The sequence below is a fragment of the Triticum urartu genome, chromosome 1A (assembly GCF_056163025.1).
Source record: "Triticum urartu cultivar PI428250 chromosome 1A, HENAU_Tu73, whole genome shotgun sequence".
In the NCBI taxonomy this organism is placed as follows: Eukaryota; Viridiplantae; Streptophyta; class Magnoliopsida; order Poales; family Poaceae; genus Triticum; species Triticum urartu.
Genome location: NC_141873.1, coordinates 503,627,830 through 503,699,918, shown reverse-complemented (window position 1 = coordinate 503,699,918; position 72,089 = coordinate 503,627,830). Strand labels below are relative to the sequence as shown.

General features: G+C 46.2%; 1 protein-coding gene and 3 pseudogenes across 1 annotated transcript; 1 reads left to right on the top strand and 3 right to left on the bottom strand.

Moving 5' to 3' along the window:
- Window positions 1-33,823: 33,823 nt before the first annotated feature.
- LOC147991988 (uncharacterized) lies at window positions 33,824-34,198 on the bottom strand (annotated as a pseudogene).
- Window positions 34,199-36,724: 2,526 nt separating this feature from the next.
- On the bottom strand, window positions 36,725-37,308 carry LOC147991987 (uncharacterized; annotated as a pseudogene).
- A 2,829-nt stretch (window positions 37,309-40,137) lies between these two features.
- LOC147991986 (uncharacterized) lies at window positions 40,138-44,146 on the bottom strand (annotated as a pseudogene).
- A 3,022-nt stretch (window positions 44,147-47,168) lies between these two features.
- On the top strand, window positions 47,169-48,115 carry LOC147991985 (uncharacterized). Its single transcript, XM_087539383.1, has 3 exons — window positions 47,169-47,307; window positions 47,380-47,550; window positions 48,072-48,115. The coding sequence occupies exons 1-3, from the start codon at window positions 47,169-47,171 to the stop codon at window positions 48,113-48,115; spliced, it is 354 nt and encodes a 117-aa protein (XP_087395509.1).
- Window positions 48,116-72,089: the final 23,974 nt, after the last annotated feature.

Sequence of the window (72,089 nt, the reverse complement as noted above, 5' to 3'; positions counted from 1 at the left end):
CTAGTGTTCGTAGCAACCCCTCGGTATTTGATACTGGTTCAGTTGCTAAGAGTAGTAACTCGAAACAGGAGTTGCAGAATGAACAGAGACTAGTTAAGGGTGATGTGACGATGTGTGTTGGAAGTGGTTCCAAGATTGATATGATCATCATCGCACACTCCCTATACTTTCGGGATTAGTGTTGAACCTAAATAAGTGTTATTTGGTGTTTGCGTTGAGCATGAATATGATTTGATCATGTTTATTGCAATACAGTTATTCATTTAAGTAAGAGAATAAATTGTTGTTCTGTTTACATGAATAAAACCTTATATGGTTACACACCCAATAAAAATGGTTTGTTGGATCGCGATCGTAGTGATACACATATTCATAATATTGAAACCAAAAGATGCAAAGTTAATAATTATAGTGCAACTTATTTGTGGCACTGCCGTTTAGGTCATATTGGTGTAAAGCGCATGAAGAAAATCCATGCTGATGGGCTTTTGGAATCATTTGATTATGAATCAGTTGATGCTTGCGAACCATGCCTCATGGGCAAGATGACTACGACTCCGTTCTCCGAAACAATGGAGCGAGCAACAGATTTGTTGGAAATCATACATATTGATGTATGTGGTCCGATGAATATTGAGGCTCACGGCTGGTATCATTATTTTCTGATCTTCACAGATGATTTAAGCAGATATGAGTATATCTACTTGATGAAACACAAGTCTGAAACATTTGAAAAGTTCAAAGAATTTCAGAGTAAAGTGGAGAATCATCATAACAAAAATAAAAGTTTCTACGATATGATCGCAAAAGTAAAATATTTGAGTTACGAGTTTGGCCTTCAGTTAAAACAATGTGAAATAGTTTCACTACCCACGCCACCTAGAACACCACAGTGTAATGGTGTGTTTGAATGTCGTAACCGTGCTTTATTAGATATGGTGCGATCTATGACGTCTCTTACTGATTTACCGCTATCATTTTGGGGTTATGCATTAGAGATAGCTACATTCACGTTAAATAGGGCACCATCTGAATCCGTTGAGACGACACCATATGAACTGTGGTTTGGCGAGAAACCTAAGCTGTCGTTTCTTAAAGTTTGGGACTGTGATGCTTATGTGAAAAAGTTTCAACATGATAAACTCGAACCCAAATCGGAGAAGTAAATCTTCATAGGATACCCAAAAGAAAATGTTGGGTACACCTTCTATCACAGATCCGAAGGCAAGATATTCGTTGTTGAGAATGGATCCTTTCTAGAGAAGGAGTTTCTCTCGAAAGAAGTGAGTGGGAGGAAAGTAGAACTTGATGAGGTAACTGTACCTGCTCCCTTATTGGAAATTAGTTCATCACCGAAATATGTTCCTGTGACTACCACACCAATTAGTGAGGAAGCTAATGATGATGATCATGTAACTTCAGATCAAGTTGCTACCGAACCTCGTAGGTAAACCAGAGTGAGATCCGCACCAGAGTGGTATGGTAATCCTGTTTTGGAGGTCATGTTACTTGACCATGACAAACCTACGAACTATGAGGAAGCGATGATGAGCCCAAATTCCGCGAAATGGCTTGAGGCCATGAAATCTGAGATGAGATCCATGTATAAGAACAAAGTATGGAATTTGATTGACTTTCCCAAAGATTGGCGAGCCATTGAGATTAAATGGATCTTCAAGAGGAAGACGGACGCTGATAGTAGTGTTACTATCTACAAAGCTAGAATTGTCGCAAAAAGGTTTTCGACAAGTTCAAGGTGTTGACCACGATGAGAATTTCTCACTCGTATCTATGCTTAAGTCTGTCTGAATCATGTTAGCTATTGCCGCATTTTATGAAATCTGGCAAATGGATAAACAAAACTGCAATCCTTAATAGGATTTATTAAAGAAGAGTTGTATATGATGCAACCAGAAGGTTTTGTCGATCCTAAAGGTACTAACAAAATATGCAAGCTCCAGCGATCCATCTATGGACTCGTGCAAGCATCTCGGAGTTGGAATATACGCTTTGATAAGTTGATCAAAGCATATAGTTTTATACAGACTTGCGGTGAAGCCTGTATTTACAAGAAAGTGAGTGGGAGCACTACAACATTTCTGATAAGTATATGTGAATGACATATTGTTGATCAGTGATAATGTAGAATTATTTTGCAAAGCATAAAGGAATGTTTGAAAGGAGTTTTTCAACGAAAGACCTCGGTGAAGCTGCTTTCATATTGAGCATCAAGATCTATAGAGATAGATCAAGATGCTTGATAAGTTTTTCAATGAGTACATACCTTGACAAGATTTTGAAGTAGTTCAAAATGGAACAGTCAAAGAAGGAGTTCTTGCCTGTGTTACAAGGTGTGAAGTTGAGTAAGACTCAAAACCCGACCACGGCAGAAGATAGAGAGAGAATGAAAGTCTTTCCCTATGCCTTAGCCATAGGTTCTATAAAGTATGCCATGCTGTGTACTAGACCTATTGTATACCCCGCCCTGAGTTTGGTAAGGGAGTACAATAGTGATCTAGGATTAGATCACTGGACATTGGTCAAAATTATCCTTAGTGGAATAAGGATATGTTTCTCGATTATGGAGGTGACAAAAGGTTCGTCGTAAAGGGTTACGTCGATACAAGTTTTGACACTGATCCAGATGACTCTAAGTCTCAATCTGGATACATATTGAAAGTGGGAGCAATTAGCTAGAGTAGCTCCGTGCAGATCATTGTTGACATAGAAATTTGCAAAATATGTACAGATCTGAATGTGGCAGACCCGTTGACTAAACTTCTCTCACAAGCAAAACATGATCACACCTTAGTACTCTTTGGGTGTTAATCACATAGCGATGTGAACTAGATTATTGACTCTAGTAAACCCTTTGGGTGTTGGTCACATGTCGATGTGAACTATCGGTGTTAATCACATGGTGATGTGAACTATTGGTATTAAATCACATGGCGATGTGAACTAGATTATTGACTCTAGTGCAAGTGGGAGACTGAAGGAAATATGCCCTAGAGGCAATAATAAAGTTATTATTTATTTCCTTATATCATGATAAATGTTTATTATTCATGCTAGAATTGTATTGACTGGAAACATAATACATGTGTGAATACATAAACAAACAGAGTGTCACTAGTATGCCTCTACTTGACTAGCTCGTTGATCAAAGATGGTTATGTTTCCCAACCATAGACATGAGTTGTCATTTGATTAACGGGATCACATCATTAGGATAATGATGTGATTGACTTGACCCATTCCGTTAGCATAGCACTTGATCGTTTAGTTTGTTGCTATTGCTTTCTTCATGACTTATACATGTTCCTATGACTATGAGATTATGCAACTCCCGTTTACCGGAGGAACACTTTGTGTGCTACCAAATGTCACAACGTAACTGGGTGATTATAAAGGTGCTCTACAAGTGTCTCCGAAGGTACTTGTTGGGTTGGCGTATTTCGAGATTAGGATTTGTCACTCCGATTGTCGGAGAGGTATCTCTGGGCCCTCTCGGTAATGCACATCACTTAAGCCTTGCAAGCATTGCAACTAATGAGTTAGTTGCAGGATGATGTATTACGGAACGAGTAAAGAGACTTGCAGGTAACGAGATTGAACTAGGTATTGAGATACCGACGATCGAATCCCGGGCAAGTAACATACCGATGACAAAGGGAACAACGTATGTTGTTATGCGGTTTAACCGATAATGATCTTTGTAGAATATGTGGGAGCCAATATGAGAATCCAGGTTCCGCTATTGGTTATTGGCCGGAGACGTGTCTCGGTCATGTCTACATTGTTCTCGAACCCGTAGGGTCCGCACGCTTAAGGTTTCGGTGACAGTTATATTATGAGTTTATGAGTTTTGATGTACCGAAGGAGTTCAGAGTCCCGGATGAGATCGGGGACATGACGAGGAGTCTTGAAATGGTCGAGACGTAAAGATCGATATATTGGACGACTATATTCGGACATTGGAAAGGTTCCAAGTGATTCGGGTATTTTTCGGAGTACCGGAGAGTTACGGGAATTCGCCGGGGAGTATATGGGCCTTATTGGGCCATACGGGAATAGAGGAGAGAGGCCAAAAGGAAGGAGGCGCGCGCCCCCCTCTGGTCCGAATTGGACAAGGGGTGCAGCCCACTTTTCCTTGTTCCTCTCCCCCTCTTTCCTTCTCTCCTACTCCAACAAGGGAAGGAGGAGTCCTACTCCCGGTGGGAGTAGGACTACCCCCTTGGCGCGCCCTCGTCCTAGGCCGGCCGCCTCCCTCCCTTGCTCCTTATATACGGGGGCAGGGGGCACCCCATAGAGACAACAATTGATCATTGATCTCTTAACCGTGTGCGGTGCCCCCCTCCACCATAATCCTCGATAATATTGTTGCGGTGCTTAGGCAAAGCCCTGCGACGGTAGAACATCAAGATCGTCACCACGCCGTCGTGCTGACGGAACTCTTCCCCGACATTCTGCTGGATCGGAGTCCGGGGATCGTCATCGAGCTGAACGTGTGCTAGAACTCGGAGGTGCCGTAGTTTCGGTGCTTGATCGGTCGGGCCGTGAAGACGTACGACTACATCAACCGTGTTGTGCTAACGCTTCCGCTTTCGGTCTACGAGGGTACGTAGACAACACTCTCCTCTCTCATTGATATGCATCACCATGATCTTGCGCGTGCGTAGGAAATTTTTGAAATTACTACGTTGCCCAACAGGATGTTGTCACGACATGTCATAGGAGTTATTTTCATTTATTAATTTCTATCTAGATATCCATTGGGTTACCCACTGGTGTAATTTTATACCCATGCCTTACCCATATATTTTGCTGGTATGGATATTCATTACCCGTGTGTAAAATATCTCGTCAAATCTTGCCCATGCTCGTTGTTTTCAGGTAGGGTACACACGGTTACCCATACCCATGAGCAAAACTTCCATCCCTAGCTGCTACTTATGATTTTGTTCTTTGGGCTTATCTGTGTTGTTGCTCCCGTTGACCTTTGTGTTACCTTTCTTGTACCAAACCTTGTTTGTTTTTGTACTTTCACTTTATTTATGAAGTGGTGTGATAGTTATTTTCACTATTACACACTATGAGTATTGGTTCTAACACTCATAGTATACTAGTTGTATATGTGAATGCATATGTTGGATGTTATTAAGAAAGGCCCAAAAGAGAGTATGATATATGATATTTATTAAGGCAATCAGTAGCCAGTACAAAACAAGGACAATTTACACTTGGCGACCTCTGAAAGATAGAATAACACCGTAGACCTCTCTAGCTTTCTTCTTCAACGGAGGCGGTCCAGTCCATGGAACATTAATATACCGTGTATCTTTTCACCTCCTGAAAAAGATGACATTTACTTCCAAAACGTGCTCTGTTTGTTTTTTGACATCCACATACTGATATCTTTTCGTCTAGTTGAATCTCATACTCCCTCGTGTTCTTTTTTGTCCGCATATAAGATTTGTTGGGAGTCAAACTAAGTAAAGTTTGACCAACTTAATAGGAAAAATATCAACATTAACAATACAAAATCAATATCATTAGGTGCGTCATGAATTTAATTTTCATATTATGTAGATTTAGTATTTTAGATGTTTGATATTTTTTATATAAATATGATCAAACTTGACGAAGTTTGACTTCAGACAAATCTTATATATACAAACTAAAAAGGACCAGAGGGATTACATAGTTACCGGATTCACTCGGAGAGGTCTCGAACTCCAATCTAGATCAGAGTTCGAATTCGCTTGGTTCGATCTGGATTCGCTACCCGATTCGTTGAACTCTAATCAAACCAGAATAATAGATTCCTTGGCTAGAGGTTTTGGCTGGCGAGCGGTGACTCGACGACGGAAATCACGCGGTTGTGCAGCGCGACAGATGGATGCAAAGACCTGGTAGCCGACCCATCGTTGTCGTCCAATGTCTCCAGTAGTTTTACGGCAGACAGATCCGAGTCTTGATGGCCTGCTGGCCCCATACTTCCTGGTTTCTCGCCTACAGCCCACCCCCAGTACTCAAGCGCAACCGTGATGTTAGAGCATCTCCAGCCGTTGCGCCCCCAAGACGCATCGAAAATCGCCGCTTGGGGGCGAGCCGGCGTTTTTTTCGGTGTGGGGGCGAGCACGTCCCCAGCCGTCGCCCCCAGGTCGGGCCCTGGACATCCCCACACTTCGGCCAAATTTTAGCAAACACGGCCAAATTTCAACAAACACGACATATTTCAGCGAAATTTAGACGTTTTTTACATGAATAAAATGGACGGAAAAAACCCTAAACTACGGGCCGAAGTAGGTGCTGAGCAGGGCGTAGTCGTCGCCGGCGTCGTCCTCCTGCTTCTCCTCCTTGACACGGCCGGCGCCGCTGCTCGACCCCTCGCCCTGGCGCGCTGCTTCACGGCGGCGGCGTTCAGCGATCTCCTCCAGGGTGCGGCGCTGGCGATCCAACTCCATGCGCGCGTAGTCCTCGTGCGCCCACTTCAAGGCGGCCTCTTCTTTGTCGGCCTCCTTGGCGAGAGCAGGCTCCGGCTTCACCGTCGCCAGCCCTGGCTCCCTCTTCGGCTTGAATAGGCGAGGAGGGGCCGAGGAGGAGGAGCCACGGCCGCCGTCGTTGATGACGAGGCCGGCGCCGCGGGTGCACCTACCGAGCAGCGTCTCGGACGGCTCTGGCTTGACGCTGACCAATGCCGGCGCGCCGGAGGAGTGAGAGGAGGATCGGGAGGAGGAGGAAGAGGAGGATGAGCATCCCATCATCCTCCTCAGCAGCCACGCACCGCCGCTCCGAGCGGTCGGGTACTCGAATGGCGGGTCTTAGCCGCCCTCGAGCTACACGAGGACGCCCCACCACAGGCGGCGGCCCTCGCTGTTGTTGCAGCCGCGCGGCGTCGGCGCGTTGTTGGTGGAGGCGAGCCGCTCCTCCTGCCGGCGTTTGAAGTACGCCGCCCACGCCGCGTGGTTGCTGGTGGCGTACTCTGGGAGCGCCCGCTCCACGACCGTCAGGGACGCCCGCGCACGCTCGATCTCGGCGTGGAAATAGGCGGGTGTCTCGGGGACGGGCAGAGGGGGGATAGGGACCCCGCCGGCGCTGAGCCTCCACCGCGACGGAGCGCGTACGTCGGGCGGCGCGGGGTAGTTGGCCTCGTGGAGGAGGTAGGCCTCCCACTCATGCAGCGAGCGGCGGCCGAAACCGTTGGCCACCGTCGCGTCGCCGGGGTACCTCGCGCTCATGGTTATCGGGGGGGAGAGGGGCTCGAACGGCGGAGAAAGGGGAGAAGTGCGGCGGCGAGGAGGGGGAGGACTACCGATGCCGATGGATGGGTGCCTCACCGGCGCGGCCAGGGGCGCCTTTTATAGCGGCTCGGGGGCGGCCGTGTGCGAACGCGTGGCAGAAGGCGGGGCGGCGTCGCCGCACTTCGCCGCCCGTGAATCAATGGCAGGCTGACCGGCGGCAGCCTTGGAATTTATTCCCCGTAGGAAAATTGAGACGATGAGGACGACCAGCCTTCGTCTCGCTGACGCGCCGGTCCCGCCACTCTTTCGCGTCAAAACGTTCACGCCAGCGTCCCCGGGCGCCCCCCAGCGCCCCGGGTTTGGGTTGGGTGCGTCGACGCCAATTTCAACCCAATCCGGCGAAAAACAGGCTCTTGGGGGCGCGACTGGGCCAATTTTTCGGCACCGACGCTACAAAACGGCTTGGGGGGGGGGGGGGTTGAGGGCGCGGCTGGAGATGCTCTTAGATCACGCAGCCGCATAAATCGACATTGCAGCTCCAACCTCCCGACAAGCGGTCAACTTTGGTACGAGGTACCACAACTACGTATGAACTCATCATTGTATCGCAAAAAATTGGTGCTCATACATGATATGGACTGGTACTTGATTAGACCGGGACGCCCTTGTTTATCTATTTGGGTAGGTAGTCCTTCAGAATTTTCTCTGCCACACGTTTCCGATGTATCTCATTCTCAACATTTGTTGCCACTAAATCAACGACTCTTCTCGTCATCAGCGATCAACCCCTCGTCGCATGTTCTTTTTTTTGAACCGGGCATTACCCCTTTCCATTACTATGACATAACGGAAATACAAGGTCCAAGTCTTAAGGAAACTGGAAAGGGGAAAGCGGGTTCAAGACACCACTGGGAAACCCACTGCAAGCACTCGTCATCGAGCAGCTCACCATGGGGCGAAAACCTAGTGCCATCTAAAACCACCTATCCTAACCAGAGCAAAATAAGAAATCCGGAGGTAACTTCCACATTCAGGGGGGGAACGGCTCACAAGTGAGCATCAGGAAAAGCCCACACAGGGGCAAAAGCTTCAAACGGAACAAGAATCATGACAATAATAGCCATTGAAGATAAGGCAGGAGAAGGCATAGACGACAGCTTCATCCTTCAGTCCATCGCTGATCCAGCTGGGGCTGCACAAATCCTCATCATGGCAGTCGCGTTGGTCTTGAGCATCTTCGTGCCGCGCTCCATCGCCTCTCGATCAGCTCCTGCCATCAGACCTGCCCAGTAGTTCATGTAGCCACATGCAGAGAAGACCACATCAAAAGGGGATCTCAGCTTTTTGCCTTCGAAACTGGCCCTGTTACGACAAATCCACATGGCCAGGCAGATCGCAGCTAGGACAAAAGTATAGAATCTGACACCATCAGGTAAGAAAGTATAGCACTAAGAGAAATATTGCCATATGTTATCAGGGCACAAATCTGTGCCAAACACACAGCCAACCGTTCTCCAAACCACCCTTGCAACTGGACAGGTGAAGAAGAGATGTTGAGATGTTTCCCTGTTCTGACAGAAGGAACATCTGGGGTTCCCCGCCCATTTGCGTCTTTTCATGACATCTCGTGTCAACACCGCATCTTGAAACAATTGCCAAAGGAAAATTTGGATCTTGAGAGGTAGCTTAGCTTTCCAAATCCATCTATAATCACACCCAGCGAGGCGGCTTTCTAGGTGACTATACATGGATTTGGTGGTAAAGCACTTGCTTTTTCCAAGTTTCCACACAACCTGGTCTGGTTCATCAGATATCACCCAAGAATTTATCATTTTTTTCACCTCATCCCATTGATTTGCAAGCCGAGGATGTAATCTTCTTCTAAAGAGATCTGGGGACCCCTCGCCCCTGGCTTTGGCCACTGTGATCTCTTGGTTGTTACAGATATCATACAACTCTGGGAACCTGATTCTCAAAGGGGGGTTTCCCTCAATGTTGTCCATCCACAGCCGAGCCAGGTTGCCAGCTTTTACATTCACCCCCTCCCAGCGAAATAATGTTCCTTAACTTTCATAATAGCTTTCCAGCTCGGCGAGTCGCCAAATTTGCATCGAACCGAGGCAACAATGTCTCTATTCAAGTACTTGGCTCGGATAACATCTTGCCAAAGCCCTTGTTGAGTCTCAAGTTTCCACCACCACTTAGTAAGCAGGCTTATATTGTGTCTATGTAAGTCCTTCACCCCAAACCCCTTTTTTCTTAGACCTACAGATCCTGGTCCATTTGACAAGGTGATAACGTTTCCTGCCGTTGGTTTCTTGCCAGAAGAATTTTTTACGATGTCTGTCCAGTTTGTAGATCGCCATCTTAGGGAGTAGGAACATTGCCATGTAGTAGTACACAATACTGGACAGGGAGGAGTTCAGGAGAATGAGTCTCCCCCCCCCCCCCCGAGGATGCAGCGTTACCAATCCAAGTTTCACAACACTTAAGGAATTTATCATCAACAAAGTTCCAGTCTAGGTTGCGCAAAGTTGAGTAGCTCACAGGGACCCCCAAGTATTTCATTGGGAAGTGACCAGTTTGACAATTAAAGATGTTCGCATAAGTTGCCAGGATGTTGTTGTCTCCACCCACACACATGATTTCACTCTTAAGGAAGTTAATCTTTAAGCCAGACATAAGTTCAAAGATATATAAGAGAAGTTTCAGGTTGACAGCGGCTTGTTCATCATGTTCAAAAAAAATAACCGTGTCATCGGCGTATTGCAGAACAGCAACACCATTTTCAATGAGATCTTGGGCCAACCCAGTTATCATCTTTTCCTTCTAAGCATTGCGAATCATCTTAGACAAGGTTTCCACCGCAAGGTTAAACAAAAAAGGGGAGTGAGGGTCGCCCTGGCGCACTCCCTTGTGGCTTTGAAAGTAAGGCCCAGTCACATTATTCAGCTTAATGCTGACTGTGCCATTAGTTAGTATCTTCTTCACCCAACCACACCAGGTTTCACCAAAACCTCTGTTATTATGACACTCAAGGAGAAAATCCCAATTAATTTTGTCGTATGCCTTCTCAAAGTCCAACTTCAGGACTACCCCAACTTTCTTCTTATGGTGTGTGTTGTGCAAGATCTCATGGAGAGTGAGGATCCCATCCATGATATTTCTATGCTTGATGAAAGCATTTTGGTGTCTGCTAATAAGTTTATCAGTAAAGATGGCTTCTCTATTGTCCATTACTTTAGTAATTAGGTTATAAGGAGATCTATCTAAGCAAATGGGGCGGTATTATTGAATTTTCTTAGCACCATTGGTCTTAGGTATCAAGGTGATCACCCCATAGTTCAGACGTTCCACATCCAGGGTGTTATTGTGAAAAGCGCGAAACAAGCGCATAATATCTGTTTTAACAAAGTCCCAACAGTGTTTGTAGAACTCAGCTGGGATGCTATCTGGGCCGGGGGCCCTATTGCTATCCATGCCAAATAAAGCTTTTCTGACCTCCTCCTCCATGAATTCACTGGTCAGGAGCATATTATCCTCTTCTGTTAGTTTCTCTTCTTCCGACCAGGTATCCGTGGACAGGTGAAAAATGTTTCCCCTGGCCGGGCCGAAAAGATTCTTATAATAAGTTGTGGCATGAGCCAGTAGGTTATTTGTGCCCTCAATCACTGTTTCGCCATCAGTGAAGGAGTGAATAGTGTTTTTCCGTTTTCTACCATTGGCCGCACGATGAAAAAAGGCCGTGTTTTGGTCCCCTTTTAGCAACCATCTCTCACTGGATTGTTGGAGCCAGAAGAGCTCCTCATTGGCCATTATATCATCGAGCTCCATCCGCAGGTTTGTTCTATTTTCATAAGTTTCTGGGTCAAGGGGGCCCTCTTCTTCTAAGGTCTCAATCTCTTCCAGCTCTTTTTGAATATATTTTTTTCTTTTCTTCGCATGGCCAAACAAATGGGAGCCCCACCCTTTGAAGTACTTTTTCAGCCTTTTGAGCTTGATGTTTAGGATGTCAATGGGATCATCAGAGGAAACTGGTTCTTCCCATAACTTCTTAGCTATGGGATAGAAATCTTCATTTTTAAGCCAACTGAATTCAAATCTGAACTCACGTTGTCGAGTGGGTTTTGAAACATTTGAGTTAGAAGACAGTAGGAGAGGGTTATGGTCTGACACATCCCGTACCAGCTTCCGGACAGTGACCGGGGAAAAGAGGTCTTCCCATTCAAAACTCATAAGGACTCTATCGAGCTTTTCTAAGGTAGGATGTCTCTGGTGGTTGGACCAGGTATACTTTCCCCTCCCATATATATCTCACGCAGGTTCAGAGATTGGATGATGGAATTGAATTTATCCATGTAAGGAGACCGATTTAAGTTCTTATTTTTCTCACAGCTTTCACAAAGAATATTGAAATCCCCTCCCACAATGTAAGGAACCTAGAGATGTGAACACATGGATGCAAGTTCACAAAGGAAGTCATCTTTCTTATCATCTTGCGCCGTAGCATATACAACTATAAGTGCCCACACACATTTCAGGTTTATATCAAAAAGGATAGTTTGCAAACAAAATCTACCCACCGTCCATGAAACCACTTCCAGAGTTTCTCTTTTAACACCACAAAGGATGCCACCGGATTTGCCAATAGAGGGTACCCAGTTCCAAGCAAACCTATCATAGGGATCAATCTTGCGTAAGAATTTAGGAGGAATCTCTTTTTTTCTGGTTTCTTGTAAGCCTATGAAATCAAGGGAATGATCTTTGATAATGTCTGAGAAGCAGGTAGTCATTCCTTTTTTACCCGCTCCTCGACAATTCCAAAAGATCCTGTTCATTTGATGATGGTGTTCCCTCCCCCTCGTCTGGTATTCCTACTAGGAAGCAAAGTAGGTTTACCATACCCTTTTTTTCTTTCCATAGAGGTTTTATCCTTTTGACTCCTAGTCACAGGCCTAGAAATCACAACGTTAGGTTTCTTGTCTCTCTTTTTTCTGGAACGTACCACAGTGAAGGGTTCCTCCTCACTCACATTCTCTTCCTCCCACCTCATTTCTAATGGAATTTGGTCCCCTTTACCATTGGTTAGCAAGAGAGCCCCTCCTTCATAAGGTTGATCTACCTTCTCTTTAACAGTTTCAGCATTACGAGTTTTCTCAAGTTCTCTAATAATGTCAATGCAAGTAAAATCATTGTCAGGTATGTCGACCCCCATTTTTACAGCTTTCAGGATAAGAGTACTATCAGATAACGCATCAAAAGAATTGGAGTTTTTTGTAGTACCTTCCATGTTTCTTTTCTTGGCCACCGCAATCGCCTTGTCATCCACTCGCTCCATCTTGCTTTGCACATAGCGTGAGCTAAAGCGCAGATTTTCTTCAGTGACAAGAGGAGGAGTAGGAATCACCTCATCACCAACAGTTAACTCCGGGGACTCCACAATGTAATCATTATTCTCCTTAATCCCAGCATCTTGTGAGTTATTCACCTCCAGCACCTGCTGGGATGTTCTCACCACATCAGAGTATGTTTTCTTTTTTATATCATTAGACAGAGAAAACTCATCAGGATTCATATCCTTTTTACTTACTTTGTCATCACACGCCATCTGATCGAAAACCATGGTTTCAATCAGGAGTAAATTGTGTAGCGAGCCATCCGATTCCAGGCTCTCTTGCGACTCCTGAATGGGGTCAGATACCTCCCCCCGGGGAATGGAGAGAGATTCCCCCCCAAGCCCGGCAGAGGAACTGCCCATCTGAGCTCCAGGAGTCACACGAGCCCCTTGGCCTGTAGGATTTTCTTTTCTAGACTTAGGGGACACCTGCACATCATTTTTTCACTTTCTGGATCTCTCACAACAACTTGATCCACTTCATAAAGGAAGTCATAGAAGTGCCCACCCAGGATAGCTTCAGCAATCATAGGAATTGCGTCCACATTGCGGCATCCCAACTTAACTCTAGCAGAAGCCGGACGATGAAGAGTAGCCGCATCAATTTCAATTGGTACTCCAACAAGTGATGCCACATAGGCAAGATTCCTCTCACTTCTCTTATCCAAAAGAACATTACTGATTTTAACCCATGCTACTTCCATAATCCCTTTTGATCCAACAGCAGATGACCAAGGGGAAGCATGAATCACCACCCCAGTGGTTTTGAGAGTTACCCGACCCACATAGCAGATTTGAGCAACCGAGCGAGGATTAGGGAAGCGAACCACAAAGACCCCAGGGCCAATGGCATGGGCAGAGCAGCGCCATCCGGTAGCTAGGTAGTTCGTAAGATCGATCTCCATTTGGCGAGTAGAAGTTCCCCCCTCAACAATAGTGATTACCACACTGTTGGATCTCTCTCTCTAAGTTGATTGGCAGTACAAGAATCATGGATATAATAGAACCCCTGCCCTTTGGATTGAAAAGCACACATGGGGGCAATACACTCCCAAGGAAGAAATGTAGTGCAAACAGATGCAAGGTGGCCCAGGGTATTACACCATTCACAGAAGGCTTGCGGGCATCAAACAGGAAGATGTTCATGAGATTTGCAAATAGGGGAGGGTTCAGAGTTACTCGAAGAGGGCACCTGGCGGGGATTTTTCCCCTGAGGACGACGAGGTGGTGGAGACGAATCTTGTCCTCCTCCATTGCCGCCAGAGCTTGAAGATCTCTGGTGTTTCTCCACCCAAACGCCTCCTTCCTTGGGGTCGCGACGCGACGGATCTATCGCCGCCCCCGCATCCCACCTCGAGGTGTCGCCTAAGCCCGAGGCCGCATTGGACGACGACGAGATGGTGCGGTCGCCGCCTTTGTCGCGTTTCCAGGAGTACTTGCTCCGCTCTCCTCCCCAGTCGTTTCCTCGACCCGAGCTCCGCCCCGCTCCACGGCCTGCACCCGCGCCTCCACGCCGCCCCCCATCGAAGCCGCGCCCCGCGTCCATGTTGATGAGGAAGGGGGAGGCCGCTACCGCCGCGAAGGAGCACAGATCTCCTCTCACCTTGCCCTTCCACCACCCGTAGGAGATCGGAGGATTCAATCTAGGGTTTCTCTCCGCCGTCCAGAAGTGGGAGAAGGCAATATCTAGCTCAAGGACTAGACTCGGCTTAGGTTTTATACTCTCACCGTGACCCCTTGGCTTGGAATGGAGGATCGGATGCGCCCCCACGTGTCGCCCATCCGCCATGGACGGGTAGGTGGGGGAGCTCGGGCCCGCATCGGACCGCGTCAGTGCAGTTGCATGTCGCGCCGTGTACCGCCCGTGTGCCGCACCCTTGTTCCGTGTCCACGTCGGCGGCGGCACCGGGTTCGTCGGCGGCAATCGATCTCGAATCTTCGCAAAATGGCAAGGAAAGGAAACGATGTCCCCGATGTCCACGGACTCACCATCCCGCAGGAAGCGCGCGTCGATCGTGATGCCGCGCACGTCCACCAGCACCAGGCGAAGGGCCTCTCGTCGGAGGAGAAGAACCCCGTCAGAGAAGGTTAGCTTGCTCGTCACAAGGTCAGCGGCGTAGGAGACGCGCCATCGCACGTCGTCGTCGTCGCATGCCATCGCCCCTCGTCGCATGTTCTATGCATGGAAAATGAAGGAGACATACATGTCAAAGTTGCTTCACGTATTGGTCTCGTATAAAAGGAGTGGCGTAGTCACATTGCACTTTACTGTCCCACCAACAGACAAGGATGATTGTTTATGTCATCAATCAATGAATTCCAAAGTTGCGTTCTACTTCATAGGAAGGGGGCAAAGATCATAAGAATTAACATTGCTTATTTAGCAGGCACAACATGAAGACATATCATTTTGAAAAATATATCAGAGCTATGTACAAAACATAATTTCCGATTTCTACTAGTATTCTGCACATGAAGGCAGCGTTGTCCATCTTTTTTTCTGCGAGGGAATGTGTGATTTTTATTTAATTATTATAGAGTTACAATCCAGAGCAAAAAAGAAATTCAATACAAGGGAGGCCTCGAAGTTTTTTTTTGAAAAGGAGGTTAAACCCCCGCCTCTGCATCAAGTGATGCACACAACCATTGTTATTACTTATTGAAAGAGTACATAACAAAAGCAACCACATTCGAACAATTACAGGATATGAAATAAACACCTACGACTAAGTTGATTTCTGCAGCAATGCCTTCAAGAAGGGATAAATGTCCTCACGTCATCATTGTCACGTCCGGACAAAGATGACTTGGACAAGGATTTTCATCCTACTTAGCGGAGACCAGCCAATGAAGACCAACACAACAACAAACAACAATGATAAATACGGTACGATTATAACTTGCAATATGATTTGCAATTCTGTTTTGTTCCTATCGAAACTTCTGAGGAATATATTCCCTGTCAGCCATCAAAACTTAATATCCGTGGAGAGATGCCTGTATGCCAAGCGATCCATGCCATCACCAGTAAAGATGGACAAAGCAACCGAAGATCCCAGTTCAACCAAAATGGGGAGGTCGGTCTGCTGGTTACCTGAGTGACATACCTTGCATTATTGCATGTATATATCTCTACCTCTAGGGCATAATTGCATTTAAAGAACAATCAGTGAGTTGCAAAGATCACACTCCCATCATGCCTCCTACGGACCATGCAGGCTGCCACCGTGCCATCCGACACCAAGAAGGAACCATCCATAGATAAGGCTAGCATGTTTGTGATACGCCTGAAACGTATCTATAATTTTTTATTGTTAAATGCAATTATATCATCATTCTTACATATTTTGGCTACCATTTTTATATTATTTTTCTTGACTAACATATTAAATCAGTGCCCAGTGCCAGTTGTTATTTTCTGCTTGTATTTGGTTTTACAGAAAATTGATACCTACGAAGGTCGAAACACGAAGAAACTTTTTGACAATTGTTCTAGAAACATAAGAGACCCCAGAAGCTTCAGAAAGGGAGCAACGCTCAAGCATCGCCATCACCTAGAAGAACTAGTCCGAGCACATCCGAACAATGCCTTCAGCAAGGCCATTGTCAGGTATAACCAAGTCGGGTCAGACCTAGGCTTTCACCTTGAGGCTCGAGACCGGGTCTTCAAGTAGCACCAATCGAAGTAACTCATGTGTTGTCCCCACCATTTTTCCATGATCCCAGCAGCTACATGCGATGCGACTGTCGCCAATGTGCAACCATCCTTTGTGTCAAGCCATCGTCCATAGTTTGCATCTCATTATCGAAGTTAGCCATCGGATGTGCATAGATGAATCTAAAGAAGACTTTTTGGTGTCCACCTCAATCTGTGCAACAAGACGGAACTAGAACTAGGGACCTCATGCAAAAGGATATAGAAAACTCTTCGATGGACTGGAACTCTACGAGGCAGTTTCGTGGTTCACATTACTATTATACAAAAAATAAATCTAAATTCAAATTTTATTTGAAACTCGCATCCAGTAAATAGTAATTCCTGCCATACACGGTATGTTTTTAATCAGTAGCCAAATCCTTGGTCTAGACTAAATTAGAATATCAAAATTGATAGCATGACATACAAGTTTTTGTTATTATGGGGATATACATTAGATGTATGCTAACAGTTTTTAACATTTTAGATAATTTTTTTGGTAGTGCTACCATGCATTGGAAGTATACCACTATCACCACGACACTCCAAGAACCAAAACTTCTCTCTACTCCGGTGTTCCCGGTGCTAGCTTTTCATGGCGGTCACAGCTGGAGCAATAGTAGGGCAGGCTTGTATGACATGCGTTGGAAAATAACGAGAAATAAACGAGACAGAGAGATACGGATTTTTACGTGGAAACCCTTGCGGGAGAAAAACCACAGACGCACGAAGGCTTAATCACTATGAGAAGGAGTATTACAAGCACGAGACGACATGCCGTCTTTAGGTGCGACTACATGGGGTATATAAGAGGGAAATACATGAGAGTCCTTGGAGGACAAATAAACGAGTTGTACTCGTACGCGTTGGTACCAACGCAAAGGCCCACACCATATGTACTACGTCTAGTCCAATACGGTAGAATTTGGATCACAATTTAACAATCTCCACCTTGAGCCAAATTCCCTCCAGTAGTCGAAGAAAGTGAATAACTCCGTCCAAATCAGCATAAACACCTTGTGCGTCAAAGTCCATTGGACTAGTGAGAAATACCAACTAAGCCTGAGCAAAGCTCAAACTTATTGGAAGGAATTGGCTTTGTCATCATATCAGCAGGATTATAATGAGTACTTATCTTGCATACCTTCAAATCGCCTTCAGCAACAACATCTCGAATATAATGAAATATGACATCAATGTGCTTTGTCCTCTCATGATACATTGGATTGTTTGTGAGATATATGACACTTTGACTGTCAGAAAATATGGTAGGGCAAGATGAATCTCCACAAAGCTCAGTGTATAAACCTTTCAACCAGATAGCTTCTTTGCATGCCTCAGAAATAGCCATATACTCGGCATCAGTAGTGGAACAAGCCACAATAGACTGCAAAGTTGCTCTCCAAGTCACAACACAACCACCAATGGTGAAAACATAACCTGTGAGTGATCTTCTCTTATCCAAATCACCAGCAAAATTAGAATCAACAAAACCAACAAGTCCATCTCTAGATTTCCCAAACTGTAAATAAGCATTAGAAGTACCTCGCAGGTATCTAAAAATCCACCGAACTGCTCTCCAGTGCACTTTTCCAGGATTAGCCATGTATCTACTGACAACACTCAACGCATATGATAAATTCAGACGAGAACAAACCATGGCATACATAAGTGAACCAACTGCACTCGAATAGGGAACTCTAGACATGTACTCAATATCTACATCTGACTTAGGACATAAAGCTGATGATAATTTGAAGTGTGCAGCTAACGGAGTACTTACCGGCTTGGCATTATGCATATTAAAACGACGAAGAACTTTATCAATATATCCCTTCGGACTTAGATATACTTTTCCAGATGTCTATCTCTGGATATTTCCATTCCAAGTATTTTCTTTGCTACACCCAAATCCTTCATCTCAAATTCATTACTCAATTGCTTCTTTAGTTCATTAATCTCTGACATACTCTTTGCAGCAATTAGCATATCATCAACATAAAGGAGCAAATAAATAATTGAACCTTTGACAGTTTTCAAATAAACACAACTATCATAATTAGACCTTTTGAAACCTTGAGAGAGCATAAAGGTATCAAATCTCTTGTACCACTGTCTAGGGGATTGCTTCAATCCATAAAGAGATTTCTTTAACTTACAGACAAGCTTTTCTTTTCCAGGAATAACAAAACCTTCGGGTTGTTCCATATAAATATCCTCTTCTAATTCTCCATGTAAAAATGCAGTTTTAACATCCAATTGTTCAAGCTCAAGATCATGCATGGCAACAATACTGAGTAAAGTGCAAATAGAGCTATGCTTCACAACAGGAGAAAAGACTTCGTTATAGTCAATACCTGGAATTTGGCTATAACCTTTAGCAACCAACCTTGCTTTATATCTTGTCTTGTCATTAGGAGAAACACCTTCTTTCCTCTTAAAAATCCACTTGCAACGAATAGGTTTCTTCTCTCTAGGTAATTTTACTAAATCCCATGTGCCATTCTTTTCAAGTGATTCCATCTCATCATGCATAGCAGTCATCCACTTATTACTATCACCAGAAATAATAGCCTCGGAATATGAAGAAGGCTCAGAATTACCTTCAATTTCTTCTGCAACAGATAAAGCAAAAGAAATAATATTGCACTCTTCAATTAACCTGTCAGGTTTATTAATACCCCGTCTAACTCTGTCACGTGCAAGATTCCAACTGGGGGAACAATAGGCTGAGTTGGAGTGGGAGTGACATTATCATCATTAACGACGGGTTCATCATGTGCATCAACAATTTCATTACCAGATGTATCACCTGAATCAATAACATGCTTCACCTGAACAGTAGGCTCCTGAACAATAGGCTGTTGTTCACTCTCAACAGGAACATTAGTAGATGAAACATCATGTAACATAGCAAATTCATTAAAGATAACATTTCTGCTAATAACAACCTTCTGGGTTTCAGGATTCCACAATTTAAAACCTTTAACACCAGACTTATAACCAAGAAAGATGCACTTAATAGCTCTAGGCTCCAATTTTCCATTATCAACATGAGCATAAGCAGTGCAACAAAAAACTCTTAACCGTGAATAATCAACAGGTGAACCAGACCATACCTCAATTGGAGTTTTCTTATTAAGCGCAATAGATGGTGAACGGTTAATGAGATAACAAGAAGTGGAAGCGGCCTCAGCCCAAAAACGCCTATGCAAACCTGCATTGGACAACATGCAACGGGCTCTGGAAATAATGGTCCTGTCCATACGCTCAGCAACACCGTTTTGTTGAGGAGTATAAGGAATGGTGTAGTGTTTGACAATGCCTTCAGACTTGCAATAATTCTTAAATTGCTTAGAACAGAATTCCATACCATTATCAGTGCGAAGTATGTTTACCTTCTTTTCAGTTTGTCTCTCAATCATAATCTTCCACTCCTTAAAAGCTGAGAATGCTTCATATTTATGCTTCAAGAAATAAGGCCAAACATTTCTCGAATAATCATCAATATAGTCGGCATGTAACTAGCACCACCTAGTGACTTCTTGCGAGATGGTCCCCATAAATCAGAATGGGCATAATCAAGAATACCTTCGGTTGTATGAGTCGAAGTGTTGAACTTCACCCTCCTGTGCTTGTCGAAGATACAATGCTCACAAATTTCAATTTACCAGGTTCATATCCATCAAGAAGACCTCTCTTATTTAACCGTGCCAAACCAAGTTCACTCATATGTCCAAGACGCATATGCCAAAGGTTAGCAGCATCACAATCAGAATTCTTTGAAATAACTGGAGTAGCATTACCTGAAACGGTAGAACCTCGAAGGTAATAAAGACCATTGGTCAAACTCAAAAGACCTTTCATCACAACAAGGAAGCCTTTGGTGACCTTCAAAACACTATCTCCACCTGAATACTTGTACCCCTTTGCATCAAGGGCACTAACAAAGATAAGATTTCTCTTCATATTCGGAATATACCGATCATCTATCGAAGTTCTGATTATGCCATAAAACATCTTGATTCGAACGGAACCTATGCCTTCAATCTTGCATGGTGAATTATCAAAACCCAAAACGGAACCAGCAGAAGTAGTGGAATCAAAAGTATTAAACCAATCTCTATGTGGGCACATATGAAAAGTGCATGCGGTGTCAAGTACCCACTCATCATTGGTCTCAGCACATCCAGCAACAACAAGAAGAGCATCATCGGAACTATCATCACGAGCAACATTAGCAAAAATTTCACCTTGTTTGTTACCTTTCCTCTTTTCTTTATTCTGCAACTTGAAACACTCTGAGATGTCATGTCCATCTCTCTTGCAATATCTGCAATATTTCTTGTCTCTGGATTGCGACCGGCCCCTGTGGTCGTTCTTACTTTTGCCTCTGTTTCCATTATTGGAGTTCTTCTCCTTTGTCCTGCCACGAACAGATAATCCCTCGGCTTGGGATGAACTCGAACCATCATGAGGCACCATTAGTTTCATTTTCTCCTTAGAGTTCAAAGCTTCATAAACTTCATTAAGCATGAGAGTATCACGACTGTATAATATGGTGTCCCTAAAATTGCCATAAGAACTTGATAGTGAACAAAGTAACATTAATGTAGTATCTTCCTCTTTATACTTAATCTCCATTGCAGCTAGATCAGATATGATCTCTTTAAATTCTAAAATATGATTCAAAACATGACCTCCCTCGGGTAACCTGTGCAGGAATAATTTTTGCTTCAGATGCATCTTGCTGGTGAGATCTTTAGAGCAACTCTAGCAGACCCCGCAAAACGCCCCGGCCCGCAAAATAACCGCCAAATTGCGGGTCGGGGCCAGAAAATCTGCACGAGCAGACCCCGCATCCCGCCCCGGCCCGCAATTTTTTTTGCGGGGCGCGGCAAATCTTCTCCCCCAACCTCTATCTTCACGGGCTGGGAGGCCGACCCGAGCTCAACCCCTATCCCGCGTGAGATTTGGCGGGAGGGACATTTCCGCGTGGCCCTTCCCGCTCCCCGCACCCTCCGCCACCATTGCCCCCACTCCGCAAGCTCCGGCTGCTCTTACCCGGCCGTCCGTCGCCGCCATGGACGACCCCCTGCTGTCCCCCGTCACCATCGAGGTCGACCACGCCCCTTCCGCTCGGGTGGATCTCGTCGCCGGCCAAGTTGGCCCCGCCGCCGTCGCCCAAGCCCAAGCCGCGCCTGCACGCAAGCGGCAGGGCAACGTTGTCGTGCAGGGCGGGAATCCGGTGCCCTCGCCGCGATGGCCCGCGCTCCGGGCACCAACGCGGCAGCGCGATCCCGGCCGGCGGCGGAGAAGGTCGGCAAGGTTGCGGGCGTAAAGCGGAGGAAGGTTCCAGCTTCAAAGAAGCCACCTTCTTTGGCCTCTCGCTCCATCCCCCCACAAGGAGGTGCTCCGGCGATGCCGTTCAACGGTGCCGCTCCCCCCGCGAGCGAGGTGTTCGACGAAATGGCCGGAAGGTATGCGCCTTCGGTCTTGGCGATTCCCTTTCATTTTTCGCCATTATTCTCGATAGCGCATGACTTGTTATCGTTCACTACAGTGGTGGTTCGAACAATGGAACAACCGAGTTCATGAACTTGTTGGACACGAAAGCGGTTGACATTGATCAAGCCCCTCTCGAACCATTCGAGTACAATGAAACAGAGGCCGACGTGGATGATCATGGTTGTGCGGACGAATTGGAGGAGATCGAAGAGGAAGCGTTTGAGAAATCACAAGCAAAAACTGGGAAAAGCATAAGATTGAAGAACTACACGATCTTGGAAGATCAAGCTTTGATTCAAGCATGGAGTGCGGTGTCTCTTGATGCTACCACGGGTACATCTCAAACTTCCAAGAGATATTGGCAAAGGATCGAAGATCAATACTTCCGCATTATGACAAAGTATCCCAATAGGACTCCATGCACATTTCGGTCGCTTCAAGGGCATTGGGAGAACATCAAGCCTATGTGCAGCCGTTGGGCAGCTTGCTTGGAGCAAGTACGCAATGCACCTCCAAGTGGCACCGTGGAGTCTGATGATGTGAGTTTGTTTTGCCTTTGTTCAAATTGTGCGTCATCATATTGCATCATGAGAAGTGATTGGATCACTTTGTTCACATTGTGTAGGAAAAGATTGCTCAACATAGATACAAGGACATGGAAGCTTCGGAAGGCAAAATTTTCAAACTAGAGCATTGTTGGGAGTTGCTCCAAAAGTGCAAGAGTGGAAGTTGATCGACAAAGAATCCCCACCAAAGAGAGGCTCACTTACAAACATGGATGAAGATGAGGATGATGATGGCCCAAGAAATTTGCACAAGCCCGATGGTGACAAGAAGACCAAGGAGATTGATGCCATGTTGCAATCCTCATGTTGCAATCCAACGAGTCGATGTTGTTGAAATCGTTGGAGATCAAGAAAGAGTTGGCCGAGAAGAAGGCGAAGGAGAAGCAAGAAAAGTGGCAGTTGCTCAAGGAAGAGGGGCTGCGCAAAGCTGCCATCAAGGAGAGAAGAGCACGAGCCGTCGAAAACAAATCAATATCCATGTTGCTCGCCGAAGAGAACAAGATCATGTCAATGAACCGCAATGACATGGACGACCTCACCAAAACATGGCATGATATGGCAAGGAGGGAAATCTTGAAGAGAAGAATGGTGGCGTCGGCCGGTTCGTGCTACAGTTCCGGTGATGTCGGGGATATACCCTGCGGTATAAACCGGCCGGAAGTTAACCCGGCCGGACTTGGCGGTTTATCTGAAGACCCCGCTGACACTTGGCGAGTTACTGGCGACCCGCCCTGACCTGGCGGTTTACAAGCAACCCTCCTGGTCATTATGACTCACTGGTAACCAGGCGGGCGGGTCAGACGGATGACAAGGCCCAAGGCTCAGAAGGCCGGTTCATACTATGGTGGGCCGGTTTAAGAGGAAAGACATGAGGAATATTTACCTTACAAGGAGTTACGACCAGGACTTGTATCCGGTTTGTATTAGAGATAGACTAGTCCTAATCCTAATAGGACTCTACATGTAACCCGCCCCTTCAACATATATAAGGAGGGGAAGGGCTCCCCAAAAGGGGACAAGATTCACAAGTTCCACAAGTTGGACAAGTTAGGTTTAGACAATAGCTCTCGAGATAGAGCACTCTTGTAACCGTGATCATCATCATCAATATCAATGAAGCAGGATATAGTCTTTTACCTCCACCGTGAGGGGCCGAACCTGGGTAAAACATCGCGTCACTCGTCCCGCTCAACCCCTCTCAAGCTACCACATAGATGCGTTGACCTCACGACTAAGTCCTGACACTAAGGACATCTGCCGTGACAATTCCACAACAGTTGGCGCCCACCGTGGGGCCTGCGCACGGTGGTGATAAGTTTTTGGAGGGATCTCCCCAAGGATCGAGGAGTTTGCAATTTTTTAGATGAAGATTTTATAATCTATGAGATTGAAGTCAAAGAAAAAAATTAGGGTTGGGCGTTGTGTGTGCCGCCAAAGCATATACAATCCGATCGAACTAAGGAGATCGATTTCTGCTGCTACCGCGTGTCGCTGAGACCAACAAGAACTCTGCTACAGCCGGGTCACGTCAAACACCCGTGTGGGTTCCACAGAAGGAGATTTCGAGGCGAATCTGTAAAGGAAAGTATGAAAAAAAAGAGGAAACAGCCCACGACCCGGAAGCGGTTTTCGCTGTCGAACCGCCGTCGCTCCACTGTTCTGCGCTCCCGTGGCTCCGAGCAGCCTCCCGGCCCTCTACTGTAACCCGCGACCCGCCTCGTCTCGCGGGCCCTCCTCCGCGTGGCCGCGCTGGGCCGTGGCCGGCCGTGCCTCTGCCACTCTCTGCTATAGCAGCGGACGAACTTCATCGACCAGCCGGAGTACCCGCGTCACAAGCCCCCGAGTCGCCGCCGAAGGGCCGCTTAGGGCCTTCAGGCCACTGGAGAGCCGCCCTGCTCCTCCGGTTTGCGACGCGCCCCTACGGCCAAGTCATTGCTCGCCCTGCCGCCTTGAGCCACCTCCGCCTCGCCGAGTTACCAAGCCGCGGGCCTTGTTTTGACACCGTCTACTTCGCACCCATCTCCGAGCTACCTCCACTTCTGTTGTGGTCCGGCGTAAGTCGCCTCCCTGGCCTTGAGCCATTGCCAAGTCATGCCTCGTCGCGTCGCCTCTGCCAGAACCCGCCTTGGGTGGCCTGCTGCGGCTCACCTTCAAATCGCCACCCACCGTCAAATTGCGTGATCGTCCTGCTTCTGCCGCAAAGCTGCTACCTTACTCGCCTGTGGCCTCGTCAAGCTTGTTGTGCTTGAGCCGCCCTCGCGGGTGTGTCAGGCCGCCGTCAACTTCTGTAGCAGTCTTCGCGAGCGGTTTTTAAGTCAGCTGCGAGCTGGCCCGGGCCGTTGAACCGGCTTCCGCCTACAAGCAGTTTCAGCCCGCCTTACTCTGTGTCCATGACCACGCTTTATCCGTGCTAGTACAGCATTCAGCAAGAGCAAGTGAGCAACAAGTCAAAATTACAGCTGAAAGATGTGTGTGATCAGTCCAATCGGAGATTCTGCTGCCATGGATCGGCCCGCCTGACCGGGTCTCCCACGCCTTGAGTCCCCTCCATGGAGCTGCAGTCCGAGTGTTGAACTGCCGCCGGTTTGCCACAACTTCAATGATTCCTATTTCCACCTCACCCGGCGCCCTGACCCGTGCCGCCCGGCCTTTCCTGTGATGAGTCTCGACAGCCTCGCATCACGGTCTTAAGCCGGGGCTCCACCGCGATTGAACCGCCACCACCATTGCCCCGTGGGCGGCAGTGGCCTTGCCTGCACCCCTCCGCAGCTACACTACGCCTCGTCGGGGGCTTATTCAGGCGTGGACGCACCGGGCCGTCGCGGCCTCACTCGTTGCCCGTGCCTTGAGTGGCAAGATGACTTCACCACTATGAGCCGTTCCAGCCATCGAATATTCGCGCCTCTGCGCCTGTACTCTGACGCCTCGCCCCTGACCCGAGCAAGCCGCTGACGAGCCACCTCCTCTATGGCGAGTCAACGCCGAAGCACGCCTGGTCTAGTTCCAAACCGTCGCCGGGCCCCGCTACTGCGACCGCGGCTCCGCCTCCGCCGGTGAACCGGCTTTCCCTTAGCTATGATCTGCCATCCGGTTCTCGAGGTGTTCAGAAGAGTTGGCGCGATCCAACCCGGCTCCGCTTAAAAGCTGCTTCCGCCGGTTCACCGTTCCACCCGCCTCCGAGCCACCCGAGCTGGTCAAACCGCCCGGATTTTTACATCTCGCCTCCTACGTGGCCACGCTAAACCGTCGCGGTCGGGTCACCTCCACCCGATCAAATCTTAACTCGCGAGCTGCCACCGCTGCCGTGGTCAACATCTGCTGCCTCCACGAAACGCCGGCGCCCACACTTCTAGTCGCCGTGTTTGTTCCCACGGCGCGACCACGTCGCCGGTTTGTTTCGCCCCCTCCGCAACCTTGACACCATGCTCGGATGTGCCACCTGCACGGTTCTGTCTCCTAATCCGCCCGCGCCTCTTCTGCCGGGTTGACTTCTAGTTCACCGCGTCAGTGCCGCCCCTGGTTTTTTGAGCCGCCTTGGACTCGTCCTGCCACTGCCAGGCTCTCTGAAGCCTAAGTAGGAAAGCGCATAGCATCAATCCAGCAAGTAATACCTGAAGGTAAAGGAGCAGGCCGTGGGAGTTGAACCGGCGGCCTGAGGGTCAAATCCTGGTGCTAATAGTCACCAGGCCATGGCATGTGTTCTGGCCGATTTACTGTGGAGCAATCGGTACGTGCAGACAAAAAACATGCTACTACTCGCTGGTGGCACGGCCAATTAAATTTCCAGGTGCTATCTTTTTCATCTGTTTCTTTTTTTTGTACATATTGTTTTTCCGAGAACGATTACTCTGGCCTATATCTTTCTATACAGGACAAGTGCTCAATATAAAAGTGATGCCCTATTACGGACGGCGCGCGCTAGCTGTTCTACGCCGGCATTTGTGCATATCACACTGGTGAACCGGAACACAAACCGCCGCTCCCGCAGTCCGGACTACATCAGCAATGCCGCGGTCAACTCTTTTGTCCGTACTGGCGTATAACCCCGTGATGGATATCAACTGGACTGACATATCAGGTGAAATCCATCCAATATATTTTTATATTATATATTGCTTTCTTTCAAAGAGCAATTACTCCGGCTTGCAAGGTTATCTAAATGCAGGACCCTAAACCGCCATATTGGTGCAAATTTTAAAGGCCGTCAGAAAATTTCCGGCTGAAAATGAAGATTCCGGTTTAAAATTCGGTTCAAGGGAAAGATATCTCCCATAAAGTATTGAAGCTCTCAAAATCCGGTTCAAAATCCCGGTTCAAGAAGGATTTATCTCTTGCAAAAAGTTAAAGGGTGCCAAAGAGGACCTGCTGCCATGATGCGCAGTTCAAACATGGGTATCATGCCTTATTGGCTTATCATATTATTGATCACTTGGGGGCTTGGTCATGTCTGAACTATAGTCACACCTCTTGATCGGCTCAATGCAACAGCGTCACTTGGGGCTTTGGTCGCGTCCGAACCATAGCAACACCTTTTGATAGGCGTAAAGCCACAGCATCACTTGAGGACTTGTGGACATGTCTGAACCATAGTCACGCCTCTTGATCGGCCTAGTGCCACAACATCACTTGGGGGCTTGGTCGAACCCGAACCATAGCTACACCTCTTGATCGGCGTAATGCCAAAGCATCACTTGGGGACTTGTGGTCACGTCTGAACCATAGTCACGCCTCTTGATCGGCCTAGTGCCACAGCATCACTTGGGGGCTTGGTCGAACCCGAACCATAGCTACACCTCTTGATCGGCGTAATGCCAAAGCATCATTTGGGGACCTGGCTGACTCGAACCATAGCTATGCCTTTTTGGGGGCTTGGTTGTGTCCGACCATGGTAATGCCTCTTGATCGGCTCAATAGCCTCTTTTTGCAAATGGTTTTATCATTGCCTTTGCTTGAAATTTTGTTTTTGATAAATATTTCTTTTGTTGCGTTTTTAAACCGACAATTCTTAAACCGGTTCGACTGTCAAATTACAAATTGGCGGAACATGGTCAATTCTTAATCCGGAGACTATCTGCCCGGTTTGATTTTCTGTTACCATCCTATTATGGAGTAAACCGGTATTTATCAACCCGGCTCGGCTTTCAACTACAAGTTGTCAGTACACGATCAAGTTATAATCCAGAGACTATCAGCCCGGTCTGGTTTGACTACAAGTCACCATTATTATATATGGTTAATCTGGGGTTTATCACTAACCCGGTACGGTTTTATCATAAACCGGTACAGTATGGAAAGAGTTATCAGTACTTAAGATTGGAATTATCACCCTTACTACAAAAAAGTTGGTAAACCAATGATGTGATTCAATGTCACGGGTATGATATATTTCATATTTGATTATTCTTAAGTGCAGCCTTGGTTATAAACCCAAGTTATATGTTGGGCATTATGACCCGTTCGGCGGTAAACCGCCAGGACACTTTAAACTTGTTGTATACAAAAACAGGTTGAATAAAGCATGATTATAAATCACCGGCGTTTATTAACCCGGCCTGGCTTTCGATTACAAGTCGGCAGTATGATGATAAATTATCCAGTGTTCATTAAACCGGTCTGGCTTTGGACTATAAGTCGCCAGTATATATATTTGGATTGCGCCATTGGAATCATGTGCTTATAAATCATTGAGTATATTATTCAAATCTTGAAATAGACAACATGGCTGGATTTTTTATTATGGTTATCAACAGATGAGGTATTCAAAGTCGCTTTGGCGCAATGGCTATTACTTTATCAATGGATATAATTTATTCTACAATGGAAGGAATAGTCCCGAGTCGCTGCAGGCTTACGACCCGGCACTTGGGGGCTATATTATTCAAGTTGAGATTACATCAAATATGCAAGTCCCATGTCACTGCCAGCATGCACCATGGCACTTGGGGGCTAATGCAAAGACAATTTTACTGGCCTTATTGAAGACCCGACTCATCACATCATAATGAGCCGGCCCTTGGGGGCTACCAATTGTGTCTGTCAACAATTCAAGGTACATAAGTTTTATTCTATTATATTGAAGGGTCCACTACTCAGTTGGTAAAGCACAAAGCTCTTAACCTTGTGGACGTGGGTTCAAGCCCCATGATGGGGGTTACATCATATGATGTTCTTTTCAAAAGAAGTATATATAAAGTTCCAGCTCAATATTATCTTACTGAGCCGGCCTTTGGGGGCTACACATCGCTGCTCAAGTCTACATCATCATATTTATAAAGTCCCTGCTCATTATTGCATAATGACCCGGCCCTTGGGGGCTACATTGGTTGAAATTTTATGGGCATCAGTCAATTACAAGTCCCAGGTTGCTGCAAGCATGACGACCCGGCACTTGGGGGCTACATAATATGGAGTATTCAATTTTTACTAGTGACTGGGATGAACAACATGGATTTCTTTGAAAGTGGCAGTATTTATATTGAAGCAAGTCTTAAGCCATCACTTTGTTCTGCTCAAGACTTGGGGGCTACAAGTATTATATTATTATCAGAGAAATATTTTCAAAATTCTCTGTTTTGAGCAAACCAGATTGACCCGGCGTCACCAATTATTATGACCCTGTGTCTGCAACCCGGCATCATCAATAATCATGAACCGACGTTGGCAACAATCATGAACCGGCGTTAGCCACAATCATGACCCGGAATTATCAATTTTTATAACCCGGTAATTTTGGTAATATTCAACCGGCAAGTTTTACATCTTCAAACCGGCCGGATATCAGATGAGTATTTCAAGCCAAAATTTCTTAAGCCGGCGCTTTGGAAGCCGACTCAAGTGGATTATTCTTCACAATATTTCTCTGTGAGAAACCAATGTCAGCAAATTGAGTATGACGCTGGCTTATTGACCTGGATTTTCTAAAAGAAGGAAATGACAAGGACTTTAGAATGATCAGATGCCGGTTTATAAGAATTCTTAACCCGGAGCATAGTTTGTCAAATTTGTTCTTGTATTTGTTTTACAGGATCAGTTTAACATGGATAAATCCAAATTAAACTGGGGGCTAATATCGGGGATATACCCCGCGGTATAAACCGGCCGGAAGTTAACCCGGCTGGACTTGGCGGTTTATCTGAAGACCCCGCTGACACTTGGCGAGTTACTGGTGACCCGCCCTGACCTGGCGGTTTACAAGCAACCCTCCTGATCATTATGACTCACTGGTAACCTGGCGGGCGGGTCAGACGGATGACAAGGCCCAAGGCTCAGAAGGCCGGTTCATACTATGGTGGGCCAGTTTAAGAGGAAAGGCATGAGGAATATTTACCTTACAAGGAGTTACGACCAGGACTTGTATCCGGTTTGTATTAGAGATAGACTAGTCCTAATCCTAATAGGACTCTACATGTAACCCGCCCCTCCAACATATATAAGGAGGGGCAGGGCTCCCCAAAAGGGGACAAGATTCACAAGTTCCACAAGTTGGACAAGTTAGGTTTAGACAATAGCTCTCGAGATAGAGCACTCTTGTAACCGTGATCATCATCATCAATATCAATGAAGAAGGATGTAGGCTTTTACCTCCACCGCGAGGGGCCGAACCTGTGTAAAACATCGCGTCACTCGTCCTGCTCAACCCCTCTCAAGCTACCACATAGATGCGTTGACCTCGCGACTAAGTCCTAACACTAAGGACATCTGCCGTGACAATTGCACGACAGGTGATGTTTTCTCCGCTCCATATGGTGGCAATGTGGATGATTTCGGTGCGGGAGTTGGAACAAGCGCCGGAGGTGGATTCGGTGGCGCCGATGAACTCCAAGGTGGACTCGATGGCGCGGAGTGAAGATCGATCAAGATGATGCCAGACATGGGCGCAAACCTTTTGCAGGGACCTCTTTTGCGTTAGCCGTAATGAACTTGGCTTCTATTTACGCGTAAAACTGTTTGTGTCATTTAAACTTGAATTTGTTTGTGAAATTCTATGTCAAATGCAAGATTTGCAGTTTATCTGTTTGCGGGTCGTCACGGTGGTGTCCGAGCAGAACCCGTATTAGCCGACCCGTAAAAAAGCATATTCTGCGAATATACTTTTTTACGGATCCGTTTGCGGGGTCTGCATCTGTGCCAGCCCGCGCCGGCCCGCAAAAATTATTTTGCGCGAACTGCAAACGCGTTTTGCGGGGTCTGCTAGAGTTGCTCTTAGTCATACAAATCCCCTTCAGTTTTAACCATAGAGCGGCGGCAATTTTCTCGCTCAAAACTTTCTGCAAAATATCATTATGCAAATGGAGTTGAATTTGTGACAAAGCCTTACAATCAATTCTTTTCTCCTCATCAGTCCAGTCCTGAATTCTGTTCTTCCCAAAACTATCCAGTGCTTCATCATAGTCGGACTATGCCAACAACGCCTGCATCTTGACTTGCCATAGGGTAAACCTTGTGTCACGGTCCAGCAGCGGAAGATCATACTTCATGGATGCCATGAATAGATTAAATCTGTACACAAAGTAGTACAAACCGGTAGAAAAATTCTTGATAGAATTAATATACGGAGCAAACAAAACAGAGTAAATAGCACCTGATAGTCGCTGGACAGTGGACGATTGAACAGAGAGCAAAAAATCTGATCTGTAGATCGGCCTCGGTGTCCATGTGAGTAGTAGTAGTACTCAACTAGTACTAGCAGGTCACGGAGTAGTAATAGTAGCACTAGGTACCGTAGCCTTGTAAGGCTGGTCACAATGGGTAGGAACTTAGGAGTAACATCACACACTCCAATGCAATTTTATTTATGTGGCACATATTTAATGAAGAGAGAGCTTCTTGTGATAACTAGCTAAGTTACCGGAACATTACACACTCCAAGAAACAATAAGTCTATGACCTAATAAATACATCGTTGCATGACACTGCATACATGTTCCTACCCACTATGGAGGTAGTAACATAGTCTAGGAAAGTGTGTAGGTTACTACCTTATATTCCTGCTCATTGTGACCAGCCTAATCTCACGCGAGCAGGAGCAGCAGCAGCTTGGTAGGCTTGACGTGAAGCAGCAGACAAGCAAATTGATTGTACCTCGGGACTTGATCCTTCACGGTAGCAGCAGTGGACCAGTGTCACGCGTATATCCGCAAGGACAAGCGGCGACTCGCAGATCAAAGTCAAACTGACTGAACCGGTGACAGCAGAGATTGACGTCTCGGTGGATATATGCACTGTGCGCAGCGGAATCTCCTGTCTGTCTCGGCTTCGTACAACTTCGCAACGGAAATCGATCCGAAGCCGGATCGCCCTGGTCACGTACGTGTGGCGGTGCACGCAACCCTAATCCTCGTCTCAATCTTGTATCTGAACTTCAGCTCTGTATACCACTTGTTAGATAATAACAAGAAATAAATGAGATAGAGAGACATGGATTTTTACGTGAAAACCCTTGCGGGAGAAAAATCACGGACGCACGAAGGCGCAATCACTATGAGGAGTAGTATTACAATCACGAGACGACAGACCGTCTTTAGGTGCGACTACATGGGGTATATAAGAGGGCAATACATGAGAGTCCTTAAAGGACAAGTAAACGAGTTGTATTCGTACGCGTCGGTACCAATGCAAAGACCCACACCGTATGTACTACGTCTAGTCCAATACAGTAGAATTTGGATCACAATTTAACATGGACCTTGATAACTCAGTGCTGCAAGTTATGTAAAAAAACTCACTGCTGCAAGTAACTTTGTATGTATGTAACAAGACTGTGAACTAATTTCGGGTTCATTTGTTTGTATTGTGTTTGGAACCCAGCAGGTGGTGCATTTTGAATTACTATGGTACCAGTACAAACTAATAATAAGAGTGGCGTTGATTCGTGCCAGCCCTAATGCAGACCCATCGCAACAGAGCACCCGTTCAACTCGACGCCTAGCTGGCGCCCCACGCATACTTGAGGGGTTGTTGTTAGCTAGGTTAGCTCCCACAGCCCCATTCGTCGATTGGTAGTGCACCTCCACTCCTCCAATCTCGCGGCAAGCGGTCAATTTTCCTGCCAACCACGACATCTACGTGGCTACTCCTATGGGCACATAGTAGTACCGCATCAAGTCATTACTCTCAGAAAACATGTATCCTGTCTTGGTTGTGTGCATGTGTTGTGGTGGCATGAGTTTATACCTAGATTATGGTTGGTCATTACTTTATATATGAAGCACGGCGAAAGTCTTTTTCGGTAACTTATGACAACTGTACTCATGGATTTAAGTAATTGGACAAGCGACTAGTGAGGTAGTAAAATCAACAACATGTGGCCTATAATTACAATTTTGAATTAGTCATTTGCACATCATCAGAGTTCCAGTGAACATAAGGTGAACACTCAAAACTTCACCAAGAAAATGTAAGCTTGCCAATCTTTCTTTGCTGCTGCTACTAGGCGGATAGAATAGTGGTGATATCTTGTGAGAACGATTACCGGTGCTAGGGATAGAAAAATGTTTTAAATAATAGGATATGCCATTTAGCGGCGACCCTTAAAAACAGCTATAGCTGGGCTATAGCGGGCTATAGCGGCAAATTGTACATGAAATTATTTAGCGGCAACACCTTCAAACATCTATAACGGAGCTATAGCGGGACTATAGCCGGCTATTTAAAACTATAGATAGGATGCATCGGGTACATGAGCTCAAGTTGAATTTGTGTACATTAGTCGGTCCAGCGATGATTTGTTAAATGCCTGACAAAATTCCTCGGCAACACAAAGCTATTAGCACATTTCTGGTTTCTTAGAAGAGCCGAGATGACACTTACGCTCATTTCCATAATCGCAATCGAGCAATGCAGCCTATGTGCGAAGAAGGAAACAAGCCTTTGGTGGTGCTCCTCTCGAGGGAGATATGGAATGAGAGAAGTATCACCCATCTTCCCAACTTGGTTGTTAGCCAGAGCAAAAGACTCAAGAACACTGATCTTAAGAGTGTAGACTTCTTTGGTGCCCTCATAAAAATTTGCAACTCGCTTTATTCGATGAATATGGCAAAGTTCTAGCCGCTTTTGCGGGTGAATCCCCTGGTTCTGAAAGAATAGCAGAGTCCTGACCATAGTCCCCTGTTATTTTTCATGACTATTATTAGTATGTAGGTGATAACAGCGTAAAACTACAAAGAACATGCAACACAACACCAAGTAAAACATACTTTTGTAGTTTTCCACAATCCAACGATAAACAAAATCGGTAACCACTCATTTCTTCGTAAGCTCATATTCATCCAGCACCAAAATAATAAGATGACAATGCTACCTGTTGAAGTAGTGTTTAGAAGCTGGAAAACTGCAGAAACACTGCAGAAACATGGTTGGTATGCTTTGTTTCTCTAAAGAAATTGTTGTGTAAGGAAGTGGGATCTTGCTGTCACGGCACATCTGATGGCTTGTTTCCGCCGTCTGCTTGCGATGGTCTGTAACCTAGCCTAGGGCACAACAGCTGCTCCTTCTTGCCTACAAAATCGTGGGCATCTCACATCTAGGCATGAATGTCGGCGGAGTCCATTACAGTTAGTTGGAGGCTGCCAATGTCGTCTTTCGAGCTGAAGTCCCCCACTCGTATGACATCATCAATAGAGATGGCAGCTTCCATGTTCATATCTACATCTTCATGACTATTCACCGGACTTGCATTTCGGGTGTCAGAATCTGCAATGTGCTTCAAGCCCCCCTAATAATCTGCCAACACATATGGCTTAGCTTGCTGAGCTTGTTTCCCACTGCCCAAGTTCTTCACACCCATGCCTACAATGATCTGCTACCAGATATGAAAACTTCAAGGAAAGATATGGCAATACAAGGCTTAGATCCTTTCCATTTTAATGATAGTTAATCAAAACTTCAGAAGCCTTTGACAAAGATGCAAATAAAGAATCCTCCTCCTTGGTAAGCTATCTAGATTGAAGGGAAAATCGACGCAAAGCTACAGCAACTTCACTGTCCGCTTAAAACATCAATCACTAATTGCAAGATCTCTTTTTATAGTAGGGCACATTCAACTAATCTCTTGTATGTAAACTGATAAATTATCATAACTGTGACAAACCAAATAGCTGACAAATGATCATAACTACATCAAAACATGTCACAATCATTTCTTGCCCATCCGATAGATATTCATAAAATTTAATGAGATATATCACAGCCAATTTTAGTATAACTACACATAAACATCAGTCATCATTGTCAATTATTCATAATTCTAATGAGATATAACCATTTTTTATAACTACACATAAACATCATCTGTCATTGTCGATCTTGGGCTGGATCCTTAAAATTAACATTCATAACTACAATTAGATTACATGTAGCACCGTGCTAGTTATCTAAATAAAATATGTCATTAGGATTAGTAGCTCTTATACCAGCTGTACAGATTAAGTTACATAATTGAACATACAGCCGATGAGGAGGAAAATCAACAACACCCCAGGTCCATAAAATACAATTTGCATGTCACTGTGATTGATAGCTCTTATAAGTTATAATAACAACTGTATCGATGGAGTTAAATAATTTGACAAATGATGAGGGGAGGGGACGAGAGGTACATAAATAACACCCTTGGCCCCGGGGCCATGAATACAGTTTTCTAGTTATCTGGAAAAACATGTTTTCCGCAAAAAACAAATCTGAAGAAACAAGTCACTAGGATTAGTAGCGCTTATAACAACTGTACTCATGGAGTTAAATAATTGGACAGACGGCTGGTGAGTGGTAAAATCAACAATATCTGGGTCATAAATACTATTCTGAATCCCTCCTTTGCACAAGCATATAAAGAAGCTGAACACTAGAAACTGCACCACAAAAATGTAAGGTCCCACTTATTTTTGTTGCTGCCACTAGGTGGATAGTGAAGTGGCGCTAGGTTGGTCTACCGGATGATGATAAGTGTGCTATGCATGGGATGCACCAGGAACACAAGTTGAAGTTGGGAATGTGTACATGAGCCTACAAAGCTGTGTCGTGCAACAAGAGATGTTTGCAAGAGATTCATCTACTGCACACGTGGCAATTTCAGTGTTTTTCGTTCCACCAGGGAGCTATGATGGCACTAGTGCTCATATCCACATTGATTCAAGTAAGGCGGCGTCTTTGCGATGTCGCTGGAACTTTCTACCATCTCTCGAGGGTCTGTTCACCTCGATGAAACTCCCAGTTAAAAATCCCCCTAAATACCCTCCAATCCTTGGCTTGGGCACGATTAATCTGAAGTCGCAAATTTGGGGTGTCGCTAGAATAAAAGACCTCGGAGCACTCAGGCTCTCAGCAAACATTTGCTACTTTCCTTATTCAGTGAAATTTCGTAAAATTACTGCCGCTATTTCAGTAAAGGATTGCACCGATTGTTTACTGATTTCCTGGTTCTCTGAAAGAAAGGCATGTCCTGACCAAGCGACAACATCATAAACTGGAAACGCAGGCAACCTAACACTAATTTTTTTTTAAAAAAGAGGATGATCCCCGGCCTCTGCATCTGGATAATGCATGCGACCACTTTATTAATTATTCTCACAAGACTTTACAAAGTCATACAAGAGCAAGACTAAAGCCACCGTCTAAGCAACAACTGTCGCTACACCTATCCAATTGATGAAGGGGCGTTGATAGCCTGGGCCTAATACCAAACAGACATCGCAGCCAAACCTAAACATCTAAGACATGAGGTCCCAACCAGGACGCCTGCCTGGTATGGGGCACCTACCAGTCCGGCGCACTCCTCAACCAGGACGCCTGCCGGGTATGAGGCCGCCGCAGCCACCTGCCATGACTCCATCTTCAAAGCTGTACTGTTGCATCTACCATGCTAGGTCTCTCTGCCATCGACGCCATCACGACGCCAGACATCCTCGTCCTCCTGCACGAGTCCATCCTCCCACATCAAACTCTGAATCTGCACTGCACCGCGCCGTCAAGATCCGTCGCCATCAATATGTAGGATGAAGCACCGCTCCAGCAAAGAAGCCGTCCGATGGTTCCGCGAAGCCGAGTGCACCTCCAAGAATGCCGCCTCAAAGGGGGTTACGACACATGAATGCCGCCAACAACTGATCAGCTGATCTAGGGTTCCCCCGAAGGTATTGAGTGGAGTTGGGAGCTTCACCTCGATAATGCCTTCATGAAGGAAACGATGATAAGGGCATCGTCATCACCGGCTCGGGCCATCAACCGAAGACCAGGTTTTCACCCGGATCCGTCCCAAGAAATCCACCCAACAACCTGTGCACCGTTCGACCGCCTTCAAAGCCCCAGATCCAGCCGCCTAAATCCGGCAACCAACTGCAGCAACAGTGCCATCGTGGGATCCCTGGCGCCCCGGCCACTGCCTGAGTGTGCCACCACTGGAGCCTAGAAGGAGGGCTCCCACCCCGCCTCGTCAAGCCGCGAGAGCCGCCGAGAAGGATCCTGCGCGCTCGTCACCGTCTCTGATCCGAACCAATCCAAAGCAGATCGCCGTCACAGATCCGCCTTGGACAGGGACTGTATCACGCCATGCCGCCGCGGGAAGCCCTAGCTTCACCAGCCGCCACCCTCCAAGGCCGCCGCCCCGGGATCCAGACAGAACCTTGCCGCTGCCACCGAGCAAGTTCCGCCACCGCCGACCGGCCACTGCGACCTCCGCCGCCATTCCGCCGACGGATCTGGGCGAGGATAGCCATCCTCCCCGAGGACACATGCCGCAGCCTCTTTTCCGCGTACTCGCACGAGAAGCCACCGTGGCCGCGTCCCACCCCTCGCCGGATGCCGCGCACGTGCCGCCCCGCCGCCGGCGAAGGCCGCCGCCACGAGGAGACCCGCACGCAGCCGCCACACAGCTCGGCGTCGACCCATCTGCAGCCGCGCCATGGGCCCGCCGTCGTCAAGATCATCGCCGTCGTGCCGCTAGGATCCGCGCGCCCCAGCGCCTCCGCTTGGTCTGGCCGCTCCCGCAGGCCACGAACGCGAGGAGAGGAGAAGGCCCCCGCTGCCAGCCACCGCGGGGGCTTTGCCCCGGCGGCTCTGGCCGGCGGCAGCGGGGAAGGGGGGGAGGAGGAGGAGGGCTAGCGGCAAGGGGTGGCGGCGCCGCCCGTGTCGCCCGCGGGAGGAGCGACGCGGGGGCTAGGTTTAGGAATGTCAGAACTACAAATAAAACCATACTTTAGCAGTCCTCCACAGTCCAACGCGAAGAAAACCGAAAACCACTCATACGATTCATAAACTCATATTCATCCAGCACTGCATAACAGGAATGTTAACGTTATTTTTTTAGTTGGAATTTGTTGCAGCCTTATTAGGATGTCATGGTACACTTCGAGGCCACCACCGAGCTAACACATGTCGGTGGTACCTAAAACCAAGTTTTACAGAGTTTATTTCTGCAACCTTCCCTAGCTAGTTCATGTACGACTTTATTCGCCGAACGCCGCACCTATAAACTTTGAAAACGCTTCACCTCCTGGACCCTATGATGACAGATCCCTAGTACCTGGGAGTCACACTCCAGGATCACCATGGGGACCCTAAGCTCCCTAGCCAGCTGAATAGCTCGTCGACTTGCCGTTAGCTCGGCCATCTCGAGGCATGGTTTTCACTTTCAGTGAGATTTCGGTGAAATTCACTGAATTTCAGTAATTTCAGCAGACATTAAAATATTACGTTTCGACCAAAATATTTCAGCAATTTCAGTATAGCACAACAATTCCAATATTTTTCAAAATATTATTTAAATTTTTCAAAATTTTAATTGAATTCAAGTGAATATTTCGATCATTTGGCTGAAATGGAAACGGTGTGCTGAAGTTTTGACGAAAAACAGCAAAGTTGCTGATTTCATTCATTAAGATAGGAGGAAACACCCCTGGAGATACAAATACTGATGTCCAGCAAAGAGTCGTAGGTAAAAAAAATTATAAAGAGGAAGAGCTATACACATGTACAGGAGAATAGAAACCTTAGAACTATCCCATGTCTATCCACTGCGCTCCTCTAAAACCTGCCATCCTCCATGAATTGAGCTCGCTAACGATGCCTTCAGCCACCTGCAGAAAAGTGGATGCCTTGTTATTGAAGATGTGGTTGTTCCTCTCCTTCCAAACATGCCAAGCAGTCACCATAAGCAGAGAGGCGAGGTCATTTCTCCTATTTTCTGTTGTAGCTGCCAGTGCTTTTAACCACCAGCCCAAGATGTGATCTCCATCAACACAAGGCAGAAGATTATAGGGGAATCTATACAAGGTTAGACAGTATCCCCAGATTCCAGCAGTGAATGGACAATCGCAGAGAAGGTGCAGGCCATTTTCCATCCCAAGGTGACATAACTGGCAGGTTGGATCATGTGGCCAGCCACGCTTAGCAAGATTGTTGGCAGTTAAACACTTATCTTGTACAAACAGCCAGCTAAGAACTGAACCTTAGGAGGAATCTTAATCTGCCAGATGATACACGGAAGGGGGGAGTCAATTCTGCCCATGAATTGATATTGATAAGCTGATTTTGCAGTGTATCTTCCATCCGCTGACCACTTCCAGATGAATTCATCATCACCATTTGTGAGTGTAACTACCATGGATCGATGCCAGAAGTCGATGTACTCACGCAGAACCTCAGTTCCAGGGTTTCTCTTCAGCAAGGTAACCCACCTCCTATTTGTGAGACCTTCAGCCAAGGAAATTTTTCTGCTCTTGCTGTGCTTGTATAAGTTGGGGAAAGAAACAGAGGGGATCTCGCCGCTTAACCAGTGATCATGCCAAAATGACACCTTGTTCCCGCTGCCAATCTTGATGGTGGTACTAGCAATAAAGAGTGCCTTAACATGTTTGTCAATCGGTAGCTGCAGCCCTTGCCATGGTTTATCCGGTTCAGTGGCACTCTGCCATAACCAACGGACTTTGAGAGCTCTTCCCTGAGCATATAGGTCAGGAACGCCCAGCCCTCCAAAGTTAATTGGGGAGCACACCTGGGACCAACGGACAAGACACTTCCCTCCACATACGGTGTCGGAACCCGCCCATAAGAATGCCCGACGGAGTTTGTCAATTTGCTTAATCACCCACTTCGGTTGGTGCACTGCCAGCAGGAGGAAGATGGGCATGGCCGAGAGGACGAACCTTACAAGCACCATTCTGCCCGTGGAAGAAATCCACCTAGCCTTCCAGGCAGCGATTTTCTTAATCAACTTGTCAAGCAACTCTTGGAAATCAGCAAGTCTCAACCTTCTATCTGACAGAGGCATCCTGAGATATGTGCATGGGAAGCTAGATAGTTGACAGCCGAGGGCCAATTGCAAAGGGGAAAGGTCTAGCTCTTCACACCGAATAGGAAGGATCTTGCTCTTGGACAAGTTAGTTATGAGCCCGGTAGCATTACCAAATAGCCTCAACACCTTTGTAACCACATCAAAATCATGTAACTCTGGTTTTTAAGAAGATGATTACATCGTCGGCATATAACAGCCTACCGCCAAGGTTCCTAAAATTGAAAACCATGCCTCAGGGTCATAGATGGAGGAGAAAAAATGGCAGGTGGCCACCAAAAAACCTCCGGTCTGTCCCTTACCACCGCTCCGCCTCCTCCAAAGTCAAGGTCTTTCGACATGCTACCATACGCATTTGCATTAGCCCAGCTCTCCTCAGGACGGCTCCAGTGAGCAATGGCATTCTGCGCACCAGCGCCCCGGACGGTCTCGTGGATAGAGTTCTATTCCTCCAGAAGGAACATCACCCTGTCCTTTATAGTAGAAGGAATGTTAACGTTATCGTTACACACTGAGGAGGTAGAGATTTACCAAGCTGGAAATTCAGAAACGCTACAGAAACATATGGCCAATGTGCTTTGTCTTTTTTTGAAGTTAAAGTTGCACAAGGAAGCGGATCCCTGTCGTGACACGACCGTCGGCTTGCTTCCGCCCTCAGCTTCGGATGCTCTGTAACCCAGCCGGGGTGCGACGGCTGCCCCTTCTCACATTCAAAATCATGGGCGTCCCTTAGAGAAACAAATTTTCGTGTTTTGACCATTTTTTGAAACCTATTCGAGATTTGATCCTAGTTTGAAATTTTTTCGAGATCTGACCCTTTTGCTACCGCCAGAGTACACGGCGGTAGGGTCTAACAACCTACCGCCAGGGACTTTGACGGTAGGAAACATCTCTACCGTCAAACAGGCTGGCGGTAGCCTGCACAACCCTACCGCCAAGGTGCTTGGCGGTAGGCACAAGCACGCATTGTGGTCAATACTTAGGAGGTTTTTGGCGGTAGGGCATGCAACCCTACCGCCAGGAACCTTGTCAGTAGGCTGTTATACCCTACCGCCAAGGTCCCTGGCGATAGCAAAAGGGTCAGATCTCGATTTTTTTTCAAACTAGGGTCAAATTTCGTATAGGTTTTAGAAAAGGGTCAAAACACAAAATTTTGCCCCATAGAGAGGCCTCAAAGTCAGTCGCGTCCATCGCTGTCGATAGGAGGCTGTCGATGTTTGTTAGTATGTACTCCCTCCGTTGCTAAATGTAAATCTTTTTACAGATTTCACTACAAACTACATACGGATGTATATAGACATATTTTAGAATGTAGATTCATTTATTTTACTTCGTATGTAGTCAATAGTGAAATATTTAAAAAAACTTACATTTAGAAACGGAGGGAGTACTTCCTAAAGTTACTATAAAATTGAGTTATCTATTTCGAAACGCAGGGAGTAGTTGTGTAAAGCTTTTGTAATGGGCCGCTGTTAGGCGTCATGCGGATGTAGGAAAAGAAAAATAACATCCACGTCCTGAACCATCGATATGGTCATATGGACATCTCTATGGAGGTCAACGCATCATAGACTTCTCTCCTTCTTTCGCAATCACAGAACGCCGCACACATAGCCTGGCATACGTAGCAAACTCCGGTGGCACCGTAGAACGCTGGCAGCACCAGCTCCTAGCAACTCCGGCAGGCTCGCAGCATGGCGGTGCCGTCAAAACTGCAGGAGCAGCCCGAGTCGTCGTTGCAAATCGTCGTCGCAGTTTCGCTGGAGTAGCCCGAGCTGGCAGAGCCGACTCATAGCATGACGGCCATGGCAGCACGGCGGCGCCGTCGCAGCAGTTCAACCGGCGTCGCAGCACCGAATTGCAGCATGACGGCCTCGCAGCATCGGATGCTTCCGGCTAGCAGCCGAGCAGCACCTGTGTTCCCACCGGCGAGTGGCCTCGCAACATCAGATGCTTCTGGCGAGCACCGGCGAGTGGCCACGCAGCACAGGATGATTCCGGCGAGCGGCGTCTCAACATCAGCTCGCAGGACGGCGACGCCATTACAACATTGGCTCGAAGCATGGCGTCGTCGTCGTAAAAGGTCACCGGTTGCGGCAACATCTACTTGAAGCACAGCGTCGGCGCAACACTGTTTCAAAGCATGCGCTGGTCATCGCAGAATCGGCTTGCAGCACGGCAACGGCGTCGTAGCACCGGCGTTGCTGCATCCGGTTCGTCGCTGACCTCCCGGAGCGCCGCCAGCATCTCGTCTGCAGGGACAAGAAAAAGAGATAAGAAAGAGAGGGGCACGTGGGTGGGCCTCACTAGAGAGTCGGCTGGAGATGCGGATGTAAACATCCGACTGTTTGAAAGCATTTTCCTTTGTAATGTGATGGTGGTAAAACCTGGAAGGTGCCCATGTGTTGGTGCTCTGTGGGTGAGTGGAGTGATGGTGAACTGCATCTGTTGCAACTATCAGTTCATGTAGTGGGTGTACTGAGCGTGTACCCAAGTACTGTAGCAGAGTGTGGGTTGTGTGCGTAGTATGGCTAAAGTGGTGTTGGTGTCTGTTAGAGCATCTCCATGGCCCCCAGCACGCGTTAAAAATCGGCCCCTGGAGCGCACCGGCGATAAACGACGCGCTGGGGGCATGATGCCCCTAGTCACGACGCCCACGTTTTTCTAAAAATATAAATTACGACACAAACACGACGCAAATTCAACCAAACTTCGGCGAGTTTGTTCATATTTAAAATATTTTACAAAAAGAGAAAAAAAGCTACTAGGTTGCTCCTCGCCGCCCGCCACCCTTGCAGATCTACATGCCGAGGAGGCTGTAGAACCGCGTGTAGTCGCCGCCATCGTCATCGTCGTCGCCTCCACCGCGGCCGCCGTCCCTGCTGCAACCCTTCCCCGGTTGGCGCGGAGTTGGACGGTCCGAGGGCGTCGTCGTCGTCGCTGTCGAGGACCACGATGCCGTGCTCGTCCTCGCGCCCACGTTTGCGGGCGGCTATCTCCTCCAGGGCCCGGCGCTGCTGGACCATCTCGTCGTGGAGGTAGTCGTCCCGCGCCCACTGCATGGCGTCCTCGTCGGAGATGCCGCGCCGGGCTATCTGCTCGTACTCCACGGGGAGGCCGGGCTCCAGCTTCGGCCTGACAAGGACGAGGCGTCCAGAGGCAGGGGCGGACGTCGATGCGGACGCTGGAACTGCGGGTGCGCGCGCTGACAGGCGTGTCCTGGGGCTCCGGCTTGACGGGGCGGAGGCAGGGAGAGTCGGTCGACCGACCTGACGAGGAGGAGGACGCCCCGGGGTCCATGTGCCTCGGCGTCCACTAGCTCCCACGGCGGCGAGAGAAGGACCGGGGGAGGGGTACTCCAGCCTCGGCGTGTTGCCGCCCTCGATGTACTCGAGGACGGCCTCCAGCGTGCGGCCGGGCACGCCCCACCATCGGCGCCGCCCCTCGGAGTTGAGCCTGCCAGAGGAAACGATGCCGTTGGCGGCCTCGAGCTGCTCGGCGTGGCGGCGGCGGAAGTATGGCTCCCAGAGCGGGCTGTCGGGGACGTAGCGTGGCCCCTTCCTCGCCGCCCGCGACAGGGAGGAGCGGATACGCGCGATCTCCGCGCGCCGCGCCGCCCTGGGCGATGTCGGCACCGGGACCCCGCCGGCGCTGATTCTCTAGGCCCCGGGCACCCGCATGTCCGGCGGGACCGGGTACTCGGCCTCGAAGAGGAGCCAAGCTTCGTACTCGTGAAGCTGGCGGCAGCCGAAGCCGTTCGCCGCCGCGCCGTCGTCTGGGAGGCGTTCGGCCATTGTTTGAGTTGGAGACGGCGAGAGGAGAGGGATGAAGGGCAGAAAGGTGGCGCCGACGGTGGAGACTTTGTGCGTGCCAACGGCGCGCAGGGGGTCGGCTTTATGTAGGCAGAGGCGCCGCGCGTACGCGTGGCATGCGAGGGGACGCGCGTCGTCTTGTTTTCACTGCGCCGCCCGTGAGGCATCAATGGCGGAGTCTGACCAGCACGGCAGCGCGCGGCAGCTTTGGCATTGATTCGCCGCGGGAAACGAGGCGATGAGGACAACGAAGCGGCGAGAAGCGAGACGAGTCGCTGGCAAGGAGGGCCTAGGGCTCTTTCACGCCAAAAACGATTCGCCCGGCGTTCTCGAGCGCCCCAGCATGCCGGGGTCGGGTTGGGTCCGCCGACGCTAATTTCGGCCCGAGCCAGCGAAAATTAGGCCCTTAGGGCGTGACTGGGCCGATTTTTTGGTACCCAAGCCATCGGGTCGCCTGACATCATCAGAGGAGATGCATGGCAGCTTCCATGTTCATATCTATAGCTTTCTGACCATTCACTGAAGTCGGATTTCCGATGTCAGAATCTGTAGTGTGCTTCAGGGCCCCCTAATCTTATGTCAAGGCATCTGGCTTAGCTGGTTCAGCTAGTTGCTCACTACCCAAGTTCTTGCCATCCATGCCTGCAATGATACACTACTAGATTTGAAAGAAACCTCCATGCCAAGACACCACACTATGCATGGCAATATCATGGGCCAATTCTTTTACCTTTTTAAGGGTATTTTGTAGACAAGATGCAAATAAAGTGCACTCAACTATCTATATTCCTGATTGTATGCAACAAAGGAAAGTGCAGGCCGGCAAAGTTGCTGCAGAGTTCATGGAATGATTATAACACCCATCCATGGCTCAGAGTATCACCGTTAAGAAATCTATCATTCATTGGCTTCCAGTTGCCCCCCCCCCCGCCCCCCCCCCCCCCCCCCAGTTCAGTCAGAAACAAAGTGGTCTCTTCTTTGCTTGGACGTGTGCAAAAATGGTCAAACATGACATTGCCAGAGATCTAATGTTATAATTTTCCTTTACATCTTTCACCACAACGAGCTGTTAACGCTATTTTAATAAAGAATGCACTGTTTATTTTTCTAGGCGGGCGAATCCGCTGGTTCTGAAAGAAAACCAGAGTCCTGACTAAGCAATAACAGCATAAACTGTATACAGCAGACAACACAACACCAAACAAAACCATACTTTCGCAGACTTCCACAATCCAAAGTCGACAATCACTCATTCCTTCATAAACTCATATTCATCCATCACCAGAATAATAAGATAAGAGACTCCCAATTCTGGGCTAATCTGTTAAACATTAAAGAGATCTTCTATAAATTTGTCAAAAAAGAATTGGGGAATGGGAAGAACACTAGGTTTTGGGAAGACACCTGGGTAGATGATAAACCATTGAGAGATGCTTATCCTAGATTATATGACATATGCTTTGACCACAATATTACTGTGGATGAAGCCATTCAAAAAGGGTGGCATGGTTTCAGATTCAGAAGAACACTGTATGGTGAGACTCTTGGGCTATGGAATTGCCTGAAGAAAAGATGTGAAGAAATACCTTTGCAGGGAGGGGCAGATAAAATTTCCTGGACTCTCATTGCTGACCACAAGTTTTCTATGGGGTCCCTATATAGGAAAATTATTACTCTAGGGGTGAAATTCCCACAGAAGTACTTATGGAAAATTAAGGTGCCTGCAAAGTTAAAAGTTTTTCTTTGGTTAGTTAACAAAAAAAGTATCTTGACTGGAGATGTTCTATTAAAAAGAGGATGAAAAGGAGGGAAGGATTGTGTTTTCTGTGGAAAAGATGAATCAATTGATCACCTTCTGTTTTCTTGCTCCGCAGCTTCTTTGCTGTGGAGTTTGGTTAGATGTGTGTGTGGTTTAAAAACTATCCCACTAAATCTAAAAGATTGCTTTGGAGAATGGATGAAAAAATTCAATAAAGAGGATAAGAAAATGGTTATGGTAGGGGTTTCTGCCCTGTTCTGGGCAATTTGGAAGAGAAGAAATGCGATTATATTTGAGAAAAAAAGGATAAATGATCCTTTATGCATCATCAAATTAATGTGGAGATGGTTGATTGATTGTTCTATTTTGCAGATAAAGGAGCCGTCAAAATAAATGCTGGAGCTGGGAGCAAGAGTGCTAGAACGGGCAGCAAGTGAGGTGTTCACAGACAGACAGGGGTGGAGGATCAACGTCGCTAGATTGGAGTGAAAGGAACTCTTGCTGCTGTGGCTCCGGCGCTGCTGTTAGTTCTAGTAGCCGTTAGGCTTCTTTTAGCTCCGCGTTTTTCTATTTCGTTATCTTGGTTGGTCCAGACTGGTCTGTTCCCCGGATGCTTTGGATGCTGGTTTCAGTGTGGATGTTGGCCGGCGATGGCCTTTTGTTTCGGTTCGAACCTGGTAGCTCTAGTTTCGTCTTAGGTTGGTATGTTGTTCGGAACTTTGTATGAATCGTGGTGGTTTTCAGTAATGAAAATCGGAAAGGGCAAGCCCTTCTTTGATAAAAAAAACCCAGAATAATAAGATGACAATGCTATCCATTGCAGCAGAATTTAGAAGATGGAAGCGCTACGGAAACATCGCCCGCAGAAAGAAAAACGCTACAAAAACATGGGTTGGTGTGCTTTGTTTCTAGAGCAAAAGTTGTGCCAAGGAAGCGGGATCTCACTTTTTTTTTTTGCAAAATAATTCTTGTATTACTCAATCAAGGTTACATCACGCTCGACAGCATCCAACGCATCCTTTGGTCCAAACCCTAGTCACACCATTGTTCTACCCTGAGTCCTATCAAAGTTTGCCAAAGCATGACTAGAGAAATTACAATTTCAATGTATATGAGTAATACAAGAGTTATGTTCCGACATGCTAGCTTTAATCTCCCGAATGAGCAAAAGTTGTGCCAAGGAAGCGGGATCTCACTATCACGACCATCCAATGACTTTCTTCCGTTGTCACCTTCGGATGCTTTGTTAGACTGTAAACCAACCCGGGGTGTCACCAAGGTTTTTTTTTCTTGATTCCAATTTTTTTTTTGATAGGGACCGGGAAACCCGGTTTCCGGAAAATCCTGGAATTTTCGGACTTTTTTCGTCTGAAATTTTCAAACAATTTTGAATTCTAAGATTTTATACCTCAATATAAAGTGTCTGCGCCTTGCTTTCACACAGCGATGTTCTCTTATATATCTCTACTCCTAATGTCTCAGTTGGTAGGTCACGTTCCGGATTTTATTTTCGTCCCACCTCACCCGGTCTTTTTTGGTACTTCTTTGGTACTTGCTCCCACCTCCCGCTCAGCCGAGACAGTTTATTTTCGTACTCCCTCCCACCTCCCAGGTAGTTCCCTCCACGCAAAAAAAATCGAAACCAACCAATATCTACTCCTAATGTTTGGTAGTCTCCGTTCCGGGTTTTTTTTTCGTCCCACCTCCAATGGTTTTTTTTCATCGGCTTTTTTTCGTCGGTTTTGTTTCGTCACATCCCGCTCCCACACCTTCGTCCACCGGTTTTCAGAATCGCAAAGGAAAAAAGTTCTCTCTCCTCCCACCAGCGGCCTCGATCTGGGATCGCCAGGGCCGCCGCCGCCGCCGCGGATCCCACGGCGCCACCTCGCCACCGCTGGTCGCCATGGCGCGGTGTCACCCCGCCGCCACCTCAGCCAAGCGCCGCGCCACCCCTCCAAACCCTAGCCCACCCCCTCCGCCTGCCGACGGATCGCTTCCGCTCCTCCACGCGGCGAGCCGCGGCGACCTCCGCCTCTTCAAGAGTACGTGGGCGATTCCGGGTGGGTTTTGTTTGGATCTGGGAGGCACTGGCTCTCCCGTTTGTCGCGTCGCAGGGCTGGTGAGAGATCTGGATCAGGGCAGGGGCCGTCCCAGGGAGGTGGTGGAGGCGGCCAAGGACCAAGGTCTCGTGGCGCTGCACTTCGCTGCCCGGAAGGGAAGGCCACGGGTGTGTAGGTACCTGGTCGAGGAGCTAGGGGTCGATGTGGACGCCGTCGACGATGGAGGTGCGTGCCTCTGCCGTTTAATTTGCCTCTAAACTGTAAATGTGTCTGAACTGTACTCCTATATGGTTCGCGTTCAGAATTGGGCTATAGGAAACTATATGTTGACCAGCAATTTACAACCGTCATGCTATTTTGTGAATCAGATGCATATAGACATGTTTTAGTGTGTGTTTACTCATTTTAGTCCGCATGCATGTACTTCATACTGAAATATCCAAAACATCTTATATTTGTCAATTGACGGAGTAGAAAACAAAGTGTTATGTTATGACATATTTATGTATTAACTTTGTATATTCTGACATGCTCTGAGAGGAAACGTCTTCATTCTGATAGGCAACGCAATCCATCCATCCTCTCTAAGCTCCTGCTGAACTATGGAAATTTTAGTTTCAGTACTATAGTTATGTATGCTTGCTTGCTGATGTAGTGTGTGTGTGTGTGTGTGTGTGTGTGTGTGTGTGTTTCATGTGCTTGCTGCCACTGTGTGCTGCGCTGCGTCCCTCGCCTACTTCCGCCAGGCACCGGCACCCGGCGGTGCGCTCTCCGGGACTCTGCCACTTGAAGGGGCGAGGAGGAGCTACGGATGCTAGCGATTAACAACGTTGTGCAGAAGGCAAGCGCAGGTGAGGGGTCCCATCCTCATCCCCATCCCAGTTTCTGTTTATACTATTATATATTAGATTATATGATATGCATTAGTTGCTTCCTTTTGTAGCTGACATGCACATACACCATCGTTAGTATTACAATCCATTATGATAATTAACCTTTTTTAGTGATCCGTTCAAATTTTAATACTAAGTACCAACTTATATTCATAATATGTGGAATGTAGGACATACCATTGATACAATCCGACTGTACTCAAAATCGGCAGTGCATTGTTGTGATTTTGTAATTACCCCAAAGCAAAAATATTTTACTGTACAAAAATAACAAACAAACAAATAAATAAGAAAGATTCTATTTTTGCGACGTGCTACTGTATATGTTCTCTTTTCACAAATGGTGCTTTCATTTGGTCACTTATTATACATTTTTCTTTCCAACAAAGGGAGTATTGTACTACAATCTCAAACAATTTCTGCTCTCATTGGGAGTACATAATTCTGTTGTCATTGCATTTTGCAAGTGTTGGGTGTAATAAATGAATCGGTTGTTCACCATATCAAATTTTAAGATGAAAGTGTGTTTCTTTGTGACCTTCTTACATCAAAGACCGCATGGAGTTTGAAGTCAATTTAATGAATGTACATCTACCGAATTTTGCTCCACAAAAAAAAAGATGAAATCACTTTAATTGGAATGCGACGAAAACATACTCTACCGCTTCATTGGATCCAACGAGCGGCCAGACCTGAACTCAATCTGGCGCATCAGAACTGAGGGGAAATACAGTTTTTTCATATGGCTTCTTTCCCAAAACTGACGGCCAACTGCTGACAGACTTAAAGCTGCCTGCTCTCTGTGTGACCAAGTCATTGAAATTCAAGTCCACCTCTTCTGTCATTGCTACTTTACGATGGTTAATTCTCAATTGTATTATCTACCTGCAGGACACTATTTTGGATTGGCTTATATTTTTCGGGCAAAGTTGTTCGTTTTATTAACATGGCAAAGTTCAGACATTGATGCAAAACAAAGGTATGCCTTGATGCTCACAGGAAACAGAAACAGAGCTACATGAGATAATTTTCAAGAAGTGTCCACTTATAATATTGAAATATGTTTTCATCAGACTATTGTCAAGAATTGTTCAAATGAGACAGTAGCTGTTGGAACAATATCTACTTGCATGACACACTTTCAGGTAGCAGCTTTGATTCATCTATATTTAAATTTTCCATTCAGGTCATTTTCCACAGATATCCACTGTTGGTTTCTTTCTTTATTACTACTGTCAAGAAGTGTTCAAATGTGGCAGTAGGTGTTGTCAAAGAAGCATATCATTTTGTGATAACTCAATAACCACCAGCATTTAGTGCATGGATTTTTGTCTATCATTTTGTGTGAGATCAAGCTACATAAATTGACACCAGTTTTATAGGCGAAAATACACAACCATTTTTCTTGTTTTGCAGCACATTATGATTCGTTCTGAGGATGATCCCCTATAAGGAAGTTCCCAAGATGTATTGAAGTAGATTCTTTTCATTTGTTCATAATTGAATCCCAAACAGGACATTGTGATAATGGGTCTTCTCTTTGCTGGTTTTTGATAGGGCCTTGACAATTAAATTACGTTCATTTGTTTAGTTCTTCTCTGTAACTTAGGGAAACTACTGTTTTATTCAGCATTTTCGCTACACAATATCATGTTGACACATTCCAAAATTTTGGTTGCAGCGGCTTGAATTTTGATTCTGAATATCTGAGTCCCCAATATTGTCTGCCTAGGAACTATTCTCCTTAAGCAACCTAGAAACTTATTCTGTTGAGATATTTTTCGTTGATATTGAATTGTCGAATCGGAAATGTAGCATGCAAAACTTTAATGGTACTGCTGGGATATTTTTCGTTGACATTGAACAATCCAACTTCCTGTAACGCCTATATGAGGTATTTCCTGATTTTTACTTGCATTTCTTGCAGTCCGGTATGAAATATAGAGAAGAGAGGATCTTGTAGTGATTATTCAAAATTGTTCAAACTTTAGGTGTACAGGCTTGTGCTAATTGATTCTTCTATTTAGTCTGATAGCATTTTTTTTGCAAGTGTAAAATCTGGGGAGACATGAGGATGATTTCTTGGCAGTGGTTGCTGTGATATTTAGCAAGAAATATTGAAGTGAAGATGTATCCGTTTTTTGTGTCATAGGAGAACTTAATCTGAATGTCCGCTCTGCTAGGAAGTACTTAATCCGTTCTTGTAATTGTTGTTCTCCTGTAACAATCTGTGGGTATGGGCCTAATTCAATTGTTGGCTAAGCTAGGTTCTTCATGGATGCCAAGTTTAGTTGTTAATTAACTAGGGGCATGGTAACCTTCGTTGCTGTTAAGTAGAAGTGCAGTCATGTAGCTTTTAGTGCTGCTGGACAGGCTGGTCTGAACGTGCTAGATAGATTCAGTTAGAGGGGATTCTTTTGGTAGTGCTTTTAGAAAATGAACATGTCTATATGTGTCCAAGCAATTGAACTTGGGAGAGAGGTTAGTTCTGTAAAGAATATTCCTGTAGTTGCTTACACATGACGATTGCAACTGCTTCTGTACCATTGGATATCCTTTACTGCACATCACTGACATTGGTTCAGTTAAAACTGCACTAGCTGTCAGTTTGGGCAGCAAGCTTCTAGCTAAAAAATGAGTTAGTTATGCCTAAAATTTCGAGTTGGCCTCTATATATAAGTTGTAAAACAAGTTCCAAGGTTTCTCTAAAGTACTTTTTGTGTCGTTTGGATGCACGGTTTGGGAGCAACCACCAACTTAGTTTGTTTTCTACAAAGTTATTTTCTTGGGTGCAGTATTTTTCATATGGTAGATTAGGCCCTGTTAGAGATTGAATTGAAATGAAGTTAAAACATGAAAGTTTTGAAGGCTGTTCTATTGATACTGAAACACATGTCATTTGTTGTATTTCGTTTTGTATATTAAATCATATGAAAACATTAAAGAGGGTTCTATACTATGTTGGAGAAAATTTAATGATGCACATGGTTCGATGGATGAAGACTTACGTCATCAAATTGCTTCAACCTCGTGTGAAAATTTAATGTGATAAAGTAGATATGAGCTGGGGTCTTGTGTGTAAGAGTATGTGCGACGAGTCCATCGTTGTATTGATTGTGATATATGCTTCATTAAGCATAATATTAAGTGTTAAAACTTCAATTGTGTATATACTTAGTGATGCAAATTCAAGAATTAAGTGTCCAGGCATGTCATCATTGAAGTGCTGCTGGATATTGTGCTTATTTGTATTTACCAGCATTAACAGAATTACTAAGACTATTTCATTATTTCCTTCGTAGAAGACTGGATAGTGTCTACATCAATTGCACATCAATGCGGCCCAAAAATTAGTCAATTCGAGGTGGATTTCACTCGTTCTCAAGAAGCACACCATTCAAAAATCAATGTTTTTCCAGGATGTTAGGAATTTCTCATCGCACAAGGAAATATGTGAGGAGAATAACTATTTTCTACCATACATCTAGCATTTTTATATTTTGGTAGATTCTATATTGTTGGGTACAACCATGGGTACAGCTTGCAGAGGTAAAAATCCCAAGCACAAAGAGAAGGGTAATCTCCTTTTTTGCGTACTGTATGCCTTCCTACTTATTTATATTGCAATAATAATATCCTACAAGTATTCAGAATAAGAGCAATGTTTTTATGATTATCTAGAATTTTCATTACTGATGTTTGTTTATTGGACTATGTGTATGTATTCAGTCTTTCGCAAAACTCAGCCACAGCTATTATTCATGTTAGCTTTTTTTGAATGTTGTTATTAATGTTAGCTTTGGAACTTTAGGTTTTGCACTCAGATATTCTCCAGGAATTTCTCATCGCACAAGGAAATATGTGAGGAGAATCACTATTTTCTACCATATATCTAGCATTTTTCTATTCCGGTAGATTCTATATTGTTGGGTACAACCATGGGTACGACTTGCAGAGGTAAAAATCCCAAGCACCCTCATGCAAAGAGAAGGGGAATCTCCTTTTTTGTTGTATTGTATACCTTCTCTACTTATTTATATTGCAATAATAATATCCCTATAAGTATTCGGAATAAGAGCACTTTTTTATGATTATCTAGAATTTTCATTACTGATGTTTGTTTATTGGACCATGTGTATGTATTCAGTCATTCGCAAATACACATGTGATGTCAACTCAGCCACAACTATTATTCATGTTAGCTTTTTCTGAATGTTGTTATTCATGTTAGCTTTGGAACTTCATGTTTTGCACTCAGATATTCTTCACGGTAGTTCCTTGGCATCATTATGTTTTGCTGATCCAAAATTTACTATTCTCCATACTTTCATGTTTCATGTTGTTTCCAATATGGAAATCTAGAATTTTTACATCATGACATTGTGCAAAATGATTCACTTGCATGACAAATCACCTCTCATATTTGGTGAGTTGTTTCTGAAATCTGGAATCATTAAGCGTCCTTTTAGTCTTGTCCATATAAATTGCCAAATGATGCCAGCTCTGTTCGAGTGGTTTAAATTCTGAAGACTGAACTTTGTTTGCACCATGTGTACAAATCTCGATTTCACTAAAATGGGCTCCATGTGAATCTAAATAAAATGCTAAACTAAAACAATAGGCTAATTGAACTTGTGATTTTGGAAATCTTTTGGCCGAAGAAGCTTATGAAACAGTGTACTGTAAACTGGTTGGTTATTGAGAGGCCCTTTATCTGTTTCTGTCCCAGGAGCATGATAGAGGTGATTATGTGGTATTTGTGTTGTTCTTTACACTAACTAGATGCAAGTGACGTGTGTTAGTCTACTTTTCAGTTTCTTCCCCACCTTTATGTTGAAGGTATTGTTGATTAGTTGGCGAGGTTCATGGATAAGTTATACTTCTGTCACATTTGCGGTCTATCAGTATATGCCTTTTCCACTTAGTTGTTGGCTGGACCATATATTTATTGCATGATGTAAACGAATTTCTATGATTGTGATTTAGACAAAATAAATAGTACACTATAAGATGGTACCTCAAAAGGGTGTGATTCACCTTTAACTTCTTTATCCACTTGCGCTTTCAGCACCGCAAAGCTCATGCAAAGACCATGAGGAGTAGCACAGATGAACGGAACAGAAACAACAATGGTCATGCAGCTTCTTGTTCCCCATGATCGTAACACGGTAGAGGCGACAAACAGTGTAACTAATGGTGGAAGTGGTGGTGCAGGGGAGGATAGCAACCATACAATCCAGGAGCCCTGATCGCAAGCTGTGCTTCTGCCATGTTATCGGTGCTGGAGCGCCGTATGAGGCGTTATCTTGATCAGTGTGTCTTGCATGCCACCCATTGCCTTGAGTCCACTGTATATTAAGGCTATAATGTTTTGTTTATTCAGTGGATTCTTGACCGTCCTGTAGCTAATTCCATCCAGTAAGTAATACAGTTCGTCTAGGAAGTATTTTGGTTTGGTGTGTAGTTTTGGGCCTGCTGTGTTGCCCTATCTCTTTCTTGAAACTAGATCTGCCAGGCTACCTTCGGTCGTGATGGTTTGGCAGAGATGCAATATGTAAAATTACTGAGCTAAGTTGGGTTTGATAATGCGATCATAAAGAAGATGCAGAAGTCATTGTACATGTGTACAGTAGGCACACATTTGAATGTCCTTTAATCGCTATGTGTTACAATAGTGTGCAAGTACCGAGCCCTTTTCTGCTCAAAAGGAAAATACAATTTCCACCTTGAATGGGGTGCTCCTCATGGTCTTTGCACGAGCAGTTAACTATAAAAGGAAAAGGATCGACCCTCTTTTTAGAGAAAGGGTTGTTTGCTATGAGAAAAATATCTCATACTTTTATATATTTAAAAATATACACCCTAAGGTCCCTAACAAGTCATTTGTATGATAGACTGGACCAAAAATCATTGAGTTTTAACAAACAGAAGAGATGCATACAAATAATTATTCTTTATATATTTGTTGCCCATGTTAAAACAATGTGTGTTTGTGTAATTTTTTTTTGTAGAGTATAAGAGAGATGGAGATGTATTATGTCGATGCTAAAAAAGAATACACCAACAAAGGTGCTGAGGTGTTGAAAGCACTAAAAATTCATCAAGTTTTATATACAACAAAAGGCCCGTGGCAACGCACGGGCATTGTATTAGTTTTTTTAAAAAGGGAGTAAGTTGGCAAAACTAGGATTCGACCCTGTGACCACCCGGACCTAGGCAAGCAACGCACACCACCGTTTTAAAAGTAACCTCGTGTTCAAAAAGGCATACGGATTTTATTTGACATATGTTAGATGTATAAATTCAAAATTTTCAGGTGATATTTGAATTTTTCGCTGGGCAACAAAAGGGCCGGTTTTCGACCAGTTTTCGAAAATCTCGGCCGAGAAAAAAAACCTGGGTGTGACGGCTGCTCCTTCTCGCCTACAAAGTCGTGGCCATCTCGCACCTGGGCTTCAATGTTGGCAGAGTCCATCATCATCGGTGGGAGGCTGCCGATGTCGTCTTTTGCGCCTAAGTCTCTAGCTCGCATGTCATCAACGATAGAGGTGGCAACTTCATGAATATTCGTCGGACTCGCATTTCTGGTGTCAGAATCTAGAGTGTGCTTCAAGCCCCGGTAATCATCTGCCAACGCATATGGCTTACCTTGTTGAGCTTGTTGCCCACTGCCCAAGTTCTTCACATCCATGCCTGCAATGATCTGCTACTAGATATGAATACTCCAAGGCAAAATACCACACTATACATGGTAATACCATGCTTAAATTTTTCCCCATTTTAATGATAGTTAATCAAAACTTCAGAACCTTTGACAAAGATGGAAATAAATTCCTCCTCCTTGCTAAGCTATCTAGATTAAAGAGAAAGTGGAAGCAAAGGTACTGCAACTTCATTGTATGATTATAACACCGGATCAATAATTGATAGATCTCTTTTCATAGCAGGGCACAGTCAATAAATCTCATGTGTGTGAACCGATAAATTATCATAATTGTGACAAACCAAATAGCTGACAAATGACCATAACTACAACAAAACATGTCATTACCGTTTCTGATTGCTCTATATACTCCCTCCGTTCCGAATTACTTGTCGCAGGTATGGATGTATCTAGATGTATTTTAGTTCTAGATACATCCATTTCTGTGACGGGTAATTTAGAACGGAGGGAGTACCTGTTATGACCGACATATTAGGGGCTTAGCCCAGTTAGTTGTGGCCTAGTTTATTTTATCGTTGTTAGGAGCTTAGCCCAATTATCTTATTAGGAGGATTATATAAACCCGTGTAAGGACCCGTTTTGGGATTAAGTAAGGAGCAATCATATTTACTCGGCTTCCTTAGGGAGCCGGGAGACCTAACCCTAGCCACCGCCCCTGCTCTCTCTCTCTCTCTCTCTCTCTCTCTCTCTCTCTCTCACGCGCGCATGCAACGACGGCGCCCTAGCACCGGCGACCACGCCTTCCTCCACGCCATCCCTCCTTCCACCCCTACAACCTGAGACCATGCCCTGGTAGGGATCCAGTTCCCACCAATACCGCACCCGATAGATATTCCTAAATTTTAACGAGATATATCACAACCAATTTTAGTAGAACTACACATAAACATCATTCAACATTGTCGATTAATCATAATTGTAATGTGATATAACCAATTTTTTAATAACTACAGGATCCTTAAAATTAATATTCATAGCTACAATTAGATTACATGTAACACCGTGCTAGTTATCTAAATAAAATATATCAGTAAGATCAGTAGCTCTTATATCAAATGTACTGCTTAAGTTAAATTCTTGATCATACAGTTGTCCATAAAATACAATTTGAACATGACTGGGATAGGTAGCTCTTAGAACAACTATAACCATGGAGTTAAATAATTGGACAAACGTCAGTGAAGAGCCACATCAATAACACCCTGGCGCCATAAATACAATTTGCTAGTTATCTGAAGAAAACATGTCACTAGGATTGGTAGCTCTTGGATGAGCGATCAAGCGGGGCTTGGATCCCCCAAGGCACACGGTTGGCACGTCCCCACCCCCACCCCCGTGTCGCCAACCCTAGGCGACACAGGGGGCGATCGCGCTGCCGGCCCCAGGCCTCCTCCCCTCGTCTCCTCCCTCCTACCGCCACCTGAGGTCCCACCGGCGAAGCCTGGCTTGTGATGGCGGCGATGAAGCCTTCTCCCTCGCGCGGTGGTGGCGAGATCTCCTGGCAGCGGTGCATGGTACGGCGGAGACCCGGCGGTAAGGAGCGGCGGGATCACGGCGGCGACAGCGGAGGCGCCCCTTTGGCGGTGGCCGGGATTGCGGGTTTTGCCTTGCCTAGATGGGTTTGGGCGGGCCGGCGGTTCTGGTGTGCATCTACAGGCGAGCGTGGTGGGCCTGACGGCGCCAACTGTAGGCACCATGGTGGTGCTACGACCGGTCAGGCAGCGGCGGCCTGGATCCCTTTCGTCCAGTCCCCGAAGAAGATGGCGACAGTCTATGGACGAGATGCCGGAGGGAGGTTCTTCAAACAGGTCTGGGTGAAAACCTGCTCTCGGCTAGCTGCTAAGGTCGCAGTGCTGTCTGCGTCGTTCCCTTCTTGAAGACATCGTTGTGGAGAAGTTCAAGGCCACTCTCTGCTACCTTCGGGGGGAATCCTAGATCATCAGATCGGATGACGGCGGCGCTTTGGTGTCGTGTCCCCCATGGCGGCATCATTCTTGGTGGAGTGATGTTTCGTCTTACACATTGATGGCGATCTCGGTGGCGTGGCGCAGTGGAGACTCGGCTTCCGATGCACGGAGATGGGCTCACGTAGGAGGAGGACACTGTCTGACGTCATGGTGACGCTGATGGCAGAGAGGCTTGGCAAGGTCGGTGCGTTAGTATCTACTCTGAAGATGGATCGGTGGAAGACGGCAGCGACAACACATGAGAGTGCATCGGACCGGTTTGTGCCTCAAACCCGGTATATGGCTTGGTTGGGGCCTCTGGCTTTAGATGTTAGGCTTTGGTGTGATGTATGTTTGGTATTAGGCTCGGACTATCGGCATCCCTTCATCAAGTGGATAGGAGTAGCGACAGTTGTTGATAAGATGGTAGCTTCAGACTACCTGATGTACTACTTTGTAAGGTCCTTGTGCAGAATTAATAAAATAGCTGCATACATTGCCTAGATGCACTAGTAGAAAACAGGGCTTTGGTCACGGGGCAGTTTTCACATTAGTCCCGAACCGGGACTAACGTGAGCATTTATCCCGGTTCGTGCGGCTAAGGCATTAGTCCCGGTTCACCTGGGCCCTTTAGTCCCAGTTCGTGCCACGAACCGGGACTAAAGGGTGCGATGCCCATTAGTCCCGGTTGGTGGCACCAACCGGGACTAAAGGTTAGACCTTTAGTACCGGTTGGTGCCACCAATCGGTACTAATGGGTTTTGAGGCATTAGTACCGGTTCATGGCACGAACCGGTACTAAAGGTCCCATTTTCAAACTCTCCCCCCTGGACCGCCTTTTCAGTTTTAGAAAAAACAAAAGAAAATGATGGAAATGTCAAAAAAAATAAGTTTCCCATGTGATATGTGGTCTACTTGTTGGGAAAATTTACAAATATGAATTTTGACTTTATTTGCAAAATCTCTCTGGAATTTGTAAAATGGGCATAACTTTTGCATATGAACTCGGATTAAAAAAAATTTATATGAAAAATCATCTACTCGAAAAGTTACATCCGAATTTAACAGGGGGAACCCTGTTAAACATTTTCAAAATCCTCAAAAACCTAACAGAAAAAAGTTACGGGGCTTTTAAGATCTAGAGTGGAAAAAATCGAAAAAATTATTAGTCAAATCTGGTCAAACTGTCGTCAAACAATGGTCAAACTAATTATTCTAGAATATTAGTGTTACTAAATAATTATTTCAGTTATTTTGAATTTTGGTCAAATCTGGTCAAACTGTGGTCAAACTAATTATTCAAGAAATATTAGTGTTACTAAATAATTATTGTTTTTTAAAACAATAATTTCAAACTCAAACAGTGAAATGTGTCACTTCATGCTCAAGCAAAATTCATGAAGGTTAATAGGATTGACATCTTACTATTGTCAGGAAAACAACAAGTGCAAACTTGGAAACGAGAGAGAATAAAACCCGGAAGTTAAGCGTGCTCAGGCTGGGGGAGTGGGAGGATGGGTGACCGTTCGAGAAGTTAGATGATTAGGAATGATGAGGGGTGATTAGAGGATAAATTGAGCAGTGATGAGGGGTGGTGATTACACATTAGAGGTTAAAATAATTCAAAAATTTGAAAAATTAAAAAAATAAAAAAAAGTTAAATTTTTTTTTCAAAAAAAATCATAAAATTTCCTTTAGTCCCGGTTGGTGTTACCAACCGGGACTAAAGGTGGAGCTCCACGTGGCCGCGCCCTTTAGTCCCGGTTCGTGTAAGAACCGGGACTAAAGGGGAGAGGCATTAGTACCGGCCCTTTAGTCCCGGTTCGAAAACCAGGACTAAAGGGGCCTTACCAACCGAGACAAAAGCTCCTTTTTCTACTAGTGATGCAGAGGCTGGGGTAACCCACCTTTTCTAAAAAAAAGGATTGATAGCTCTTATATTAGAAAAATGTACTCATGGAGTTAAATAATTGGACAGATGGCTGGTAAGTCAGTAAAATCAGAAATATTTGGGCCATAAATACTATCTCGAATCTCTCCTTTGCACCAACATATATAATAGAAGTTGAAAACTCAAAGTTGCACAACAAAAATCTAAGGTTCGACATCTTTTTGTTGCTCCACCAGGTGGATAGAAAAGTCGAGCTAGCTTGGTCCACTGGGACGATGATCAGTGCTATGCATGGGATGCACCAGGAACACGAATTGAAGTTGAGAATGTGTACATGAGCCTATGAAGCTGTGTTACTCCACATGAGATTTTTCATAGAGATTCATCTGCTACACACATGGCAATTCCAATGTTTTTTATTCCTCCAACGAACTGTGACGGCGCTGTTGCTCATATTCACATTGATTCAAGCAATGTGGCGTCTGTGCGAAGGCGTTGGACGTGCCTGCCATCTCTCGAGGGTCTGTTCGGTGCAATGCACTTCATATTTAAAATCCCCCGAAATACCCTCCTGAATTTGGGGTGTTACTAGAGTAACAGAACTCAGAGCATTGACATCGCGAGCAACATCGTAAAGTTATTAGTTTAATAAAGGATTGCACAGTTTCTTTATTGATTTCCTGGTTCCGAAAGAAAGGCAAAGTCCTGACCAAGCGACAACATCATAAACTGGAAACGCAGGCAGCCCAACACCAAATAAAATCATAATTTGGCAGTCCTCCACAATCCAACGCAAAGAAAACTGAAAACCACTCATGCAATTCAGTGAAACTCATATTCATCAGCACTGCGTAACAGGAACGTTAACGTTACTGTTACCCACTGAGGATGCAGAGATTTAAGAAGCTGGAAATTCAGAAACGCTACAGAAACATATGGCAACGTGATTTGTGTTTTTTGAAGCTAATATAAAGTTGCACAAGGAGGTGGATCACTGTCGCGGCACGTCTGATGGCTTGCTTCCACTTTCAGCATCGGATGCCCTCTAACCCAGCCCGGGGCGTGACGGCTGCTCCTTCTCGCCTTCAAAGCCAGTCGCGTCCATCACCGCGGTAGGAGCTTGCTGATGTCGTCTTTGACGCCGAAGCCGCTCATATGGCATCATCAACGGATAAGGCAGCTTCGATGTTAATATCTTTGTAAGACAATGATTTGGGGGGAACCAGCTCAACCCTTTAGGGATGGCTTATCTCATATATATAATGGGTATGTTACAATAAGTACAATATACGTACACAAATATAGAAGCTATACATAGTCTAACACCCTCCCTCAATCTTAGCCACTTTCTAAAGAACTGAGAAGGGTAAGATTGCGCCTACAAGCCTCGAACTGTGGTAAAGGCAAAGGCTTAGTGAAGATGTCTGCAAGTTGATCTTTGAAAGAGATGAACTTGATCTGAAGTTGCTTCTGTGACACACGTTCCCGTACAAAGTAATAGTCCACTTCAATGTGTTTCGTTCGGGTATGAAATACCGGATTTGTGGAAAGGTATGTAGCACCGATGTTATCACACCAAAGGATAGGAGGCTGCGGTTGAGACATACCCAACTCCTGAAGCAAAGATTGCACCCAAATAATCTCTGCAGTAGCATTAGCCACAGCCTTATACTCAGCTTCAGTACTACTACGTGATACAGTAGCCTGTTTGCGAGCACTCCAGGCGATCAAGTTAGAGCCAAAGAACACAGCATAGCCCCCCGTGGATCGCCTGTCATCCGGGCTGCCAGCCCAGTCCGCATCAGAGTAGGCCGAAAGAATCCGAGAGGAAGTCGGCCGAATATGCATCCCAAAAGACACTGTGAATTGGACATAACGCAGGATGCGCTTAACAGCAGCCTAATGAGTGTCGCGGGGAGCCTAAAGATACTGACAAACCCTGTTGACATCATAAGAAATATCTGGCATCGTGATCGTCAAGTACTGAAGCCCACCAACAATACTCCTGTACTCTGTGGCATCCGCAGAAGACAGAAGCGCACCATCAACAGCAGTGAGCTTTTCGGTAGATGACATGGGTGTGGTAGTCGGTTTGCACTTAAGCATCCCAGCTCACTGCAATAAATCTAAGGAGTACTTCTTTTGTGTCATAACAAGACCATCTGCACGAGAGGTAACCTCAACTCCAAGAAAGTAGTGAAGCTTCCCAAGATCTTTGACAGCAAAAGCAGCAACAAGAGAGCGAACAAGAGCATCAGCAGCATACCGAGAGGAACTGACAAGAATAATATCATCCACATAGACCAAAAGATACATAGTGACTTCGGGCTTCTGTAGAAGAAATAATGAGGAGTCAGCAGTGGACGACACAAACCCATGAGCACGAAGAGCGGAGGCAAGACAAGCATGCCAGGCACGAGGAGCTTGCTTCAGACCATAGAGCGCTTTGGTGAGACGGCAGATGTGATCAGGACGATCAGGATCAGAGAAACCAGGCGGCTGTCGCATATAAACCTCTTCCTCCAAGAAACCATGAAGAAAGGCATTCTGCACATCAAGTTGACGAAGAGACCAACCGCGAGTGACAGCAAGAGAAAGAAGAAGCCGAATGATGGTAGGCTTGACAACGGGACTGAAGGTGTCCTCGTAATCAAGACCATAGCGCTGCCGAAATCCTCTGGCAACAAGGCGCGCTTTATAACGCTCAATAGATCCATCCGAGTGCTTCTTCACTTTGAACACCCACTTGCAGTCAATAACATTAACCCGTGGTGGGGGAGGAACAAGAGTCCATGTCTCGTTACGAAGAAGAGCATGATACTCCTGCTCCATAGCCTCTCGCCAATGAGGAACACGCATGGCAGCCTGATATGAGCGGGGCTCTGAAGACGGATCCGCAACAGCAGCAGCCAGACATGCTGCCAACCAAGCAACAGTACCATCCGTACGTTCCTTTGGTCGAAAAATACCACTGCGACTGCGTGTATGTGGACGTAACACAAGAGCCGTCGAGGAAGCAGCCGGCGAGGGGCTGGGCGACGAGGAGCCAGACGATGAAACCAGATCCTCCATCGTGGCAGACGGCTCGGTGGATCCAGAACCCGCCAGTGGGCTATCCAACAGAGCCGCGGGCGAGGCCGGTGGAGCGGACGGAGCCACGGGCGATGCCGGTGTAGCAGGCCGAGCTGCAGGCGAGGCCGGGGTAGCGGGCTGATCCGCTGGAGACGCGGGCGATGCCTGTTGGGGAAAGTTGCAGAAAACAAAAATTTTCCTACGGTTTCACCAAGATCCATCTATGAGTTCATCTAGCAACGAGTGATCGGATTGCATCTACATACCTTTGCAGATCACGCGCGGAAGCGTTCAAAGAACGGGGATGAGGAAGTCGTACTCGACGTGATCCAAATCAACGGAGATCCTAGCGCCGAATGGACGGCACCTCTGTGTTCAACACACGTACGGTCAGCGTGATGTCTCCTCCTTCTTGATCCAGTAAGGGGGGGAGGAGAGGTTGATGAAGATCCAGCAGCACGACGGTGTGGTGGTGGATGCAGGGCGTCACCGCAGCAGGGCTTTGCCGTTATACTGCGAGAGGGAGAGGTGTAGCAGGGGAGAGGGATGCGCCAAGACTCAAGGGTGCGGCTGCCCCTCCCTCCCCCCTTTATATAGGCCCCCTAGGGGGGCGCCGGCCCTAGGAGATGGGATCTCCTAGGGGGGGGCCAAGGGGTGGAGTGCCCCCCAAGCCAGGTGGGGCGCCCCCACCCTAGGGTTCCCAACCCTAGGCGCATGGGGTGGGCCAAGGGGGGCGCACCAGCCCACTATGGGCTGGTTCCCTCCCCACTTTGGCCCATGGGGCCCTCCGGGATGAGTGGCCCCACCCGGTGGACCCCCGGGACCCTTCCGGTGGTCCCGGTACAATACCGGTGACCCCCGAAACTTTCCCCATGGCCGAAACTGCACTTCCTATATATAATTCTTCACCTCTGGACCATTCCGGAACTCCTCGTGACGTCCAGGATCTCATCCGGGACTCCAAACAACTTTCGGGTTACTGCATATTCATATCTCTACAACCCTAGCATCACCAAACCTTAAGTGTGTAGACCCTACGGGTTCGGGAGACATGTAGACATGACCGAGACGGCTCTCCGGTCAATAACCAACAGCGGGATCTGGATACCCATGTTGGCTCCCACATGCTCCTCGATGATCTCATCGGATGAACCACGATGTCGAGGATTCAAGCAACCCCGTATACAATTCCCTTTGTCAATCGGTACGTTACTTGCCCGAGATTCGATCGTCGGTATCCCAATACCTCGTTCAATCTTGTTACCGGCAAGTTACTTTACTCGTACCATAATACATGATCCCGTGACCAGACACTTGGTCACTTTGAGCTCATTATGATGATGCATTACCGAGTGGGCCCAGAGATACCTCTTCGTCATACGGAGTGACAAATCCCAGTCTTGATCCGTGTCAACCCAACAGACACTTCGGAGATACCCGTAGTATACCTTTATAGTCACCCAGTTACGTTGTGACGTTTGGTACACCCAGAGCACTCCTACGGTATCCGGGAGTTACACGATCTCATGGTCTAAGGAAAAGATACTTGACATTGGAAAAACTCTAGCAAACGAACTATACGATCTTGTGCTATGTTTAGGATTGGGTCTTGTCCATCACATCATTCTCCTAATGATGTGATCCCATAATCAATGACATCCCCATGTCCATAGCCAGGAAACCATGACTATCTGTTGATCAACGAGCTAGTCAACTAGAGGCTCACTAGGGACACATTGTGGTCTATGTATTCACACATGTATTACGATTTCCAAATAATATAATTAAAGCATGAATAATAGACAATTATCATGAACAAGGAAATATAATAATCATTTTATTATTGCCTCTAGGGCATATTTCCAACAGTCTCCCACTTGCACTAGAGTCAATCATCTAGTTACATTGTGATGAATCGAACACCCATGGAATTCTGGTGTTGATCATGTTTTGCTCTAGGGAGAGGTTTAGTCAACGGATCTGCTACATTCAGGTCCGTATGTACTTTACAAATCTCTATGTCTCCATTTTGAACACTTTCACGAATGGAGTTGAAGCGACGCTTGATATGCCGGTCTTCCTGTGAAACCTGGGCTCCTTGGCAAGGGCAATAGCTCCAGTGTTGTCACAGAAGAGAGTCATCGAGCCCAACGCATTGGGTATGACTCCTAGGTCGGTAATGAACTCCTTCACCCAGACTGCTTCGTGTGCTGCCTCCGAGGCTGCCATGTACTCCGCTTCACATGTAGATCCTGCCACAACGCTTTGCTTGCAACTGCACCAGCTTACTGCCCCACCATTTAAAATATACACATATCCGGTTTGTGACTTAGAGTCATCCAGATCTGTGTCGAAGCTAGCGTCGACGTAACCCTTTACGACGAGCTCTTCGTCACCTCCATAAACGAGAAATGTTTCCTTAGTCCTTTTCAGGTACTTCAGGATATTCTTGACCGCTGTCCAGTGTTCCTTGCCGGGATTACTTTGGTACCTACCTACCAAACTTACGGCAAGGTTTACATCAGGTCTGGTACACAGCATGGCATACATAATAGAACCTATGGCTGAGGCATAGGGGATGACACTCATCTCTTCTATATCTTCTGCCGTGGTCGGACATTGAGCTGAGCTCAATTTCACACCTTGCAACACAGGCAAGAACCCCTTCTTAGACTGTCCATATTGAACTTCTTCAATATCTTATCAAGGTATGTGCTTTGTGAAAGACCTATGAGGCGTCTTGATCTATCTCTATAGATCTTGATGCCTAATATATAAGCAGCTTCTCCAAGGTCCTTCATTGAAAAACTCATTCAAGCAGGCCTTAATGCTGTCCAAAAGCTCTATATCATTTCCCATCAAAAGTATGTCATCTACATATAATATGAGAAATGCCACAGAGATCCCACTCACTTTCTTGTAAACGCAGGCTTCTCCATAAGTCTGCATAAACCCAAACGCTTTGGTCATCTCATCAAAGCGAATGCTCCAACTCCGAGATGCTTGCACCAGCCCATAAATCGAGCGTTGGAGCTTGCACACCTTGTCAGCATTCTTAGGATCGACAAAACCTTCTGGCTGCATCATATATAGTTCTTCCTTAAGATAACCGTTAAGGAATGCCGTTTTGACGTCCATTTGCCATATCTCATAATCATAGTATGCGGCAATTGCTAACATGATTCGGACGGACTTCAGCTTTGCCACGGGAGAGAATGTCTCATCGTAGTCAACCCCTTGAACTTGTCGATAACCCTTAGCGACAAGCTTAGCTTTATAGATGGTCACATTACCATCCGCGTCTATCTTCTTCTTAAAGATCCATTTATTTTCTATGGCTCGCCGATCATCGGGCAAGTCAGTCAAAGTCCATACTTCATTTTCATACATGGATCATATCTCGGATTTCATGGCTTCCAGCCATTTGTCGGAATCCGGGACCGCCATCGCTTCTTCATAGTTCGAAGGTTCACCGTTGTCTAACAACATGATTTCAAAACAGGGTTGCCGTACCACTCTGGTGCGGAACGTGTCCTTGTGGACCTTCGAAGTTCAGTAGGAGCTTGATCAGAAGTATCTTGATCATCATCATTAACTTCCTCTCTAATTGGTGCAGGCACCACAGGAACATTTTCCTGAGTTGCACCACTTTCCGGTTCAAGAGGTAATACTTCATCAAGTTCTACTTTCCTCCCACTTACTTCTTTCGAGAGAAACTCCTTCTCCAGAAAGGATCCATTCTTGGCAACAAAGATCTTACCTTCGGATCTGAGGTAGAAGGTATACCCAATAGTTTCTTTAGGGTATCCTATGAAGACGCATTTTTCCGACTTGGGTTCGAGCTTTTCAGGTTGAAGTTTCTTGACATAAGCATCGCATCCCCAAACTTTTAGAAACGACAGCTTAGGCTTCTTCCCAAACCATAATTCATACGGTGTCGTCTAAACGGATTTCGACGGAGCCCTATTTAAAGTGAATGCGGCAGTCTCTAAAGCATAGTCCCAAAATGACAGTGGTGAATCGGTAAGAGACATCATGGATCGCACCATATCCAATAGAGTGCGATTACGACGTTCGGACACACCATTACGCTGAGGTGTTCCAGGCGGCGTGAGTTGTGAAACTATTCCACATTTTCTTAAGTGTGTGCCAAATTCGTGACTCAAGTATTCTCCTCCACGATCTGATCGCAAAAACTTGATTTTTCTGTCACGTTGATTCTCAACCTCACTCTGAAATTCCTTGAACTTTTCAAAGGTTTCAGACTTGTGTTTCATTAAGTAGACATACCCATATCTACTCAAGTCATCAGTGAGGGTGAGAACATAACGATAGCCACCACGAGCCTCAACACTCATTGGACCGCACACATCAGTATGTATGATTTCCAATAGGTTGGTTGTTCGCTCCATTGTTCCTGAGAACGGAGTCTTGGTCATCTTACCCATGAGGCATGGTTCGCACGTGTCAAATGATTCATAATCAAGAGACTCTAAAAGTCCATCTGCATGGAGCTTCTTCATGCGTTTGACACCTATGTGACCAAGGCGGCAGTGCCACAAGTATGTGGGACTATCATTATCAACCTTACATCTTTTGGTATTCACACTATGAATATGTGTAGCATTACGCTCGAGATTCATTAAGAATAAACCATTCACCATAGGAGCATGACCATAAAACATATCTCTCATATAAATAGAATAACCATTATTCTCGGATTTAAATGAGTAGCCATCTCGAATTAAACGAGATCCCGATACAATGTTCATGCTCAAAGATGGTACTAAATAACAATTATTGAGGTTTAAAACTAATCCCGTGGGTAAATGTAGAGGTAGCGTGCCGACGGCGATCACACCGACCTTAGAACCATTCCCGACGCGCATCGTCACCTCGTTCTTCGCCAGTCTCCGTTTATTCCGCAGCTCCTGCTTTGAGTTACAAATGTGAGCAACTGCACCGGTATCAAATACCCAGGAGCTACTACGAGTACTGGTAAGGTACACATCAATTACATGTATATCACATATACATTTCGTTTTGCCGGCCTTCTTGTCCGCTAAGTATTTGGGGCAGTTCCGCTTCCAGTGACCACTTCCCTTGCAATAAAAACACTCAGTCTCGGGCTTGGGTCCATTCTTTGGCTTCTTCCCGGTAGCTTGCTTACCGGGCGTGGCAACTCCCTTGCCGTCCTTCTTAAAGTTCTTCTTACCCTTGCCTTTCTTGAACTTAGTGGTTTTATTCACCATCAACACTTGATGTTCCTTTTTGACTTCTACCTATGCTGATTTCAGCATTGCAAATACTTCAGGAATGGTCTTTTCCATCCCCTACATATTGAAGTTCATCACAAAGCTCTTGTAGCTCGGTGGAAGCGACTGAAGGATTCTGTCAATGACCGCGTCATCCGGGAGATTAACTCCCAGCTGAGTTAAGCGGTTATGTAATCCAGACATAGTGAGTATGTGCTCACTGACAGAACTATTTTCCTCCATCTTACAGCTGAAGAACTTGTCGGAGACTTCATATCTCTCGACCCGGGCATGAGCTTGGAAAACCATTTTCAGCTCTTCGAACATCTCATATGCTCCGTGTCGCTCAAAACGCTTTTGGAGCCCCGGTTCTAAGCTGTAAAACATGCCACACTAAACGAGGGAGTAATCATCAACACGTGTCTGCCAAGCGTTCATAACATCTTGGTTCTGTGGGACGGGTGCGTAACCTAGAGGTGCTTGTAGGACATATTCTTTCTTGGCAGCTATGAGGATGATCCTCAGGTTCCGGACCCAGTCCGTATAATTGCTGCCATCGTCTTTCAGCTTGGTTTTCTCTAGGAACGCATTGAAGTTGAGGACAACGTTGGCCATTTGATCTACAAGACATATTGTAAAGATTTTAGACTAAGTTCATGATAATTAAGTTCATCTAATCAAATTATATAATGAACTCGCACTCAGATAGACATCCCTCCAGTCATCTAAGTATAACATGATCCGAGTTAACTAGGCTGTGTCCGATCATCACGTGAGACGGACTAGTCAACATCGGTGAACATCTTCATGTTGATCGTATCTTCTATACGACTCATGCTCGACCTTTCGGTCTACTGTGTTCCGAGGCCATGTCTGTACATGCTAGGCTCGTCAAGTCAACCTAAGTGTTTGCATGTGTAAATCTGTCTTACACCCGTTGTATGTGAACGTTGGAATCTATCACACCCGATCATCACGTGGTGCTTCGAAACAACGAACTGTCGCAACGGTGCACAGTTAGGGGGGAACACTTTCTTGAAATTATTATGAGGGATCATCTTATTTACTACCGTCGTTCTAAGTGAACAAGATGCAAAAACATGATAAACATCACATGCAATCAAATAATAATAGTGACATGATATGGCCAATATCACATAGCTCCTTTGATCTCCATCTTGGGGCTCCATGATCATCTTGTCACCGGCATGACACCATGATCTCCATCATCATGATCTCCATCATCGTGTCTCCATGAAGTTGCTCGCCAACTATTACTTCTACTACTAAGGCTAACATGTTTAGCAATAAAGTAAAGTAATTTACATGGCGTTTCTCAATGACACGCAGGTCATACAAAAAATAAAGACAACTCCTATGGCTCCTGCCGGTTGTCATACTCATCGACATGCAAGTCGTGATTCCTATTACAAGAACATGATCTCATACATCACATATATATCATTCATCATTCATCACAACTTTGGCCATATCACATCACAAAGCACTTGCTGCAAAAACAAGTTAGACGTCCTCTAATTGTTGTTGCAAGTTTTACGTGGCTGCAATAGGGTTCTAGCAAGAACGTTTTCTTACCTACATAAAAGCCACAACGTGATTTGTCAACTTCTATTTACCCTTCATAAGGACCCTTTTCATCGAATCCGCTCCAACTAAAGTGGGAGAGACAGACACCCGCTAGCCACCTTATGCAACTAGTGCATGTCAGTCGGTGGAACCAGTCTCACATAAGCGTACGTGTAAGGTCGGTCTGGGCCGCTTCATCCCACAATACCACTAAAGCAAAATAAGACTAGTAGCGGCAAGAAAGTTGACAACATCTACGCCCACAACAAATTGTGTTCTACTCGTGCAAAGAGAACTACGCATAAACCTGGCTCATGATGCCACTGTTGGGGAACGATGCAGAAAACAAAAATTTTCCTACGGTTTCACCAAGATCCATCTATGAGTTCATCTAGCAACGAGTGATCGGATTGCATCTACATACCTTTGTAGATCACGCACGGAAGCGTTCAAAGAACGGGGATGAGGAAGTCGTACTCGACGGGATCCAAATCACCGGAGATCCTAGCGCCGAATGGACGGCACCTCTGTGTTCAACACACGTACGGTCAGCGTGACGTCTCCTCCTTCTTGATCCAGCAAGGGGGGAGGAGAGGTTGATGAGGATCCAGCAGCACGACGGTGTGGTGGTGGATGCAGGGCGTCACCGCAGCAGGGCTTCGCCGTTATACTGCGAGAGGGAGAGGTGTAGCAGGGGAGAGGGAGGCGCCAAGACTCAAGGGTGCGGCTGCCCCCTCCCTCCCCCCTTTATATAGGCCCCCTAGGAGAGGGGGGCGCCGGCCCTAGGAGATGGGATCTCCTAGGGGGGGGGGGGCGGCCAAGGGGTGGAGTGCCCCCCAAGCCAGGTGGGGCGCCCCCCCACCCTAGGGTTCCCAACCCTAGGCGCATGGGGTGGGCCAAGGGGGGGCGCACCAGCCCACTATGGGATGGTTCCCTCCCCACTTTGGCCCATGGGGCCCTCCGGGATGAGTGGCCCCACCCGGTGGACCCCCGGGACCCTTCCGGTGGTCCCGGTACAATACCGGTGACCCCCGAAACTTTCCCGATGGCCGAAACTGCACTTCCTATATATAATTCTTCACCTCCGGACCATTCCGGAACTCCTCGTGACGTCCAGGATCTCATCCGGGACTCCGAACAACTTTCGGGTTACTGCATATTCATATCTCTACAACCCTAGCGTCACCGAACCTTAAGTGTGTAGACCCTACGGGTTCGGGAGACATGTAGACATGACCGAGACGGCTCTCCGGTCAGTAACCAACAGCGGGATCTGGATACCCATGTTGGTTCCCACATGCTCCTCGATGATCTCATCGGATGAACCACGATGTCGAGGATTCAAGCAACCCCGTATACAATTCCCTTTATCAATCGGTACGTTACTTGCCCGAGATTCGATCGTCGGTATCCCAATACCTTGTTCAATCTCGTTACCGGCAAGTCAGTTTACTCGTACTGTAATGCATGATCCCGTGACCAGACACTTGGTCACTTTGAGCTCATTATGATGATGCATTACCGAGTGGGCCCAGAGATACCTCTCCATCATACGGAGTGACAAATCCTAGTCTTGATCCGTGTCAACCCAACAGACACTTTCGGAGATACCTGTAGTATACCTTTATAGTCACCCAGTTACGTTGTGACGTTTGGTACACCCAGAGCACTCCTACGGTATCCGGGAGTTACACGATCTCATGGTCTAAGGAAAAGATACTTGACATTGGAAAAACTCTAGCAAACGAACTATACGATCTTGGCTATGTTTAGGATTGGGTCTTGTCCATCACATCATTCTCCTAATGATGTGATCCCGTTATCAATGACATCCCCATGTCCATAGCCAGGAAACCATGACTATCTGTTGATCAACGAGCTAGTCAACTAGAGGCTCACTAGGGACACATTGTGGTCTATGTATTCACACATGTATTACGATTTCCGAATAATACAATTAAAGCATGAATAATAGACTCATGAACAAGGAAATATAATAATCATTTTATTATTGCCTCTAGGGCATATTTCCAACAAGGCCGGCGTAGCGGGCCGAGTCACGGGAGACGCAGGCGTCCCGGGCCGATCAGAGGACGAGGCCAGTGCCTCAGGTGCATCCACCGAGCGTGCATGGGCACACGGATCGAGGCCATGCAACGTCGCGGTGTGATCGACGTGCACAACAGAGGGCGGGGGCGATGATGATGGGGAGTCCTCCAAAAGCTCCAAGCGAGCCCCACGTCTGGTTCCTGCACCATGGTTAGGCAATAACACAGGAGAGTATGCAACATCATCAAATTGGTCAGAGGCAAGAGAGGATGAATGCATGGACGGAGGAGCATCTGTGGACACAGGTAGATTGGCAAACGGAAAGACACGCTCATCAAACACTACATCCCGAGAAATGCAAACACGATTAGTGGGAACATGAAGACATTTGTAACCTTTATGAAGGGAACTATAGCCAAGAAAGACACACTTTTTGGACCGAAATTCCAGCTTGCGTTTATTATAGGGTCGAAGATGCGGCCAGCAAGCACACCCAAATACTTTAAAGAAAGTATAATCGGGTTGTTCATTAAGGAGAAGTTCAAGGGGAGTCTTCATGTTGAGAACACGTGTGGGAGTACGGTTGATAAGAAAGCAAGCAGTGGTAAAAGCATCACTCCAAAACCGGAAAGGAACCGATGCATGGGCCAAAAGAGTGAGACCAGTCTCAACAGTATGACGATGCTTACGTTCGACGGAACCATTCTGCTGATGAGTATGTGGACATGCTAAACGATGAGCAATCCCAAGCGACTGGAAGAAGGAGTTGAGGTTGTGATACTCCCCACCCCAGTCCGACTGAACATGAACAATTTTATGCTTGAGAAGACGTTCAACATGTTTTTGAAACTGAACGACAATATCAAACACATCAGATTTACGCTTAATAAGATAGAGCCAAGTAAAACGACTATAAGCATCCACGAAACTAATATAATAGTTATGACCACTAACAGAAGTTTGGGCAGGGCCCCATACATCCGAAAAAACAAGTTCTAAAGGGTGTTTCACCTCACGGCTGGACTCCGAAAAAGGAAGTTGATGACTCTTCCCCTGCTGACAAGCATCACACACTGCTACATCATTATTGCTAGAGACACTAGGAAGCTCATGACGACGCAAAACATGATGAATGATAGGTGTGGCAGGATGACCAAGACGAGCATGCTACTGTGACGACGAGACGCGAACTCCACTGAAAACCTAAGAGACTCCAGGATGCTCCAGACGGTAAAGGCCCTGGTAGAGACGCCCACTAAGCAGAACGGCCCTCGTGCCCTGATCCTTAATAAAAAGATCAAACGGGTGAAATTCACAAAACACATTATTGTCATAAGTGAGTTTAGG

Coding starts and splice junctions, on each gene's coding strand:
- LOC147991985 (XM_087539383.1), top strand. CDS start 47,169: ATGGCGCGGTGTCACCCCGCCGCCACCTCAGCCAAGCGCCGCGCCACC. Junction 47,308..47,379: donor CGACCTCCGCCTCTTCAAGA/GTACGTGGGCGA, acceptor GTCGCGTCGCAG/GGCTGGTGAGAGATCTGGAT. Junction 47,551..48,071: donor GGACGCCGTCGACGATGGAG/GTGCGTGCCTCT, acceptor TACTTCCGCCAG/GCACCGGCACCCGGCGGTGC.